The 72,089-nt window shown below is 45.0% G+C and overlaps 2 protein-coding genes across 2 annotated transcripts in view; both read right to left on the bottom strand.

Annotated features, from left to right (window-relative positions):
- Positions 1-3,265, bottom strand: part of PSMC6 (proteasome 26S subunit, ATPase 6) — a 21,456-nt gene extending 18,191 nt beyond the window's left edge. Inside the window, exon 1 of the mRNA XM_082275485.1 lies at positions 3,108-3,265. Within this exon, the coding sequence (XP_082131611.1) occupies positions 3,108-3,234 (127 nt within the window). The 5' untranslated portion in view covers positions 3,235-3,265. The remainder of the gene's footprint in view (positions 1-3,107) is intronic.
- A 14,481-nt stretch (positions 3,266-17,746) lies between these two features.
- LOC309543229 (cholesterol 24-hydroxylase-like) lies at positions 17,747-57,311 on the bottom strand. Its single transcript, XM_082242676.1, has 15 exons — positions 57,118-57,311; positions 54,629-54,706; positions 52,686-52,767; positions 50,610-50,680; positions 41,811-41,897; positions 39,374-39,512; positions 38,669-38,779; positions 36,752-36,908; positions 34,774-34,836; positions 34,624-34,696; positions 26,577-26,661; positions 23,387-23,497; positions 20,522-20,610; positions 20,335-20,401; positions 17,747-17,995 (listed from the first exon to the last, which is right to left on the bottom strand). The coding sequence occupies exons 1-15, from the start codon at positions 57,252-57,254 to the stop codon at positions 17,849-17,851; spliced, it is 1,497 nt and encodes a 498-aa protein (XP_082098802.1). The 5' UTR covers positions 57,255-57,311; the 3' UTR covers positions 17,747-17,848.
- Positions 57,312-72,089: the final 14,778 nt, after the last annotated feature.

Below are 72,089 nucleotides of genomic sequence, written 5' to 3' on the forward strand. Positions count from 1 at the left end.
TCTACATCAGAAGTGATGTCATGTGTTGGATTGCTTTGTATGTGTTCTTTCGTCTCTGAGCATGCCCAGTCTTGCTCTTAAGATTTTTTTTATGTCGAAATCTGTACTAATGAGATGAAAATCAGACGTTGTATTACAGACATCTAAAAATTTTATAGCCTGCACACCAGGATTTTGTCAGCCGAAAAGTCGGAGTCGGCTGTCGAAAGCACCATACTAACAATCCGAAAATCGGTAGATCGGTTGAAATTTCCCTTCAGATTTTCTTATCGTGTGTACGGGCCTTTAGTCCACTCACTAGTTGTTGTTGCCGCCTTGGAGGCGGCCATGTTTTTGGTTACTAGCAGTGATCAACCGATATCAGTTTTTCGTTGGCGATACGGATATTTTCGTACATTTAAAATCTTTTTTTTTTTATCACTTGACAGGTACTCTTGTGGAGGGATCTGAGGGTCTAAAGACCCCAAACCCCTCCTCTGCACTTAAAAGCATTCAAAACGCCAGGTTTTGCTGTTTTGAATGCGGTCATTTTTTTTAATCTGGCGCCGAGTACCCAGAAGTGATGTCATGACATCACTTCTGGGTTTTTACATGGAGACCCGATCAGAGCCGATTGCGACTTTAATTGGGTCTTTGGCGGCCATGCAGGCTGGTTGCCTGGGTCTCCTGGTGGAATGGGAGACCAAGCAAGCCGTGGAAGGCAGTGGGAGGAGGGGAGACGTCCCCTCCCGCTCCTTGTAATGACAACCGAGCAGCTTCTCAGCCGCATCAGTTGTCATTACAAGACAGCCGTCAGTAGCTATGGACGCCGGTACCGGGTGATGCCTCTAGCTGCAGACATCACTCCGGTACATCGGCAATATCGGTAACCTCAGGGAGCGATTCCAATATATCGGGAAAAGTGAATATTGGCCCTCGATATTTCAGCTTTGCCGATACCGGTAAGTTGTTTTCGACCAAACGTCACTTCCGGTTGTAGAATCTGATAGCAGACCGGTGTTCTGCCGAAAACTCTAACGACGTTATACCCGGTGACTGTGCACCTGGAATAATTGGAGATTTCCACCACTTGGTGTTTTCACAGAACACCGGCAGCCTTTACACTCCGGTAGATACTAGAATTAGTGCAGATTGTTAGTCTGCCCGCTAGTTGTTGTTGTTGCCGCCTTGGAGGCGGCCATGTTTTTGGTTACTAGTAGCGATCGACCGATATCAGTTTTTCGTTGCCGATACGGATATTTTGGCCATTGTACGCTGGCTGATATTTTCGTACCTTTAAAATTTTTTTTTTTTTTATCACTTGACAGGTACTCTTGTGGAGGGATCTGGGGGTCTAAAGACCCCAAACCCCTCCTCTGCACTTAAAAGCATTCAAAACGCCAAGTTTGGCTGTTTTGAATGCTGTCATTTTGAATTTGGCGCCGCCAGTACCCGGAAGGGATGTCATGACATCACTTCCGGGTTTTTTACATGGAGACCCGATCAGAGCTGAATGCGGCTTTGATCGGGTTTTCGGAGGCCATGCAGGCTGGCTGCCCGGGTCTCCCAGTGAAATGGGAGACCCGGGCGAGCCGTGGAAGGCGGTGGGAGTGGAGGGGGCGTCCCCTCCCGCTCCTTATAATGACAGCTGAGCAGCTTCTCAGCCGCATCGGTTGTCATTACAAGACAGCTATCAGTAGCTATGGATGCCGGTACCGGGCTGCAGCCATCACTCCGGTACAGCACTTTCCCGAAATATGTGGCCGATTCTGATATATCTGGGAAAGTGCCTATTGGCCCCTGATATATCAGCTTTGCTGATAATTGGTCGATCCTTAGTAAGTTGTTCTCGTCCGAAAGTCACTTCTGATAGAACGCCGGTGTTCTGCCGAAAACTCCAACTTGCCGAATTCCCCAACGACGTTATACCCGGTGACTGTACACCCAGAATAATTGGAGATTTCCACCACTTGGTGTTTCCATAGAACACAGGAAGCCTTTACACTCCGGTACACGCTATAATTAGTGCAGATTGTAATGCCCCGTACACACGTTCCGATAATCCTACGACTAAAGTTTCGTAAATTGTTGCATGTTACTAAAATCGAAAAGCAACTCTGCGTACAAACCATCAGATTTTCTTCGTACGATTCACTGACCAAGTGTATTTTTCGTAGCTACGTATCGGAAGTGATGTATATACGTCTGACCCCTGCATCGTGCAACGTCATCATCCGATCATGCGTGGCATTTGTCGATCGACTTTTAGTATACGCATACTGTACTGACGAAACGATTATCGTTTGAGACGATGTCGTACGACAGAAGTTTACCTTTTTGTCCCTTCGGATTTTGTTGGATGAACTGTCGTGATCGGCTGTGGAAAGCTGAGTACTAACGATCGGATTATCGTGAGATCAGGTGAGTTTTGTCGTACGATTATCAGAACGTGTGTACGGGGCATTCGTCCGCCTGCTACTTGTTGTCGTTGCCCTGGAGGCGGCCATGTTTTTGGTTACTAGCGGGCGGACTAACAAGCTGCACTGATTATAGCGTGTACCGGAGTATAAAGGCTGCCGGTGTTCTATGGAAAACACCAAATGGTGGAAATCTCCAATTATTCCGGATGTAGGATCTCCGGAAGGAACATCGTTGGCGAGTTTGTGGCAGAACACCGGCTCTGCGACATCGGATTGGTCAGAGGAGTGCAGAAGGAATTCCACTCCTGAGATCCACAGAAGTCCAACCAAAACCAGATTTAAATTCTATATTTTTATTGGTGAAGGAATATAATAGAGGAATGATCGGACTGTCTATGTGCACTGCAATCCCTGCATAAACCGGCCATAGAGGGAGCGAATCTTAGCCGGTTCGGCAGAAAACGTCTGAAAATCGATCCATCTATGGGCAGTCTGGTTAAACTAAAGTCGAATATGAGCAACAACTCCCCCATCCCAAGTATGAGTCAGGAGTGAGGGGGAGATCGGGCGCAGGGACCCCGGGCTGTGCGGCCTAGTCGCCCCCTCAGGAGCCGGCATGACACAGCTGATTGTGTGCGGCTATGAGAAGCTCTCCCCTCACAGAGGCTCTCCTCCGGCCTCCTCTCCCATCTCCTCCCCGCCACTCACACTCCTTCAGCCGGCCGTCTATCTCTTTGTGTTCCAGCAGCTTCTTCCTGTAATCCTGCAGCGCCTTCTCCCGCGGCTCCGCCATGATGAGTAGCCGCTGCTCATAGGGAATGCCGGGAAGTGCCATGGCCGCCGGGGGAGGAGGACTGCGCGGACAGCGAGAAGACCCGCCCACCGCGCTGCTGGAAAGACTGTCTTTGGGGTGGCTACAGCCACACCAAAGAGGATACAGCGACCCTGTTGTCTGGAGGTGGAAATGCAGTTTTGAGCCTTTATATCAGTGCCTCCCAACGCGGCCAATAAAGGAACAGCGGCCTCTTTGTCTGGTACTGGTACTGCAACGTTGATATTCCCAGCGCAGCCAATAGAGAGACACAGCGACTCTTCTGTCTGTCAATGGGTACTGCAGCTCTGAGCCTTTCTATGGAACCTCCCAGCGTGGGCAAGAGAGAAACAGCGACATCTCTGTCTTGCAGTGGTACTGCAGCTCTGAGCCTTTCTATGTAACCTCCTGGATCAGCCAATAGAAGAGACACAGCGTCTCCTCTGTCTGGCAGTGGTACTGCAACTCCGGGTCTTTCTTTTGAACCTCCGAGCGCGGCCAATAGAGAGACACAGCGACTCCTCTGTCTGGTAATGGTACTGCAGCTCTGAGCCGTTCTATGGAACCTCCCAGTGAAGTCAATAGAGGCACACGGCGACTCCTCTGTCTGGCAATGGTACTGCAGCTCTGAGCCTTACTATGTAACCTCCTGGCGCAGCCAATAGAGAGACACAGCGACTCCTCTGTCTGGTAATGGTACTGCAGTTATGAGCCTTTCTATGGAACCAATAATAGAGAGACACAGCGACTCCTCTGTCTGGTAATGGTACTGCAGTTATGAGCCTTTCTATGGAACCAATAATAGAGAGACACAGCGACTCCTCTGTCTGGTAATGGTACTGCAGCTCTGAGCCGTTCTATGGAACCTCCCAGTGCAGTCAATAGAGAGACACAGCGACTCCTCTGTCTGGTAATGGTACTGCAGTTATGAGCCTTTCTATGGAACCAATAATAGAGAGACACAGCGACTCTTCTGTCTGGTAATGGTACTGCAGCTCTGAGCCTTTATATGTACTGTAACCTCCTGACGCTGCCAATAGAGACACAGCGACTCCTCTGTCTGGTAATGGTACTGCAGCTCTGAGCCTTACTATGTAACCTCCTGGCGCAGCCAATAGAGAGACACAGCGACTCCTCTGTCTGGTAATGGTACTGCAGCTCTGAGCCTTTCTGTGGAACCTCCCAGCGCAGCCAAAAGAGAGAAACAGCGACTCCTCTGTCGTGCAGTGGTACTGCAGCTCTGAGCCTTTCTATGTAACCTCCTGGATCAGCCAATAGAGAGACACAGCGACTCCTCTGTCTGGCAGTGGTACTGCAACTCCAGATCTTTCTTTTGAACCTCCGAACGCGGCCAATAGAGAGACACAGCGACTCCTCTGTCTGGTAATCGTACTGCAGCTGTGAGCCTTTCTATAGAAACTCCCAGGGCAGCCAATAGAGAGACACAGTGACTCCTCTGTCTGGCAATGGTACTGCAGCTCTGAGCCTTTCTATGTAACCTCCTGGCGCAGCCAATAGAGAGACACAGCGACTCCTCTGTCTGGTAGTGGTACTGCAGCTCTGAGCTTTTCCACAGGCAGACAGATGCCTGACTCTGAGGCAGCACCAATAGTTGGGGGGGTACCTCTAGGAATTCGCCATAGGGCTCCACCGAGATGGATGGATCTCCACTGCTCTAATGCCGTTCCGAGTATTGGATCCACACCTTTATGTCCTGTATACATTGAACACACAATCTTTTTATGCTACACATCTAGGCTATTTCTCAAGGGGAGAGACATATCCAATGTGCAAAGTGTAAAGATCAATCAGCGCAATAAATGTACAAAAAATAAATCTGTGATAAAGCTGCAAACACTAAATTGTGATCCCACTACACAAAAAAGCAAACAAATCCAAGGTAAATGTGTTGCGCTAAACAGTGGCGTACCTAGAGCATTTGGCACCCAGGCGGATCCTATATCTGGCACCCCCCCCCCCCCCAACTTTAAAATTTAAAAACACCCACAAAAATTTGTAATGTTTTCAAGAATATTTATTGCACAAATTTCACAGCCCCCCATCACAGTGCCCCTTGCAGTCTGCCCCCCCCCCCATCTCTCTCTAATCACAGTTCCCCCTTTTGCACTCTCTGCCTCCCCTGCACAGTCCTACCTTCAGCATAAATAGATAGCTAATATTATTAGCAATGTGTTTAAATTTGAGTAAGAGATTGGAGACTTGCTAAAGGAGATGGTCAGAGACCGAGGACATGATACAGGAGATAGTCAGAGACTGAGGTCATGATACAAGAGATGGTCAGAGACTGCAGACATAGTACAGGAGATGGTCAGAGACTGCAGACGTGATACAGGAGATGGTCAGAGACTGAGGTCATGATACAAGAGATGGTCAGAGACTGCAGACATAGTACAGGAGATGGTCAGAGACTACGGACTTGATACAGGAGATGGTCAGAGACTACAGACATGATACAGGAGATGGTCAGAGACTACGGACTTGATACAGGAGATGGTCAGAGACTACAGACATGGTACAGGAAATGGTCAGAGACGGCAGACATGATACAAGAGATAGTCAAAGACTACAGACTTGATACAGGAGATGGTCAGAGACTACAGACATGATACAAGAGATGGTCAGAGACTGAAGACATGATACAAGAGATGGTCAGAGACTAAGGACATGATACAAGAGATGGTCAGAGACTGCGGACATGATACAGTAGACGGTCAGACACTGCAGACGTGATACAAGAGATGGTCAGAGACTATGGACTTTGATACAGGAGATGGTCAGAGACTACAGTCATGGTACAGGAGATGGTCAGAGACTGCAGACATGATACAAGAGATAGTCAGAGACTACGGACTTGATACAGGAGATGGTCAGAGACTACAGACATGATACAGGAGATGACCAGAGACTAAGGACATGATACAAGAGATGGTCAGAGACTGAGGACATGATACAAGAGATGCTCAGAGACTGAGGACATGATACAAGAGATGCTCAGAGACTGAGGACATGATACAAGAAATGCTCAGACACTGCAGACATGATACAAGAGATGATCAGAGACTACGGACTTGATACAGGAGATGGTCAGAGACTGCAGACATGGTACAGGAGATGGTCAGAGACTGCAGACATGATACAAGAGATAGTCAGAGACTACGGACTTGATATAGGAGATGGTCAGAGACTACGGACTTGATATAGGAGATGGTCAGAGACTGCAGACATGATACAGTAGATGGTCAGAGACTGAGGACATGATACAGGAGATGGTCAGAGACTGCAGACATGATACAGAAGATGGTCAGAGACTGAGGACGTGATACAGGAGATGGTCAGAGACTGAGGACATGATAGAAGAGATGGTCAGAGACTGCAGACATGATACAAGAGATGTTCAGAGACTGCAGACATGATACAAGAGATGGTCAGAGACTGCGGACATGATACAGGAGATGGTCAGAGACTACAGACATGATACAGGAGATGGTCAGAGACTGCAGACATGATACAGGAGATGGTCAGGGACTGCAGACATGGTACAGGAGATGGTCGGAGACTGCAGACATGATACAAGAGATGGTCAGAGACTACGGACTTGATACAGGAGATGGTCAGAGACTACAGACATGATACAGTAGATGGTCAGAGACTGAGGACATGATACAGGAGATGGTCAGAGACTGCAGACATGATACAGAAGATGGTCAGAGACTGAGGACGTGATACAGGAGATGGTCAGAGACTGAGAACATGAAACAGGAGATGGTCAGAGACTGAGGACACAATACAAGAGATGGTCAGAGACTGAGGACATGATACAAGAGATGCTCAGAGACTGAGGACATGATACAAATAATGCTCAGACACTGCAGACATGATACAAGAGATGATCAGAGACTACGGACTTGATACAGGAGATGGTCAGAGACTGCAGACATGGTACAGGAGATGGTCAGAGACTGCAGACATGATACAAGAGATAGTCAGAGATTACGGACTTGATATAGGAGATGGTCAGAGACTACGGACTTGATATAGGAGATGGTCAGAGACTACAGACATGATACAAGAGATGGTCAGAGACTGAGGACATGATAGAAGAGATGGTCAGAGACTGCAGACATGATACAAGAGATGGTCAGAGACTGCGGACATGATACAGGAGATGGTCAGAGACTACAGACATGATACAGTAGATTGTCAGAGACTGAGGACATGATACAGGAGATGGTCAGAGACTGCAGACATGATACAGAAGATGGTCAGAGACTGAGGACGTGATACAGGAGATGGTCAGAGACTGAGAACATGAAACAGGAGATGGTCAGAGACTGAGGACACAATACAAGAGATGGTCAGAGACTGAGGACATGATACAAGAGATAGTCAGAGACTGCAGACATGATACAGGAGATGGTGAAACACTGCAGACACGATACAAGAGATGGTCAGAGACTGCACACATGATACAAGAAATGGTCAGAGACTGAGGACATGATACAAGAGATGGTCAGAGACTGAGGCCATGATACAAGAGACGCTAAGAGACTGCAGACATGATAGAAGATAGAAGAGCACTAGGGGGGCCGGAGAACACAGGGGAAGCAGAGAGAACTGGAGGAGCTGAAGGGCATGGGGGGGGGGACTGGAGAGAAACCATTGCAGGGGGGTTGGAAAGCACAGGGGGTGGAGAGCACTGGGGGGGGGGACAGGGAGCACTTGGGGGCAGGGAAAACCAGGGGGGTGGAGAGTACTGGGGGAGCCAGAGAGCATAGGTGGGAGGGAGATGAAAAGCACTGTGGGGAGCTGAAGAGCACCGGGGGGGGTCTAGTGCACTGGGGGGGCTAAGAGCACTGGGGGGGTTAAGAGCACTGAGGGGGGTTAAGAGCACGGGGGGGTTAAGAGCACTGGGGGGTTAAGAGCACTGAGGGGGGGGGGGTTAGGGGGGTTAAGAGCACTGAGTGGGGGTTAAGAGCACTGAGGGGGGTTAAGAGCACTGGGGGGTTAAGAGCACTGAGGGGGGTTAAGAGCATTGGGGGGGTTAAGAGCACTGAGGGGGGTTAGGGGGGGTTAAGAGCACTGAGGGGGGGTTAAGAGCACTGAGGGGGGTAAGAGTACGGGGGGTTAAGAGCACTGAGGGGGGTTAAGAGCACTGAGGGAAGTTAAGAGCACTGGGGGGGGGGGGGTTAAGAGCACTGGGGGCCAGCAAAAGAAGTTGTATAGGAGGGGGATGGGGCAGCTGCATATAGATGAATTGATCTTTCCCTATTCTTCCTGCAGGAGGGAGAGGAGGAGAATCAGTTATTCGGTGGCTGCAGGAAGAATAGGGAAAGATCAATTCCTCTATATGCAGCTGCCCCATCCCCCTCCTATCCAGCACACACACTTGGGCACTCACCTTTCTCCCGCCGAGGCTCCGCCTCCTTATTTCTGGCACAGCTCCCCCCTCTTATTTCCGCCGCGGCTCCGCCCCAGCTAGCAGCGCGGACTGAAGGAGCTGCCACTGCAGCTGCTTTCGCACTGAGATACAGGATCTGTCAGAGCACGCCGGGCAGGACACCGGCTGACACCCCCAGTGCGTGGCACCTGTGGTGGGCTGCCCCCCCCGCACCCCCCGTTGGTACACCACTGGCGCTAAATCATAAATAAATACATGTGATAATATGGTTCAACAATATAAAAAAATGTGAAAAAAGTCCACAAATTCCAAATAAGCGATGATAGTGCTAGATAAGCCCCTTAGGGTAAATATTATAAAGTCCAGGTGTAAATACAAATAATAGTGCTGTGATCAATTCATTCCTAAAGACACCTCCGTGAGTATAAGGATCCGCCACCAGATATACAAGCCTCTCACCTCAGTATCTGACCCAGGAGCCACCCAGGGTCAAAAACAGCAGTCCCCTGCAGGGGTAATATAAAGTCTACAAAACGATATCTCAGGCGAGTCCAGGATCATGAAGCCCATAAAACCAGATGAATATGAGGACAGAAAACAAACACAATCTAGTGCTCTCTGTCTATAAATCAATCAGCAAACGTTTATTTGAAGAAAGGGGTACTCACAATACACTCAATAGAGTCAGGCAAGGCAAACAAACAAGTCTCCAAGCGAGAGAGGAAAGGGAGTGATGTCCGCAGCATGGCTCCGCCCCCTTGTATGCGTTACGTCGGCGATAAGGGCTGTGACTTCTTCAGCAAGGGGTGAAGAAGTCACAGGGGCTTATCTAGCACTATCATCACTTATTTGGAATTTATGGACTTTTTTCACATTTTTTTATATTGTTGAACCATATTATTACATGTATTTATTTATGATTTAGCCCAACACATTTACCTTGGATTAGAATTCTAAGTTGCCTTTAGGCAATCTGCTTCTGTAGGTGGGATAGATTGCCGTCCCTGTGTCTGCCCAAAAGACGTGCTATTTGTCACCAGTTACGGTTCCAGCTGTTCTTGCTAAAATTATTTCCTCCAGCATTGGTCTTGAGGAAGCTATGCAATAAAGCGAAACGCGTTGACCAGCAGAGGCGACCCAATATACAGACACCTTCTTTTGGTAGTGTACTAAGTGAGGTAGGTCCTGTATAAGGGCCACATTTTGCATTCACGTGTTATATGTATGATTTCAATCTTTTTTTCTGTATTTCTGGATGTTCTGCAAACATCCTGTTTTAAAATATATGTATCAATAAAATATTTGATATTTATAGAGTTGGTCTCATGCTATTGCCAGTCCATCCATTGCAGGACTAAATTCTGCATTGTTTTGTGTATATTCTATGTTTCGGGATGTGTCATGGGTAGAGGTCACCCTTTGTGCGGTTGTCTCATTTGCTGCTAGGTTTTCAGAGGTTAAAGCAATGACGTATTTTCCCAGTTAGGTGGTCAACAAGTGTAAACAAGTGTAAAGGAAATTTGTACATCCTGTATATTATTGTATTTGATTTTGTATGTATTGCACATTGCAGTTATTGTGAACATGGCAATAATGTTTTCATTGCGTTCGCATTCTTTCGAGTCCTGATTAGAATTAGCCTGCCTATGTTACGCCCTTTGTTACCATAAAAGCCTTCAATTGCATCAAATAAAACAGAACAGTTATTTTGGAAAGATGCGGAGTGTATCTTTTTGTGTCTGTTCCCTACTGCAATAGTTATTAATTTGGAACCACTAATCAATATGAGGATAGGCGTTGCCTATCTATAAAATGTCAGGTAAGGCATTTGCGGGACAAATGGTACCTATTTTACTCCCCTTAATTGAACTGTATTGATTGATGGTTATATGTTATGTCATCACTGTCTACTGTCCATCAGAGTGTTATAGATAGGAAAGGGAAGAATAGTGCTTTTAACAGGTTATATGAAGCACACATCTGCTGTAATAGTAGTTTAGAGGCATGAGGGTAAAGGCAAATGTAGAGAAGAGAAAAAGACTGGCCAGTCATTTTGGGCACTAAAGCAGTAGTATACTCCATGTATAACAGGGGGGAGTACCGCGCTTAAAAGGTGCTTAGTGCATGTTATTCATACATTTAATAATTTACTTTCAGTGCTTTCAAATGTTTATAATAAAATATAAATATTCTCCAGTGCATAAAATTATATAAATATTCTCCAGTGCATAAAATTTAAAAAAATTCTCATTAATAAATAAAATATTTCTTACAAGTGATGTAAATATGTGCTATAAACAATCCTTAAATATATCAAAATTTGTAAAAATGAAAATAAAAATAAAATGCCAGTGATAAATTATGTGCTTATAAGTTTCCAATAATTAAATAATTCAAAAGTGAAAAAGTGCCACAGTGTCCTTGTATATATAAATAAAATGGTGTATATTCAAACGCCTTTTCTTTCCCAAAATTCATGCAGGTGCTCTTCCATGCAGTGGCCACTAGGTGTCCTAAGCGCTCACCTCAATTGGCTTTATAACCAGCTTTGTATGGTATCATATGTAATCCTTGGAAGAAGCTGGAAGAAGCTGTGTGGGCACGCAGCGTAACGCGTAGGACGCCAAACCGGAAGTGACGTAGCGACATTACAATTGTTATGCATTGGCAAAGACGAAGGAAAATGTGAGTCTGTTACTTTTATCTCTTTTAATAAAATCACCAAACGGTACCTCACTATTGTGGCCCCATTTATTTTGGAGATTCAAAGGCTCCACACACACCCCCTGGAATATCGTGTTAAAAGGGATAAGTGTGAGAATTAGTGACCGGACCCATCAACCATAGAAAAGGAGGATTACATATGATACCATACAAAGCTGGTTATAAAGCCAATTGAGGTGAGCGCTTAGGACACCTAGTGGCCACTGCATGGAAGAGCACCTGCATGAATTTTGGGAAAGAAAAGGCGTTTGAATATACACCATTTTATTTATATATACAAGGACACTTTGGCACTTTTTCACTTTTGAATTATTTAATTATTGGAAACTTATAAGCACATAATTTATCACTGGCATTTTATTTTTATTTTCATTTTTACAAATTTTGATATATTTAAGGATTGTTTATAGCACATATTTACATCACTTGTAAGAAATATTTTATTTATTAATGAGAATTTTTTTAAATTTTATGCACTGGAGAATATTTATATAATTTTATGCACTGGAGAATATTTATATTTTATTATAAACATTTGAAAGCACTGAAAGTAAATTATTAAATGTATGAATAACATGCACTAAGCACCTTTTAAGCGCGGTACTCCCCCCTGTTATACATTTCTGAATTGCGTAGGTTACCAATAACAGTACCTGCAGCTTTAAAGGAATTTAGGATTCATATAGAGTGACAGCGCGAGAATTTCACCAACCCAATATCTTTTAAGTAGTATACTCCACTTTTTAATTTTTACCTACATTTAAGCCTGAAATAAGGCTGTGACCGTATTCACCGTCACTGGGAGTGAAAGACAGATACTTAATAGTTTGAATTGCTTCAAGTGGGACAGTAATATTTGTCAGCTGTTTGATTCTGAACATGTTCATTGAAAGAGCTAGTCACATTGGCTTCTGTTCCATGTCCTTCAATGTCAGACGGGCTCTTCCTATTGTTTTTTGTGTATTGAGATAATGTGTATTGTGTTAAGTCTGCCTGTCCCATTGTTAAATGTTAATGACCTCACATTGTTCTGTCCAGATGGCTAGATAATTAGTTCAGGTTAATTATGTTTCTGTATACAACTTCAGCTGCATATGATAATGTAATCAGGCAGAGGGGAGGAATTGTGTACACTGTATGGGAGTGACTGAGTGTAAAACTCTGTTTTTATTGGATTGTGAACTTCATGTCCTGTTCCCCACAAGGTCCACCTGGGCGGTAACCTTGTGGGAGAAAACTGTATAAAAGAGCAGCTGTACCATTAAACCTAGAGTTCTACTTCACCCTCAATCTAGAGTCCTGTCTCTTATTGGGGGAATCTGCTACAAGGGATTGCTATGCTCTTCATACTCCATTGGATAATCACTAAGCTCTTGTAAGAGCTTGTTCCTGTTCCACTCTCTGGGGAAAGAGAGGTTCACTCACTGGAACCTGGAGCCTTGTCGTAGGTCCAGGGTGGGTAGGAGACGGCGAGACCCCAACCAAGCTGCGGCAGTTCCTGGGGTCTGCGGTGGTTATGGTGTCTGATGGAGTGCTGAAAGCCCTCGGGAAGCACTAGGAGCATCTGTCAACGGAGGTACCCAGTCAGGGTGCCAGTTGATCCGTTACAAAGGCTTACCTGTAGGTAAAATTAATACCTTCTAAACCTGCACGGTTTTGGAGATGTTGGCCCTGCATGCAGCCGTTGACACCAGCGGGGCATGCGCTCTGAAGGTCCGGCAGACCTTCAGAGCCCCTTGCAGGCTCCTTGCCGGAAAGTGAACTCCCACCTAGCACAAGAGGTGCGCTAGAAAATATATGAACCGAAAGGTGCAGTTCTGCCTATACTGAGCCCTAGATAAAAGGTTAAAGTGGACAGGGATCCAAAATGGGTAACAGGGTTACCAAAAAGTCCACGGGGAATAAGAATCATGCAGATTAAACAGCTAGAGGAACAGCTATCTATGTGAGCAGGGTGGATGAAGGGTGACAGACAAATTAACACTAGACATAAAGGGAAATTTTGATGTTAAGTTGTGTGATGAATTTAGGGTCAGGCGCTACAACTAGTAAATTCTATAACATGGGAAAAAGCCAAAACAGACAAATGAGAGTCAAACTGTATAGAAATAACAATTTTTGGCCCTGGCTCAAACAGAATACTTTATATGTGGTCAGTGAGGGGAACATGGGATGAGCATTTTGGCTGCCCGTCTGATCATAGGAGCTATAGTAAGTTAAAGAGGAAGTAAACCCTCCTCTGCAAGTTGTACCTATAGGTAAGCCTATGATAAGGCTTACCTATAGGTACTGTAAATATCTCCTAAACATGCACCGTTTAGGAGATATTTACCTTACATGCAGCCAGTGACGTCACTGGCGCATGCGCACTGAAGGAACGGCCGCTGGTGCCGTTCCTTCAGAGCCCCGTGCCGTGACCGTCGGCTCCCGTGCGCGTGCGCGGGAGTGACGTCACCGTGGCTCCGGCCAATCAGATGGCCGGATGCCGCGATCCCGGAAGACGGGCGACTGAACATGGCGGGGGCTCGTTCTAAGGTAAGTATTTCATAATGAGCTAGTATGCATTGCATGTTTTATGGATGGCCAGAGGTTTCACCAGTGGCAAATTCTATTGCACAGGCCACAGTAAAAGGTGTTATTAGAAGTGGTTGGTAAGTACAGAGTCCTAGAAACTAGAGAGAGTAACAGAAGGAACTATTTTTATGGGAGAGTCCTTACAAAAAGTTTAAGTTTTTTATTTTTTTTACACCCCTTACCATCTATAATGAAGTGGAAAAAGTAAAGTAAGAAAACTAGAAAACTATTACCTAAATGTCTTCATATATTTTTTTATTAAAGCGGCAGTGTACTCCGCTTTTTAACTTTTACCTACAGGTAAGCCTATAATAAGGCTTACCTGTAGTTAAAATAATATCTCCTAAACCTGCACGGTTTAGGAGATATTCACCCTGCATGCAGCCGCTGACACCTGCGGACCTTCAGAGCTCCTTGCCGGCTCCTTGCCAGAAAGTGAACTCATCGCGGCTCCAGCCACTAACAGTGCCAGAGCTGCCAAACCGAAAGAGACGCAGAGAGAACATCACAGCTCCCTTGGCGGTGTCCGGGCGAACATGTGGGGGCTTCGTTCTAAGGTAAGTATTTCATAATGTGCTAGTATGTGAGGCATACTAGCACATTATACCATTGTCTTGCAGGGGTTTCTTTATTTTTGTACGGGGATACTACCGCTTTAAGCCTGTAAGGGGATATTGGACCTTTTCCCTATGAGATTTGGTTAAGGAGTGTGTTGCTCATTTGCATATATTTGTCTCAGCAGCTGAAGGCCTCCACTCAGATCTCACAGAATGTTGCTGATCTGTTAAGATTTTGACAAACTCATTTATGTGTTTTCCCCCCAGTTCCAGATCCTAAAAGTTTGGAAGGATCTCATAAACTAAAGCCAGGTGACTTGTGGATTGTTAAGAGACATTTATATATAAGGAAATGTGTGGAAACACAATACAGAGTCTGTTTTATGTACAGTTTACAAAACTTGAAGGAAAAGTCACCTGGATCCACACCAGGCTCAGCAAAAATGACTAAATGAACGTATCTCTGTGTTTGATTTGCTTTCCTCTTGGAATCACAGTTTGGGGTACAATTTATTCAAATGCCTCAATTATAAGGGATATAAATATTTATATATATTTAATGTGATTTGAAAAGTAGGTCAGTCATGTTGAAGTCATACTGTCTTCTATACATCTTCCAATGTTATGCAGAATTGTCTGTGATTGCCTATGCTGATAAGTCAGCATGTCCACAGTTAGGTTAGAAGGCCATTCTGGCCACAGCAGTGTACAGCCAATTACTCTGCAAATATTTTTTATCAATCTTTTTTTACAATGAAAAGTAATTTTGTAATGAAAAAGCTGCTCTCAGCTATTATTCTCCACAATGGAGTTTGCCTCTTTGGCCTTCACCTAAGCGTGCAGAGGTTCCAGGTTAAAAGGAGATAGAAAGTATGGTTAGTGACAGTGGCGGCCGATCTATTGAGGGCGCAGGGGCGCCGCCCCCCCTATCCATGCGTCCGGCCCCCTAATCTGCATACAGGGGCGCTGGACGCATGGAGCTTAATGTTTTTTTTTTTTTAAATCACCTGATTAGAGCCAGAGGCTCTAATAGGGTGATGCAAAGGGTGGAGCCAGGGCGCAGAGCAGTGCACCCCGAGCCCACCCATTGTGTGACAATAGCGGAGGAGACGCGGAGGAGATGCGCCGTCGGGACTGATGAGAAGCCGACGACGCCGCTGTTGCTCCAGGTAAGTAAGGGGGCACGCACGCTGATCTCTGCATTGGGGGAATGTACGCTGGTCACTGCATTGGGGGCACGCACGCTGATCTCTGCATTGGGGGCATGTATGCTGGTCACTGCATTTAAGGGGGCACGCACGCTGATCTCTGCATTGGGGGCATGTACGCTGGTCACTGCATTGAAGGGGGCATGCACGCTGATCTCTGCATTGGGGGCATGTATGCTGGTCACTGCATTGGGGGCATGTACGCTGGTCACTGCATTGAAGAGGGCACGCACGCTGATCTCTGCATTGTACGCTGGTCACTGCATTGAAGGGGGCATCTACGCTGGTCACTGCATTGGGGGCATGTACGCTGGTCACTGCATTGAAAGGGGGCATGTATGCTGGTCACTGCATTGAAGGAGGCACGCACGCTGATCTCTGCATTGGGGGCATGTATGCTGGTCACTGCATTGAAAGGGGGCATGTATGCTGGTCACTGCATTGAAAGGGGGCATGTATTCTGGCCACTGCATTGAAGGGGGCACGCACGCTGATCTCTGCATTGGGGGCATGTATGCTGGTCACTGCATTGGGGGCATGTACGCTGGTCACTGCATTGAAAGGGGGCATGTATGCTGGTCACTGCATTGAAAGGGGCATGTACGCTGGTCACTGCTTTGAAAGGGGGCATGTATGCTGGTCACTGCTTTGAAAGGGGGCATGTATGCTGGTCACTGCATTGAAGGGGGCATGTATGCTGGTCACTGCATTAAAAGGGGGCATGTATGCTGGTCACTGCATTGAAAGGGGGCATGTATGCTGGTCACTGCATTGAAAGGGGGCATGTACGTTTTTTGCAATGCCTATTACATTTTTCTGTTTGCGCCCCCCCCAAAAATTTTGAGCACCAGCCGCCACTGGTTAGTGATCAAAATATTGATCAAAAGTGGGGAGATTGTAAGACCCCATTCACACTACCACGACTTGTCAGACGACTGGTCAGCCTGACAAGTCGCGGTCCATTGTGTGCTACGGGAACCGTCCTAATAGGAGCGGCTCAAGTCGCTCCGACTTAGAAAAAGGTTCCTGTGCTACTTCGGGGCAACATCGGAGCGACTTGCATAGACATTCATTATATGAAGTCCGTGCAAGTCGCGCCGAAGTCGCGGTACACGCGACTTCACAGGTCACCCCCGAAGTCGTGCCGCGTTAGTGTGAACCGGCACTTAAGGAAATGTGTACATCCTGTATATTATTGTATTTTATTTTGTATGTATTGCACACTGAACTACATTGTGCACACGGCAATAATAATGTTTTCATTAAATGTTTGCATTCTTTCGAGTCCTGATAAGAATTAGCCTGCCTATGTTACGCCCCTTGTTACCATAAAAGTACAATTGTAATATTAATGCGATACCTACGTAATCATCTGTATAAAAGCCTTCAATTCCGTCAAATAAAACAGGACAGTTATTTTGGAAATATGCAGAGTGTATTTTTTTGTGTCTGTCCCCTATTGCAGTAGTTATTAATTTGGAACCACTAATCAATATGAGGATACAGTAGGAGTTGTCAATCTATAAAATGTCCAGAACAGCACGTGTTAAAGCAGTTTGAAGCTGAAGATCCAGGCATTCATCTCTTACAAAAATTACAGGACACTCCATTCAGCGCGTGCACAAATGCTTCTGACATTCATGTAACGAATGTTCTATAAATAGACCCCTAGTCCGACTTGTCAGGCCACTTGGTCAGCCTGACAAGTCACGCACCGTCGCATCCCATAGTGTAGTACAGGAACGGTTCTAATAGGAGCGACACAAGTCCGTGCAAGTCGTGCCGAAGTCGCGGTGCACGCGATTTCACAGGTCGCCCCCGAAGTCGGATCGCCATAGTGTGAACCGGCACTAAGTGATTTGTGATCTTTGTAATATTGCCACAGAGTTGTCTGAAAATAGACAATAAACAGGACCATGGCTTCCCCTACTTCCCTGCACTGGCCCACGGATTGTCCCACACCGCCCTGGATATTGATGGCACCTCCACTACAATTCATTCGCTTTTGTTACTTGTACCAAAATTTAAAAAAACACTCCAACATCAGGAACGGGTTCTCTAAAAATTATCTTTAGTTCTGCATTTATAAAACACGTCTATCTCTAAATGAATTCTACTAATGACTAAAGGACACAATAAAGGAATAAAAGTATCTATTATTTATGTGCTCGTGGCCGTAGCCTGCAGATGACGCCATCTTTGGGGCGAAGAGTCGCGTTGTCTACGATGTCAAAGCTTTGTCCCTCCACCAACTCGAATTCAAACCTCTGGAGTAGTTTTGACATGACCACCTTGGCTTCCATCTGTGATACAACAAAGACAGGGGTTAGACCCAGGGCTCCCGCAGATGAATGGAGCAGGGGAGCACAGGAAAGGGGAGGAGCGTCGGTGGGTGGGGGTGGGCTGACCTATTAGGAGAACCTGTCATTTTGCCCAGATTCTCTTTGAAGGCAAACAACCAAAGTTTCTTTTGGAATGGAACGACATATGAAGTGATTTCTTTATATCCAGCACCCCCCCCCCCAAGAAAAAAAATCCTCTCCCACAAGTCCCCACTCCTAGTTTAAATCCCCCCAAATCCCCCCTCCTATTACAATTCCTCTACCCCAAATCCTCCTCGTAGTACAAAATGCCCCTCCTAATACAAATCCTCTCCCACAAACCCTCCTCCTAGTGCAAATCCCCTCCCCCAAATCCCCCTCCTAGTACAAATCCCCCTCCTAGTACAAATGCTCTCCCACAAATCCCCCTCCTAGTCCAAATCATCTCCCACAAATCCCTCTCTTAGTACAAATCCCCCTTTTTATGAATCCTTTCCCCCAAATCCCCCCTCTTAGTACAAATCCTCTCCTCCAAATCCCACTCCTAGCATAAACCCTCTCCCACAAAATCCCACTCCTAGTGTAAATCCTCCCCCAAAATCCCCTCTCCTAGTACAAATCCTCTCCCACAAATCCCTACACCTAGTGTAAATCCTCCCCCAAATCCACCCTCCTAGTACAAATCCTCTCCCCGAAATCCCCCCTCCTAGTACAAATCCACCCCCCCAAATCCCCTTTCTAGTAAAAATCCCCCACCTAGTACAAATCCTCTCCCGCAAATCCCCCCTCCTAGTACAAATCCTCTCCCGAAAATTCCCCCCGGTACGAATCCTCTCCCCCAAATCCCCCTCCTAGTACAAATTCTCCTGCTAGTACAAATCCTGTCCCACAAATCCCTCTTCTAGTACAAATCCTCTCCCAAAAATGCCCACTCCTAGTGTAATCCTCCCCCGCACTCAATTCCCCCTCATAGTACAAATTCTCTCCCTCAAATCCCCCCTCCTAATACAAATTCTCTCACACAAATCCCCCCTCCTAGTACAAATCCTCTCCCTACAAATCCCATCCTAGCACAAATCCTCACCCACAAATACCCACTCCTAGTGTAAGTTTTCCCCCCAAATCCCCCCTCCTAGTACAAAACCTATCCCACAAATTCTCACTACAAGAACAAATTCTCTCCCCCGAATACCTCCTCCTAGTTTAAATCCTCCCCCCAAATCTCCACTCCTAGCATAAACCTCCCCCCAAATATTCCTTCCTAGTAAAAAATCTTCTCAAATCCTCCAATTCCCCTTCCTCCCAGTACAAATCCGCCACCTGCGAAATCCCCCCTCCTAAACAAATTTTTGACCCCCATCCTCCCAGAATAAATCCCCCACCCCCAAAAAAAAATAAAATCACTCCTCCTAGCATAAATTCCCTACCACAAAAATGTCACCTCCAAGTACACCTGCTCTCCCCCCACTCCAAATCCCCACTTCCAGCACAAGTTCCACCCAATCCCCAAATCCCCACCCCCTTAGCAGAAATCTCCCCCAATCATCCCTATTAGCACAAATGCCCTAAAAACTGTCTCCTAGCACAATAACCCCCCCCCTACCCTACCACCACCATATCACCTCTTCTAGCAAACCCCCCCCCTCCATCAATACCCTCTCCTAGCAAAAATCCTCTTCCCCCCATTCCCCCTAAATCACCACTCATAGCATCCTCCCCCCCCCCCATTTCCCCATTCTAGAACAATTCCTACCACCTGGCACCCCACAAATTCCACCTTCCAACACAAATCCCCTCCCCTCCAATCTCCTCATGGCACCCTCCCACCTCACATGATACCACAGTGCCTAGGGCAGCTTCCCCTTCTTCCCACTCATTGTCCCAGCTGTGCCTATCAGACAGGGCTGACTGCACGCAGGAGAAGCGGTGAAGAGGACCTTGCAGCATCACATGGCTGGACCAAAGACTTTGGGACAGGTAATAAAAAATAAAAGGGTACCATATAAGCATTGGGGGGGAGGGGACACATTTTAAATGGGGGGGCTTTAAGCTGGCCATTTCACACTATGCTAGCATTGCTGACACCTTAGGATGGGTGCTGTGATGTTTTCAGGAAGCATCCTGCAGCCCCCACCAGCCTTAATCTGCATTGTAGAGAGAGGTGCAGAGACCCAGTGATAACATTATTGGGTCTAAAATAATGTATGTAATAAAAAATGGAAAAAGTTTATGGGACGGGGGAGGGAGCAGAGAGTATAGGAAACAGGTAATTCAAAATGTGAGCGGATTATTCATCAACTTTAAGCTTGGGCTGCTCTTACCTGAGAAAATACCTGTCCGATGCAGGATCGAGGCCCCAGAGAAAAGGGAAAGTATGTGAAGTATGGCCTAGATAGAATGAAGAACATTAGGATTTGTTATCTCCAATACCAACAAAGTATACGTATAACAAAAAAACGTTTGTTACCATTTAAAGCGCATATACCGATTGGCCAGTAACACTCTTACCTCTTGGAATCCGGACCAAATCTTTCCGGGTCAAATTCCAATGAATTGTTAAAGAACTGCTCCATCCTCCCATAGACATAGAAGTTAAACTACAAATAATACAAGAAAAAAAACTGTGATAATGGCTTTCAAGAACCCTTCCAGACAGAGGTGTAACTAGAACCTTCAGGGCCCCGGTGCAAGAAACCATGAAGGGCCTCCCCGACCCCTGGCCTGAGCCCTTCTCTTCAAGCCTGGGGCTCTTCCCACTGATCCTGCGGCCCTTTACTCTCGTTGCGGGGACCCTTTATTACAGTCCTGCAGTGGGACCCTTTCACAAGTTCTACAGTGGGCCCCCTTCCTGCCATCTTGGGGCCTCCCCACGGTGGTGGAATGCCAGGGCCCAGTTGTAAGTGTGACCTTTGCGATCCTGGAAGTTCACCCATTGGTGTCAGTAGTTTTTATTTTTTGGTATTTTAATTGTATTTTTTTTTATCATTTTATTTAATTTTTTACAATGTCACTGACTATGACTCTGTCCATTCAGAAAAGGAAGGAGCTGGTAAATTACATATTTACCGACCCTTTCCTGGTTCTCTATTGTGACACATCCCCTGCAGCAGCCGGCAGGAGAGGGGAGGGAGCACAGTGGGGGGGGGGGGGCAGCACAATAGGGGGGGGACCAGGGGAGCACACAGGGGCCCAGAGACAGCAAAACACAAGTGAACTGGATAGGAGGAGTGGCGGGGGCAGCATACAGAGGAATCAATCTCCTCCATTTTCCTCCTGCAGCTACAGGAGGAAAAAGGAGGACAGTGATTTCTCTGCATGCTACCCCCGCCGCCCCTCCCATCCAGGTGTACAGGGGAGCCGCATGGGGCCCGGTTGCAATTGCAACACCTGCAACCCCTTTAGTTACGCCCCTGCTTCCAGATAATGGAAAAGCATGGCAGCAAAGCCAAGAAAAGTAAGAAAAATGGGCATATTCAGCAAAAGTTCCACATGTAAGCTGATATTTTAAATCCCTCTCAAGAAGTAAAATGTCATTCATATGAACATTGTAACAACCCAAAATCATTCTAATAAATGTCATAATTTCCTACATTTCCTATAATGCCTACCGGACAGGGCCCCGCTCCCCCTGCCTCATCTCCCTCTCCCCTACCACTCTGATAATATTAAATTATATTTTTTAACATATTTACCTTTCTCTTCCCCTGCTCTCCATCCTGAAACATACCCTTGTGTGCCTGCAGCAGCTGCCGGTGCAGGAGGAGAGAAGGGAATCCGCAAACACTGCAGGGGGATGAGTAATCCCCCTGCAGCACAGCTGGAGGGAGGGAGGCAAGGAAAAGAAGGGGAAACTGGCAGGGGGAGACAGAAGAGGATTGGTGTCTGCAGTAAGGCAGTGCAGCTAACCCCCCCCCCCCCCCCCCCGTGCTCAGCAAGTGCCTGGACCCCCCTTGTGAGCTGATGGGGCCCAGTACAGGAGGACTGGCTGTATTGCCTTATCAGTGGTCCTGCAGATGGGACATGGCCAGAGTTGTATAAAGTACTCGAAACCCATACTTGAGTAAAAGTACAAGTGCTCGATCAAAAAGTGACTTGAGTAGAAGTACTAAAGTATTCAACATTTTTTGTACTTAAGTATTGCAAGTAGTTTTTTTAAAAATTTTGCTACTCAAGTACTGAAAGTAAAAGTACAAGTACTGTGTTATGTAGTTATTAAATCAAGAAGTCAAAAGTTTGAACATCATATTGTTTTTTATAATGCAGCTTTTATTTATACATACAGTAGCATTTATTTTCGTATGCGCTGATAATACGCATGTTTTGAGCTTCATGAAACCTGCCATCTACTGTTCTGGCAGTGGTAATTTTTATAATAGTAATTAGTAACTATGCAGCACAAAAAAAAAAATATCGGAGTAGAAGTATTGAAATCATCGAAAAAATGTAGTGAAGTAAAAGTAGAAGTAGGAGAAAAAAATTCTACTCCAGGAAAGTACAGATACTGCCTTTTGGTACTTAAGTACAGTAGTGAAGTAGTTCTACTTAGTTACTATACATCTCTGGACATGGCACATGTAGTCCTGGGGAGAAGGACATAATAAAAATCCAATTAAGCCTTCTTCTTTAAATGGCAGAGAGGAGCAGAACAGATTATTGCCACAAACCTTATCAACAACCTTTTCAAGCTGCAGCTCCAACAGTGTCATGTTTCATGTATTGGAACTGAGTATGAGAGAGGTTTAGAAAGGGGTTTTTGACTCAATAAAGAAACTGTTTCTAAAGGAAGAAACAATTAAAAAACTGTAAAATACACGGCTATGCCCCATCTATAGGGGACAGGGTATAGATCAGCCTTTCTCAACCTTTTCAACACAGAGGAACCCTTGAAATAAATTTCTGGTCTCGGGGAACCCCTGCTAAAAATTTAAAATCTACAACTCATGACAGTCAGTGGGAAGAATGCTCCTTACTCTTGTCATCACTGGGAAGAATTACCCCCCTTACAGATAGCTAAAAGTAGCAATGGTGCCATTGGAAACTTATCTGAGAGGCAGAAATTGCCCATTGCTCAAGGAACCCCTAGCAACCTCAGGAGGAACCCTGGCTGAGAAACCCTGCTATAAAGTAACCCATGAAATGCATCTAGCATGGACATTGTACATCGCCCGCCCCAATAAATTTATTAAAAAGAAAGAAAATAACAAGAGTGTCTGTGCAGCCTCCATCATCCACACAGGAGCAGGTTCCTTTTTTCCAACCTGTACTAGGATAATGAAATCTGTAATCTGATTGGTTGCTCTGTGCAGTATTTTTCTCATGCATTTCTGCATGCGGTGCATTGGCCGATGGCTACAGTGGAGCATAGTGACTTACCACTAAGGTGGCGTTTTCAGGAACACGAATCCCTTCAATGACCATTTCCTTTTCCAGGATGCGGGAGGTGCCGGGTGCCGAGGGGTATAAACGTAAAGTCTCTTTCAGGATCTGAGAAATGGAGTGTAAACACCACAAAGTGCTTGTCATTGTAGGAAGTAGGCGGTCAAAAGGAGGAACCAAAGCATGCGTTTAGTATTTGACACATTCGACACATGGACATCTGTCCGTGGCCATCCGACAACACAGCTAGCAAGGAGATGGCTGCTTTGATAGATGGCACTTTTATCCTTATCCAAGTACTTGCTTTAGATAAGTTCTTAAAGCGGAGTTCCGGCCACAAAAAAAGAAAGCTGCCTCCTTGCTAACTGCGTAGTTGGATGGTCATGGAGTAAGAAGGGACGCCCTATCTGACCCTTCTCCATCCATGGCCATCTGACAACACAGCTAGCAAGGAGACAGCTGCTTTGATAGATGGCACTTTTCTCCATCTCCAAGCCTTAGATAAGCTCCTCATGAGTTCTTGGAGGCAAAGAAAAGTGCCATCTTTTAAAGTGGATTTCTCCTTGCTAGCTGCATAGTCAGACAGCCATGGAGAGAGAAGGGGCATCCTGTCTGACCTCACAGCTAGCCTTAGATAGCAAAATAGGAAGATAAGACAAAGTTATGAGGTTGGACAGGGTGCCCTACGTCCCTCCACAGCCATTCGACAACACAGCTAGCAAGGAGATTCGACAGGCAGCACTTTTCTCCATCTCCAAGCACTGGTCTGAGACAAGCACCTGATGAGTTCTTGGAGACAGACCAGAGTGCCATCTTTTAAAGTGGCTACCTCCTTGCTATCTGTGTGGTTGAACAGCTGTGGAGGGAGGGTGCCCTGTATGAATATGCAACTAGCAATGAGACAGCTAAGGCAGCGTCTCTTTGCTAAGTATGTTGTCAGATGGCCATGGAGGGAGAAGGGTGCCCCAGGGATGGGTGAATAAAAATAATACAAGTCCTATCTGCCACCATGGAAGATACCTCTCTCTGTATGAACCTTGGGCTGCTCTATACAAAAACCTGTGAATTACACCTGTAAGACACTGATACAATGCACTGCAGGCCTGAATGCAAAAATTTAATAAATGTACATTTTATAATATTATCCCTGTTGGTGTATTTATAACATTTTTTGAAAAAGTTACTTGCGCCTTTAAATAATAATGTATTCCAGCTGTATATAACATTGTAACCAATAATGTACATATACAGTGCATCCAGGAAGTATTCACAGCGCTTCACTTTTTCCACATTTTGTTATGTTACAGCCTTATTCTATAATAGATTAAGTGCCCATTCACACTACCGCGACTTGTCAGCCTGGCAAGTCGCGGTCCATGCAGTGCTAAGGGGAACCGTTCTAATAGGAGCGACTCAAGTGGCTCAGACTTAGAAAATAGTTCCTGTACTACTTCGGGGCGACATTGGAGCGACTTGCATTGACATTCATTATATGAAGTCCATGCAAGTCGCGCCGAAGTCGCGGTGCACGCAACTTCACAGGTCGCCCCCGAAGCCGTGCCGCGGTAGTATGGACCAGCACTAAATTCATTATTTTCCTCAAAATTCTACTAACGATACTCCATAATGACAACATGAAAGAAGTTTGTTTGAAATCTTTGCAAATTTATTAAAAATAAAAAAGTTAAAAAATCCCATGTACATAAGTATTCACAGCCTTTGCCATGACACTCAAAATTTAGATTAGGTGCATCCTGTTTCAACTGATCATCTTTGAGATTTTTCTACAACTTGATGGGTGTCCACCTGTGGTAAATCCATTTGACTGGACATGATTTGTAAAGGCACACACCTGTCTATATAAGGTCCCCCAGTTAACAGTGCATGTCAGAGCACAAACCAAACCATGAACTCCAAGGAATTGTCTGTAGACCCCTGAGACAGGATTGTATGGAGGCACAGATCTGGGGAAGGGTACAGAAAAGTTTCTGCAGCATTGAAGGTCCCAATGAGCACAGTGGCCTCCATTATCCATATATGGAAGAAGTTTGGAATCACCAGGACTCTTCCTACAGTATGCTTCCCGGCCAAGCTGAGCAATCAGGAGAGAAGTACCTTAGTCAGGGAGGTGACCAAGAACCCGATGGTCACTCTGACAGAGCTCCAGCATTTCTCTGTGGAGAGAGGAGAACCTTCCAGAAGAAAAACCATCTCTGTAGCACTCCACCAGGCCTGAATGGTAGAGTTGCCAGACGGAAGCCACTCCTCAGTAAAAGGCACATAACAGCCTGCTTGGAGTTTGCCAAAAGGCACCTGAAGGACTCTCAGACCATGAGAAAAAAAATTCTCTGGTCTGATGAAACAAAGATTAAACTCTTTGGCCTGAATGGAAAGCGTCATGTCTGGAGGAAACCAGGCACCGCTCATCAACTGGCCAATACCATCCCTACAATGAAGCATGGTGGTGGCAGCATCAGGCTGTGGGGATGTTTTTCAGCAGCAGGGACTGGGAGACTAGTCAGGATTGAGGGAAAGATGAATGTAGCAATGTACAGAGACATCCTTGATGAAAATCTGCTCCAGAGTGCTCTGGACCACAGACTGAGGCGAAGATTCATCTTCCAACAGGACAATGACCCCAAGCCCACAGCCAAGATAACAAAGAAGTGGCTACGGGACAACTCTGTGAATGTCCTTGAGTGGCTCAGCCAGAGCCCAGACTTGAACCCGATTGAACATCTCTGGAGAGATCTGAAAATGGCTGTATACCGACACTCCCCATCAAACTTGATGGAGCTTGAGAGGTCCTGCAAAGGAGAAAAATGGGGGAAACTGCCCAAAAATGGGTGTGCCAAGCTTGTAGCCTCATACTGAAAAAGACTTGAGGCTGCAATTGGTGCCAAAGGTGCTTCAACAAAGTATTGAACAAAGGCTGTGAATACTTATATGTGCATGGGATTTTTGTTTTTTGTTTTTGCATTTTTAATACATTTGCAAAGATTTCAAAGAAACGTATTTTATGTTGTCATTACGGGGCATTATTTGTAGAAATTTGAGGGAAATATTGAATTGAATCCATTTTGGAATAAGGCTGTAACATAACAAAATGTGGAAAAAGTGAAGCGCTGTGAATACTTTCTGGATGCTCTGTATAATTTATTTGCATATAGAAGAGGTTCTTCCATACCTGGGACAGATATTTCATTTTGCTCAGGTCTTCATAGTCAATGTCCCTTTTGGAACCGATCACCTCGTCCACTTCTGCCTGAACTCTGCGAAGTAAAATAATTGTATCAAGTTATCGAATAATTCTCCTTACAAAAAAAAGAGATAACATTGCAGAAATAACAAGTAAACCTAAACAAGATGTGCGAGTTGGAAAAGCTTGTCTTGGATTCATTAATTTTATTTATTTTCCAATAGTTTTTATTAAAAGTTTTCAGTAAAAAAGTAAAACTCAAAGTACATTGACTGCAAACAATGGACATTAGTTGTGTATCAAAATACAAAAATTCTTCAACATATTGTCAATATGAACTATTCTATGCACAGAAATCATAAGAGCCCAGACTGGTACACAGTGAGGATATGTCCCCTGCGGCCCCAGTCATGATTCATCTCTCTCCCCAATACCATGCCGCAGGGGGGAGGAATGGGGATGATGCTGTGGTGTACTGAAGAATAATCAACCCTTCTACTAGGGCCCCATCAATGGGGACAAACAGACAATCCATTTTTTTTCCTTTTGAGTAGCTTTTTTTTTGCTTTAGTTTTCTTTTTAAGCTTTAGTATGTATATAGATCTCAAGTACACTGACGCGTTTCTCCAATGACTGTCAGTGTACTGACACATACAGTATACTTCTCCACAGACCACACTGACCACCACTGTGCCAATGCTCTTCTCCACTGACCACCATTGTGCCAATGCTCTTCTCCACTGACCACCATTGTGCCAATGCTACTCTTCACCGACCACCGTTGTGCCGATGCTACTCTTCACCGACCACCGTTGTGCCGATGCTACTCTTCACTGACCACCGTTGTGCCGATGCTACTCTTCACTGACCACCGTTGTGCCAATGCTACTCTTCACCGACCACTGTTGTGCCAATGTTATTCTCCACTAACCACCATTGTGCCAATGCTATTCTCCTATGACCACCATTGTGCATTGCTATTCCCTATTGACCACCACTGTGCCAATGCTATTCTTCATTGACCACCACTGGTCGATGCTATTCTCCATTGACCACCACTGTGCTGAAGCTATTCTCCATTGACCACCACTGTGCCAATGGGATTCTCAGCTGATCACCACTGTGCCAATGCTACTCTCCACTCACCACCACTGTGCTGATGTTATTCTCTGCTGATCTCCACTGTGCCAATGCTATACTCCACTGATCACCACTTTGCTGATAATTAAGAAAATAGATCTGCAGCACCACAGCTAAAACCTCCATCCCTAAAATTGTGAAAGGAAAAAGGGGGGCCAGTGGGACTTTGAATGAGGTGAGACATTAGCTGTTATTAAATCAAAAGAACAAAAGAACAATTGGTGCCAAATATTGATTTATTTGTCAATGGCTACATGACGGAAAGGTCAAGCAACAATTGTCATAATCAAAACATGTCGGTCAAATGAATTAATTGGGACTAAAAACAACACGAATGGATACCATGGAGAAAAATAATGAACATGCACGTGTGTAATGCAAATAACATCAATGACGAATATGTAATGTATTATACTATATTAAGAACCCATGTACATACAAAATACACGTTACATGAATGCTCTAAATCCGAGGAAAAAAGCAAACAATCCACATAAACAAACATTTGAAATTTTTTTTTTTTTTTCATATACATTCCATGAATCCATATCGTGATCTGTCATTTTATAGCTCTACGCGTTTCGTGGAATTTGCATCCACTCTTCAGGAGCTTTGTAAAATACCTATAAGTAAAAATTAATTGGCACAGATAAATAATGATGAAAAACAAATATACCTGAAAACTCAACTTGAGAACAGCCAAAATCTGAGAAGTTTGAATACTTACAAAAACACGATTGTATCAATTAATCAACCAGAGAATCTCCAAGGATATTCTGGGATTTTGAAGGATATAAGGGAAAAACATTTCTCATTGCTGGATGCATCAGAATGGATATACGTCTGATCCGGGGCTGAGGCGGGTGTGCGCCACAAAAGGTCCAAGATGGAACAAGGGGGAGGAACCAGATGGACCCCATAAAGAAAATAGGGTTGACAATAATCTCACACATGAAGTGACCCAATGATCTGTTCAAAAACAACATTGTTTAGTGTAAATAACGTATAAAAAATATACTGTTAAAGGACGAGGTCCAAATTAGGGTAATTGGTGTGAGAGGGTTCAAAATGAAAAAGATGAATACCATAGGATCCCAATAAGAAACACCATAGTGCCAAGTAAGCCATATAGGCAAATAAGTGGAATGGGAAAAAGGTGCAAAAAGGAACCTGCATTCAGGATAGGAAAAGAAAGTGTACAAGGGAATAAAGAAGAAGAACCAATGTGAGTTGAAAATGAAAATAAGTGCTCAGATGGTAGTAACTTACAAAGAGGATGTCAAAAGAATGATGAGTGAAACCAAAGTGCAGGCAGCGCATATAGAAATAGGATCCCGCTGCCTGCACTTTTGGTTTCACTCATCATTCTTTTGACATCCTCTTTGTAAGTTACTACCATCTGAGCACTTATTTTCATTTTCAACTCACATTGGTTCTTCTTCTTTATTCCCTTGTACACTTTCTTTTCCTATCCTGAATGCAGGTTCCTTTTTGCACCTTTTTCCCATTCCACTTATTTGCCTATATGGCTTACTTGGCACTATGGTGTTTCTTATTGGGATCCTATGGTATTCATCTTTTTCATTTTGAACCCTCTCACACCAATTACCCTAATTTGGACCTCGTCCTTTAACAGTATATTTTTTATACGTTATTTACACTAAACAATGTTGTTTTTGAACAGATCATTGGGTCACTTCATGTGTGAGATTATTGTCAACCCTATTTTCTTTATGGGGTCCATCTGGTTCCTCCCCCTTGTTCCATCTTGGACCTTTTGTGGCGCACACCCGCCTCAGCCCCGGATCAGACGTATATCCATTCTGATGCATCCAGCAATGAGAAATGTTTTTCCCTTATATCCTTCAAAATCCCAGAATATCCTTGGAGATTCTCTGGTTGATTAATTGATACAATCGTGTTTTTGTAAGTATTCAAACTTCTCAGATTTTGGCTGTTCTCAAGTTGAGTTTTCAGGTATATTTGTTTTTCATCATTATTTATCTGTGCCAATTAATTTTTACTTATAGGTATTTTACAAAGCTCCTGAAGAGTGGATGCAAATTCCACGAAACGCGTAGAGATATAAAATGACAGATCACGATATGGATTCATGGAATGTATATGAAAAAAAAAAAAAAAAAAATTTCAAATGTTTGTTTATGTGGATTGTTTGCTTTTTTCCTCGGATTTAGAGCATTCATGTAACGTGTATTTTGTATGTACATGGGTTCTTAATATAGTATAATACATTACATATTCGTCATTGATGTTATTTGCATTACACACGTGCATGTTCATTATTTTTCTCCATGGTATCCATTCGTGTTGTTTTTAGTCCCAATCAATTAATTTGACCGACATGTTTTGATTATGACAATTGTTGCTTGACCTTTCCGTCATGTAGCCATTGACAAATAAATCAATATTTGGCACCAATTGTTCTTTTGATTTAATAACAGCTAATGTCTCACCTCATTCAAAGTCCCACTGGCCCCCCTTTTTCCTTTCACCACTTTGCTGATGCTATTCTCCACTGATCACCACTGAGCTGATGCTATTCTACACTTGTTACCACTGTGCTGATACTCTTCTCCACTGATCACTACTGTGCCGATGCTATTCTCCACTGACCACCACTGTGCTGATGCTCTTCTTCACTGAACACCACTGTGCCAATGCGATTCTCCACTGACCCACACTGTGCCGATTCTCCTCTCCACTGACTACCATTGTGCCAATGCTATTCTCCACTGACCACCATTGTGCAAATGCGATTCTCCACTGACCCACACTGTGCCGATTCTCCTCTCCACTCACCCCCATTGTGCTAATGCTATTCTCCACTGACCCACACTGTGCCGATTCTCCTCTCCACTGACTACCATTGTGCCAATGCTATTCTCCACTGACCACCACTGTGCCGATGCTATTCTCCACTCACCACCATTGTGTCAATGCTATTCTCCACTGACCACCGCTGTGCCAATGCTATTCTCCACTCACCACCATTGTGTCAATGCTATTCTCCACTGATCACCCCTGTGCCAATGCTATTCTCCACTTACAACCACTGTACAATGCTATTCCCTATTGACCACCACTGTGCCAATGCTATTCTTCACTGACTAATGCTATTCTCTATTGACCACCACTGTGCCAATGCAACTCTCCACTGTTCACCCCTGTGCCGATGCTATTCTCCACTGATCACAGTGCCAATGCTATTCTCCACTGATCACCACTGTGCCAGTGCTATTCTCCACTGATCACTACTGTGCCCATGCTATTCTCTTCTGTACTATGACCACCTCCAACGTAAAAGCATGATGCCTATACCCATGGAACAGTGCACCCCATACCACAAACTACTATGCTACATACGCTGAGCTATATTGTATTTTATTAAAGGACGGTTCACACCACAATTTCTGCATTCTGGATGTGTTTCTGCATGCATGTTTTTGATGAATTTTACTGCGTTTTTTTCCACTCTGTTTTTTTATCTTAATTAAGGACATGTGTATTTATTTCAGTGCCTTTTTTATGTATTTTGCTGCGTTCCATAGAGAGTAAATGCAGCATGTTCTCCTTTTTTTGACAGCCCTGGAACAGGATGCACATGTGTGAACTAGGACCATTGGAATACATGTTAAACTAATGATTTATATATACTGTATTTTTTTACTTCATACCAGCAAAATTGAATGGCATGACATACTAAATTCCTAAAAATTCCCTAATGGTATAAAGATACAATAAATTGTACAGAGATTTAAAATCAGGGGTAAGGGCTGATTCACACCAGATGCAGTCCAGTGCATTTTTATTCTGCATCAAAAATGCATGGACAGTGTTTAAAGCTAAACTCTATGAATTAGACAAATTAGGAGAGAAGGACCTCTGCACTGCAGGCGTTCAATGCTTCTTTAGTCTAGGGATGGAGGGGTAAGGTGTATTACTAAAGGGCCATACACACTATAAGATTTTCTGAAGACTTTTTCCTTCAGATTTACATTTTCTATGTAGTTCAAGGGCCTGCCTGACTGCATACAAATTGAAAGTGTTTAGGTTTGACCTCATATTATCTGGTTTTGGTAAGTCTAAAGGAAAAAGTCTTCAGAAAATCTTATAGTGTGTATGGCGCATTATCCCATCCCTTGGTTTGGCAGGCTCCAGTGCTGTTCTCTTCTATCCAAAACTCTGGGCTGTGGGCAGACTGTGGGCTGACCTTCTGCATTATCCCTACTGTGCTGGGCTATTATCCTTTCACTGTATGTGGAGGAGGCATGCATGCAACTACGGCTGAGAGCACCCTAGAGAGGCAGCAGTGCTGGATTGGTGGCATAGATAAAGGAAGCCAACCAGAACCAGGAAAAGGTAAGTATTACACCCTAGCCCTGCACCCTGAGGCTAATTAAGTTTTAACCTTTGCAATGCGGCCCGGCAGGGCTGGACTAACATAGGGGTTATTAAAGCTGCAGCTCCAGGCTCCAACCTTCATAAAGGCCCAGCCTGCCCAAAAAAGAACAGGCCACAGCAGGGGCTCATAGGAGGGAATGTTGTTTACTTGTACGCTGTATGACAACCCCAGCTCTATGGGGTTTTGAATAGTCACGTGACACGCTTCCTCTCTTCCCCTAACCTGCACTATATTCACGCTCCACCAGCACTTAACTTGTATCTGCCAAGCCTCATTGGCGAGCCAGGAAGCGGCAAGGCAGAATGCCCACCCATATTCTGTTCTAGGGGCAATGCACTGCTCCCTACTGGTGAGTGGGGTTACAGAGGCAAATACATGACTGCACTAAGCTAAAACAGCTCATAGCTTGCCCCACATTAACACCTAATTTGCTCCTTCCGTGTGCCCCATTTGCACCTGCCTTGCACTCTATCAGCGCCTAACTTGAAACTCTAGCCCCCTTTCTTGCTTCTCTCTCTATCGCTATAGCTAACAAACCCCGCCCACCACCTCTAGAACCGGAGCACAGCCCCTAGAATTGAATATAGGCGGAGGTTTCCCGCTGCTTCCTGATTGGTTAAAAGTCCTTTGGGGTGATGCGCTAGTTCTAGAGGTGGTGGGCGGGGTTTGTCGGCTATAGTGAGAGAAACAGGATGGGACGCTGTAGGGAGAAATTAGATGCTAATGGGGCGGAAGTAAGGCGCTAATCAGACACTAGACATGCGCTCTATATGCTCAGTCAAGCCCTGCTTGTCCTCCCAGGGCAGCGCTATGCCTCCCATTGTAGTTGGCAAACCATGCCCACCACCCTTAGTAGCTGAGAGCTGCACCTGGGAGAGGATATGGGTGGGGATTCTAGTTTGCAGCCTCCTGATAGGCTAGCTCTGGCTAGCGAGGCTGAAGAGACCAGACCGAACTGTCGGGCTCCACCCTCTCCACCACTTAGGTTGCTTTGTGGTTGGAGATGTGCTGAGTAGTGAGGTGATAGTTGATGGTGCTGCAGGGCGGACTGACCATTTACCAACAAAAGCTCACAATAGAATGCATATTGACCACCCTCCCTTGCTCTCCAACCCCCCCCCCCCCTCTCTCTCTCATCCCCTCTCTCTTTCTCTCTCTTTCACCCTCCCCCTCTCGTTCACCCCCCTTTTCTCACACCCCCTTTCTCTCTCTCTCACCCCCCTCTCTCTCTCATCCCCCTCTTTCTCACTCCTCTCTCTCTCTCTATCCCCCCTCTCTTTCTCTCTCTCTAACCCTCCTCTCTTTCTCTCTCACCCCCCTTCTCTTTCTCACCCCCTTCTCTCTCTCACCCACTCATCTCTCTCTCATCCCCCTCTCTCTCTCACCCCCCTCTTTCTCACTCCTCTCTCTCTCTCTCTCTCTCTCTCTCTAACCCCCCTCTCTTTCTCTCTCTCTAACCCTCCTCTCTTTATCTCTCACCCCCCTTCTCTCTCTCACCCACTCATCTCTCTCTCACCCTCCTCTCTTTATCTCTCACCCCCTTCTCTCTCTCACCCACTCATCTCTCACCCCCTTCTCTCTCTCACCCACTCATCTCTCTCTCACCCTCCTCTCTTTATCTCTCACCCCCTTCTCTCTCTCACCCACTCATCTCTCACCCCCTTCTCTCTCTCACCCACTCATCTCTCTCTCACCCTCCTCTCTTTATCTCTCACCCCCTTCTCTCTCTCACCCACTCATCTCTCACCCCCTTCTCTCTCTCACCCACTCATCTCTCTCTCACCCTCCTCTCTTTATCTCTCACCCCCTTCTCTCTCTCACCCACTCATCTCTCACCCCCCTTCTCTCTCTCACCCACTCAACTCTCTCTCACCCTCCTCTCTTTATCTCTCACTCCCCTTTTCTCTCTCACCCACTCATCTCTCACCCCCCTTCTCTCTCTCACCCACTCATCTCTCTCTCACCCTCCTCTCTTTCTCTCTCACCCTCCCCCTCTCTCTCTCTCTCTCAACCCCCCCCCCCCCGTTTCTCTCTCTCACACCCACCTCTCCCCCCCCCCCTCTTTCTCTCTCTCCCACCTTTTTCTCTCTCTCTCTGTCCCACCCCACCTCTTTCTCTCTTACCCCCTCTTACTCTTTCTCTCCTCCCCCCCTCTCCTCCCTTTCTCTATTCAATGCATTTTGTTTTAACCGATAATTGTTTGCGTTTTTTTTTTTTTTTTTTAGGACCCACCAAAATCCTCAGCACCAGGCCTATGGTGCTCCTAATCCTACATACAGTATATTGTGCACTGTGCAGTGTTGCGAGGGAAGGTATTTTAAGGGTAGGTTTTGTTCCTCAGTAGATTTACCAGGACTATCTTTTATTTGTGAGTTTTTAGGTCTTAAAATTATTTTCCTCTACATGTAGTATAACACATAAGTAAAATAAGTCAAAAGTACTGCAGCTTCTTAAGGCTCCTCAGTGACTTACCTCTCTAATATCTCTGGGTGTCGTGCCAGTTCCATCACTGCAAATGATAGCTGGTTGGCTGTTGTCTCTTGTCCTAGAAACGAATATACATCCAATTACCATATCACTGGTTAATGGAGTGGTAACTTTAAGATAAAAAATTTTACTTACCAGCGATGAAGAAGGTGATAAAATTATCCAATAAAATTTCCATATCACATGTTTTCTCCATAGCTGTCAGAAAAAAACAAGTGATGTTATTCAGGAATCTCTTCCATGCTGCCATAATGTTATGCTGTTCAGTGACTTATACAGGGTTTGGCACATGGCTAAAGCTGGCCATACACGTATAGAAGAATATCCTCTGTCTTGTATTGCGCGTGTCCTTGCAATAAAGCTAAACCGGAATTATATACTGTATGTTGTTATTGATTTTACCCGATCACTTTTGATCATGGAAATGATTTGATTCTATCAGTTAGTGGACAAGTTTCTATGGAGGAGCAACGAATAGTTGTTCGCACTGCAATTCTAATATGTGTATGGCCAGCTTTAGGCTCCATTTGAAGGGGTGCCGCATAGGGTTGAGACCCATCCCGTATTACAGTATATTTGGATTTCACGATGACAAGCTACGTCCCATATTGCTTCCATACGGGATACAGTTTATCCCAAAAAATGGTGTCGCCAAACCTCATGCGTTTGCAGAGTGCAGGCAGGCCAGCTCACCCACACCATGGAAATGCATGATATTGGGCTAGGGTGGGCTGCATCCAGAGCTATCCCCAGCATTAGGAGGATGACATAAGGAGTATGCCTCCTTCCAGCATTGCTCTGCCACCTTTCAATGCCACTCTGCCTTCTTACAGCACTGCCATGCCTCCTTCCAGCACTGCTCTGCTACCATCCAGCACTGCTCTGCTACCATCCAGCACTGACATGCCTCCTTCCAGCACTATTCTGCCACCTTCTAGCACAGCTCTGCCACTATTCAGCACTGCTCTGCCTTCTGCCAGCACTGCCATGCCTCCTTCCAGTACTGCTCTGCCTCCTTCCAGCACAGCTCTGCCTCCTTCCAGCACAGCTCTGTCTCTTTCCTGCACTGCCATGCCTCCTTCCAGCACTGCGCTGCCACCTTCCAGCACTGCTCTGCCACCTTCCAGCACAGCTCTGTCTCTTTCCTGCACTGCCATGCCTCCTTCCAGCACTACCATGCCTCCTTCCAGCACTGCTCTGCCACCTTCCAGCACTGCTCTGCCTCCTCCCAGCACTGCTCTGCCTCCTTCCAGTACTGCTCTGCCTCCTTCCAGTACTGCTCTGACTCCTTCCAGCAAAGCTCTGTCTCCTTCCTGCACAACTCTGTCTCTTTCCTGCACTGCCATGCCTCCTTCCAGCACTACCATGCCTCCTTCCAGCACTGCTCTGCTACCTTCCAGCAAAGCTCTGTCTCTTTCCTGCACTCCCATGCCTCCTTCCAGCACTGCTCTGCTACCTTCCAGCAAAGCTCTGTCTCTTTCCTGCACTCCCATGCCTCCTTCCAGCACTGCTCTGCCTCCTTCCAGCACTGCTCTGCCACTATCCAGCACTGCTCTGCATCCTTCCAGCACTGCTCTGCATCCTTCCAGCACTGCTCTCCCACTATCCAGCACTGCTCTACCTCCTTCCAGCACTGCTCTCCCACTTTCCAGCACTGCTCTCCCTCCTTCCAGCAATGCTCTCCCACTATCCAGCACTGCTCTGCCTCCTTCCAGCACTGCTCTCCCACTATCCAGCACTGCTCTGCCTCCTTCCAGCACTGCTCTCCCACTATCCAGCACTGCTCTGCCTCCTTCCAGCACTGCTCTCCCACTATCCAGCACTGCTCTGCCACCTTCCAGCACTGCTCTCCCACTATCCAGCACTGCTCTGCCTCCTTCCAGCAATGCCCTGCATCCTTCCAGCACTGCTCTGCCACCAAAACTGAGCTCATCACAGTATTGTTTATACTTTCATTGTCCAGTCACAGGCTAGGGGTGGACCCAGGACAGTCTGGGCTCAGAGGAAGTAGGTTAAATGATGCTTGCAAACAAAAGTACAACATTCTAAATCTCAGATTTGTTTCTTACTTTGTTGGCAAAGTGAATGGTTCTTTTGCAAACACTTCACTTACATGCGCCTTTGAGAATCTGCGATAATATGTCCATGGGTATTTCCTCCCCATCCTCTATGGCCTTCTGTCTCTTCTCTATGCACTCCTTGCCTGTCTGGCGGAGGAGTCGAACACTGTCCTGGACGGCTCTAATAAAACCTCGTTGTCCTGGGCTGTACTGTTTGGAAATGAATAAAACATTTACAGGGGGTCAGTCCACCAAAAACTGATATTTGTTAGATACTGGAGAGTTAAACCACCTGACCATCTTTACTATCTCTCATTGGGCAGACCTCTTTGCTGAGTTCCCAGGCCTGCAAACTGCTGTGCCCATTGTGAGGGCTTTCCACCATCCCTGCACTGTTCTCCCAGGTCTGCAACCTGCTGTGCCCATTATAAAGGGTTCCCACCATCCCTGAACTGAGCTTCTAGATTTGCACACCTGCTGTGCCCATTATGAGGGGTTCCAACCATCCCTGCACTGAACTCCCAAGGCTTGTACACCTGCTGTGCCCATCATTAGGAGTTCTCGCCATCTCTGCACTGCGCTCCCAGGTTTGCACACCTGCTGTGCCCATTATGAGGGGTTCCCACCATCCCTGCGCTGAGCTCCCAAGGTTTGTACACCTGTGTGCCCATCATGAGGAGTTCTCGCCATCTCTGCACTGCGCTCCCAGGTTTGTACACCCGCTGTGCCCATTATGAGGGGTTCCCACCATCCCTGAACTGCCCTACCAGGTTTTCACCCCTGCTGTGCCTATTATGATGAGCTCTTACCATCCCTACACTGAACTTCCAGGACTGCACACCTTCTGTGCCCATTAGGAGGGGTTCCCAGCATCCCTGGGCTGAGCTTCATGGTTTTCACACCTGCCGTGCCCAATATGGGGAGTTCCCTCTATCCCTGCACTGAATTTCCAGGTTTTTACACCTGCTGTGTCCAATATGATGAGCTCTCACCACCCCTGCACTGAGATTCCAGAACTGCACACCTGCTGTGCCCATTAGGAGGGGTTCCCACCATCCCTGGGCTGAGCGTCATGGTTTGCACACCTGCTGGGCCCATTATGAGGAGTTCCCACCAACCCTGCACTGGTCTCTCTGGTCTGCACATCTGTTGTGCCCATTAAGAGGGGTTCCCACCACCCCTGCACTGAGATTCTAGGACTGTACACCTGCTGTGACCATTAGGAGGGGTTCCCACCATCCCTGGGCTGAGCTTCAAGGTTTGCACACCTGCTGGGCCCATTATGAGGAGTTCCCACCATCCCTGCACTGCGCTCCCAGGTTTGCACACCTGCTGGGCCCTTTATGAGGAGTTCCAATCATCCCTTCACTGTGCCCCCAGGGTTGCACACCTGCTGGGCCCATTATGAGGAGTTCCAACCATCCCTGCACTGTGCCCCCAGGGTTGCACACCTGCTGGGCCCATTATGAGGAGTTCCCACCATCCCTGCACTGCGCTCCCAGGTTTGCACACTTGCTGGGCCCATTATGAGGAGTTCCCACCATCCCTGCACTGGTCTCTCTGGTCTGCACACTAGCTGTGCCCATTATAAGACAAGAAGAGTAGAGGGTAAGTGCACGCTGCTTAAAGTGGAAGTAAACCCTCCTATCGTTTTCAGTCAAGGGAGCTGCCATCTTGGCCTCTGTTTAATCTTCAACTTCCATGATGCTGCACATGTGATCATTTATGACACCAGCTATTGGATGCTTTTGACAGTTTGGTTGAGAGCACAACCAATGTGACAGTTAGCATTTCCGGCATCTTGGGAATATAACGTTTTTTTAAAACTATTACATCGATGGGTTTACTTCCGTTTTAAGTTTCAGAAAGTGAAGTGAATCTGTTAATTCTTCCAGCTTTGGCCAAAATGCCGGTTTATTTTGTTTAATGGCACAGGTCACAATCCCAACCAGCACATGGAACATACCAACCTTTATCAAAGGATTCCGGGTCTCGGCCACACCTTTCATGACCATAGAAATAGCTTGAGGGAAGGGGGTCTGGTCATCATGCAGTGAGTCCAGTTCCATTCCAAAGGCAACCTGCAAATACCACACTATGTCAATAAATCTAGTGATATCTGGTCCCTTCTGCTTCTAATGAAAATGCACTTAAATATATTTTATCATTATGATGTTGTTTAGTTATCGGGAAATTTCTCTATAGCACAGATTTCACCATAATATAAATCAGCCATATAACATAATTAACCTGCTAGACAAGTGTAGCACCCTCCTAGCATAGGAGAAGAGTGGCCAGAAGGTGGTTGGGGAGGGGATAAATAGTCTCGAGCCTTGGAGAGAATGTTCTTTTATCAGGAGGGTCCCAAGCTGGGGAAGGGGGGGGGGGGGGGTTAAGGCCCCTTTGATGTAGCACATGGCTTGTATAGCTGTCCTTGAAGCCTCAGCGGTGTCAGGGCTAAGAGCCTGGAGTGACTTCCCTGAGGACCTGGTTACGGGATTTCCCCAAAGAGACAAGCATGAAAAATGGCAGTTTACATTTTTTGTTAGTTACTAGCTGCTTACTCATTCAAAATCAGCAGATTTCTATTTAAGGAGCCTGGATCAGCATGACAGTCCAGAGTTTGCAACTTTAATCCCTTTACATACCGATCAACTTTTTAATATTTTTCATACCTTTGCAATGACATCCAGTGTTACTTTACTCATCATCTGATGCATAGAAAACTCTGCTTTCCCATCTGCTTTCTCTGTCAATCGCTCCATCAGATCCTCTGCTTTTTCATTGAAAGTCCCCATCAATCCCATCAGATACCTGCAAAAAAGAAGACACAAGTTTAATTCCAGCGATGCTAAACTCTTACCTGTAGACTTTAGTGAAATATATACTATGAAACTGAGAGGTGCATGATTTTGCATAGCTGTTTGTTCATCGAAACTGTGTGAATAGGGCATGATTAAATGTTTCCAGGCTATATTCTCTGCAATTCAAATGCGTGAATGCAGAAAATACTACATTATAGCCACTAGATGGCAGCGAGGAGCATACTTACTTCCTATAAGGCAGCATGGTCACTAGCCATTTGCCAACCGCAATACATTATATACTGTATTTACGTTGCGGTTTGCCAGCGGTTTACTGGGCTGAAGCTATCAGCCATAACTCCGGTATTTTTTATTTTTCAGCTTTCTCATGAAAAAGGACTGAGAGGCTGGATCGCTTTCAGAAACGGCAGGAGGTGCGGCTGGCTGGTCACAGAGGGGGTAAAAGACTAGATTGTCTTTGATCGCCTCTATGGCCTTGGAGGACCAGAGAGACTGTCACTTTGTGAAATTAAACCTTTTTTTTTTATCCTTTGCTTTTAAAGGTAAAGGAGTGTACAGTGCGACGCTGTACCCAAATAAAATTTATGTCCTTTTTTTTTATCTACAAATAGATCTTTCTTTTGGTGGTATTTTATCACCTCTGCGGTTTTAGCGTCTACAAACTATGGGATATATTTATGGAATTTTTATTTATTTTTTTACTAGTAATGACGGCGATAAGCGCCCTCTAGCGCATCTTCGACATCGCGGAGGACAAATCAGACACTTTTGACACTTTTTTGGGAACCAGTGACAATAATACAGTGATCAGTGCTAAAAATATGCAATGTCACTGTACTAATGACACTGTCTGGGAAGGGGTTAACATCAGGGGAGATCAAAGGGTTAACTGTGCTCCTAGGGAGTGCTTGCTAACTGTGGGGGAGGTGCTTGTACTAGGGGAAGGCATTGATCCATGTCCCTGTTTTACAGAAATACAGGATCAATACCTTACCTACAGAACAACAATCCTTGTTTACATAGGCAGACAGCCGTTCAGCTTGGGTCCTGAATGATTGGTGGGTCCTACCGGGCCTGTTGATTGGCTTTTGCTGTGGTGTCCAATCACAGCAGGAGTGGGTCCACGGGGCCGGCGGCCGCGATTGCCTCCGGGCCCCCGCGATCGCTCACCATTAAGAGAGAACGACAGTCTGCTGTTGTATACACAGCAGACCGTTGCTCTCTGGAATGAACACAGGTCTCTGTGTTGAATCCATAAGCCCATCCCCCCCCACAGTTAGAAAACACCCCCTATGCACCCCAGTTAACCCCTTTCCTGCCAGTGTCATTAGTACAGTAACAGTGCATGTTTTTAGCACTGATAACTGTAGTAATGTCACTGGTCTAAACTGTCAAAAAATCTCAGTTCGGGGTCCAATCTGTCCGCCGCAATGTCACAGTCCCGCTAAAAATCCCAGATTGCCGCCATTACTAGTAAAAAAAAAAAAAAAATTACATAAATTGTTCCCCTAGTTTGTAGATGCGATTACTTTTGCGCAAACCTATCAAAATACGCTTATTGTGATTTTTCGTTACCAAAAATATGTAGCAAAATACAAATTGGCCTAAAATGATGAAAAAATTAGATTTTTACATTTTTGGGGGGGGGGGGGGTGTTATATAGCAGAAAGTGAAAAATATTGTTTTTTTTTAAATTTTTTTTAGAATTGACGATATTTTTTTGTTTATAGCGCAATAAATAAAAATCGCAGAGGTGATCAAATACCACCAAAAGAAAGCTCTATTTGTGGGGAGAAAGTACATCAATTTTGTTGGGGTACAGCGTTGCGCGACTGCGCAATGGTCCGTTATAGTAACGCAGTGCCGAATCGCAAAAAATGGCCTGTTCATTAAGGGGGTAAATCCTTCTGGGGCTGAAGTGGTTAAGTATATTCCTGATTAGCCACAAATTATATAAATCCACTTTCTGTGCACAGGATGCATTTGCAGACATAGATATTACCTTGGAAAAGCAGCAGTGACATCATCCTGGTGCTATACATTGCTTGTGCAGGCGGCAGAGCTGTGGGAGGGACCTAGCAGGCTCCACCTACTACAGATTGCCTGCTGAAAACTACAGGAGGGGGCGGGGACAAGACCAGCCCCTCTGCACAAGCAAAGAAAACAGAAGTGACTGGTCTTTATTACAGGGAGTTCCTGCACAGAAGAAAAGTGCAGCTGTTTTCTCATGCAGGAGAAAATGATAAAGGATACGAAAATGTCAGCCTGGATTTCAGCTTTAACTTACGTCCTGCTAAAGGCGGGGTCCATCACCCTTCTCTGCTTGTGCCAATTCTCATAATCACGATTGGTCACCAGGCCGCTCCCCAAAAACCTGCAAAACATGTATCAGTAAACAGTTGAGGGCTCTATTACTTAGGCACTGGTTGCTTTAAGGGCCAGTTCACACCATAGAAATGCTGTCCAGATGCTTTTCTGCATGCGCGTATTTGGTGCGTTTTTGATGCATTTTTTTTTTTTATTGACCTACTATCCATGCGTTTTGATGCAGAAAAAACAAGTGTGGTGTGAACTGGCCCAAAAAACACTTTTTGTTTTTTATTCTGTAATGTTCTGTAAAATGCAATATGGCACCCTGGAAGCACTCTATACACAGATAGTATACAGATCGCCCCCCAGAAACATCATTTCCTACTTGTGTGATTGGCTCACTGATTTTCCCAGAAGTCTGCACTAAGATACAAGTCAAATTTAAGGCATCCCCTGCATCATATTTCGGTGAGATACTCCCAAAGGGAAATCACGTCTAAACAGATGCAGACCCCGTCCCTTTCCTCATTAGAACTCTGAAAGTACAGATTGATAATTATAAAATGATTGCATGTGTGTGCATTTCATATGTATTGTTCACATTGTTAATCTTATTTTTGTATTTAATTCTCAATAAAAGCCTTTTATTGGAAAAAAATATATATAAAATGTGGTTTTCAAACTATTTTACAAATAAATATGTGAAATGCATGGTGTTCATTTGTATTCAGCCCCCTTTACTCTGATACCCCTAACTATAATCTTGTGGAATCAATTGCCTTCAGAAGTCACCTAATTAGTAAATAGAGTCCACCTGTGTGTAATTTAATCTCAGTAAAAATACAGCTGTTCTGTGAAGCCCTCAGAGGTTTGTTAAAGAACCTTAGTGAACAAACAGCATCATGAAGGCAAAGGAACACACCAGACAGGTCAGGGATAAAGTTGTGGAGAAGTTTAAAGCAGAGCTCTGAGGAAGAGGGTTCTCTCTCGAAACACGTTAGCCCTATCTATATGGACAACTTCAAGTTCGCTTGTCTTAATTAGGGAATATGGTCCTGCAGTCTCTCGATAGTCGAAGGAATCCTTTGGTTTTATGCTTTTATTTACTCACTCTTGTGAGTATAATGTATAACGTGGTTTTTACAGTTTTCCAATAAATGTTTTTATGGTATTGCACTAGGTCGGTGCGCCCTTCTCTTGTCTTTTATAGTAATCGTGATGCATCGCGGAATCGAATTGAATGGTTGACAGGATAATCGTAATCAAATCGAATCATGAGACCAGCTAAGATGTGCACCTATAATGGCCGTCCACCTAAACTGACAGGCCGGGCAAGGAGAGCATTCATCAGAGAAGCAGCCAAGAGGCTCATGGGAACTCAGGAGGAGCTGCAGAGATCTACAGCTCAGGTGGGAGAATCTGTCCACAGGACAACTATTAGTCGTCACTCCACAAATCTGCCCTTTATGGAAGAGTGGAAGAAGAAAGCCATTGGTGAAAGAAAGCCATAAGAAGTCCCAGTTTGCGAGAAGCCATGTGGGGGACACAGGAAACATATGGAAGAAGGTGCTCTGGTCAGATGACACCAAAATTGAACTTTTTAGCCTAAAAGCAAAATGCTATGTGTGGCGGAAAACTAACACTGCACATCACCCTGAACACACCATCCCCACTGTGAAACATGGTGGTGGCAGCATCATGTTGTGGGAAAGCCTTTCTTCAGCAGGGACAGGGAAGCTGGTCAGAGTTGATGGGAAGATGGATGGAGCCAAATACGGGGCAATCTTAGAAGAAAACCTGTTAGTCTACAAAAGACTTGAGACTGGGGCGGAGGTTCACCTTCCAGCAGGACAACGACCCTAAACATACAGCCAGAGCTACAGTAGAATGGTTTACATCAAAGTACAGTATATTCATGTGTTAGAATGGCCCAGTCAAAGTCCAGACCTAAATCCAATTGAGAATCTGTGGCAAGACGTGAAAATTGCTGTTCACAGACGCTCTCCATCCAATCTGACAGAGCTTGAGCTATTTTGCATAGAAGAATGGGCAGAAATGTCACTCTGTAGATGTGCAAAGCTGGTAGAGACATCCCCAAAAAGACTTGCAGCTGTAATTGCAGTGAAAGGCGGTTCTACAAAGTATTTGACTCAGGGGGGTGAATACAAATGCACGCCACGCTTTCCACATATTTATTTGTAAACAAAATTGAAAACCATTTATCATTTTCCTTCCACTTCACAATATTGTGCCACTTTGTGTCGGTCTATCACATAAAATCCCAATAAAGTACATTTACGTTTTTGGTTGTAAAATTACAAAATGTGGAGAATTTCAAGGGGTATGAATACTTTTTCAAGGCACTGTATTGCAGCTTACCAAATCTTAGAAGTGATGGTTGCATTAGATTTCCATTTTAGGCTTTCTTCTATTTTCATCTGGGGATCCAGCAAGTCTGTTTTTCACAAGCTCAAGCTCTCCAGCAGAATGTATCAGTTTACATGGATGAGACAAACTACACTGTCAGGGGTGCTTACAATGATCTGTTTTTATTAATTCATGTAAAATCTTTATCCCAAAACGGAAAAAACTGCTGTAACTGATTATTAGGCGTGGGCTGGAGTGTGGCTTCAATTTAATTGGGTGTATTTAAATCTGCTAATACATTTAACACTCCCCTCCATCCCCCCAGACTGAAAATGCTGTGCCTCCTGTTCTCCTTCATTCGGAGTTGTGTCTCACTAATACTAGAGGTGTGTTACTGGCCAGATCACCAGGTGAAAACAGAGGGGGGGAAAAAGCAAAAGAAAAGAAAAACGAATGCAGCCACCACATCTAATGATTGGTGAGCTGCAATATATGACATCTTTGCTTTGGGGTTTAATACAGCTTTAAAGACTATTATCCCTATTATTGTTTTTCACAAGCACAAGCTCTCCAGAAGAATAAATCAGTTTACATGGATGCAGGGCTGTTTTATGCGGGAACGTGGGGGAAAGCAGTTCTGGCACCTCCAACATTGAATGTATGTAATGGCAGGGAGTGATGGGGGGGGGGGGTCTATTGATGCTGGCTGCTGGGGGATCTATTGTCGCTGGTGGGGATCTATTCTTGCTGGGCAGGTCTATTGTTGCTGGGAGGGGTCTAATGTTGAGGTAGAGGTATATTTATGCTGGCTGCTGGGGGATCTATTGTTGCTGGCAGATGGGAGATCTGTTGTTGCTGCTGGGGGGTCTATTGTTGCAGAGGTGGGGTCTATTTTTGCTCACTGCAGGGGATCTATTTTACTGTCGTTCTACTTATTAATAAATTCCATTCACATTACTTAGTAGCCGAAAATGATACATGGTTCTGTATTCTCTAAAAAGGGGCAGTACTAGGAGATGGGTAGGGGGTGGAATCGAGGGACAGTGCTCAGAGGTGGGTAAGGGGTGGAACCAAGGGGCAGTGCTCAGAGGTGGGTAGGGGGTGGAACCAAGGGATGGTGCTCAGAGGTGGGTAGGGGGTGGAACCAAGGGACGGTGCTCAGAGGTGGGTAGGGGGTGGAACCAAGGGACGGTGCTCAGAGGTGGGTAGGGGGTGGAACCAAGGGATGGTGCTCAGAGGTGGGTAGGGGGTTGAACCAAGGGACGTTGCTCAGAGGTTGGTAAGGGTGGAACCAAGGGATGGTGCTCAGAGGTGGGTAGGGGGTGGAACCAAGGGACGGTGCTGAGAGGTGGGTAGGGGTGGAACCAAGGGATGGTGCTCAGAGGTGGGTAGGGGTGGAACCAAGGGACGGTGCTCAGAGGTGGGTAGGGGGTGGAACCAAGGGACGGTGCTCAGAGGTAGGTAGGGGGTGGAACCAAGGGACGGTGCTCAGAGGTGGGTATGGAGTGGAACCAAGGGACGGTGCTCAGAGGTGAGTAGGGGGTGGAACCAAGGGACGGTGCTCAGAGATGGGTGGGGGTGGAACCAAGGGAAGGTGCTCAGAGATGCGTAGGGGGTGGAACCAAGGGAAGGTGCTCAGAGGTGGGTAGGGGGTGGAACCAAGGGACGGTGCTCAGATATGGGTAGGGGGTGGATCCAAGGGACGGAGCTCAGAGGTGGGTAGGGGGTGGATCCAAGGGACGGAGCTCAGAGGTGGGTAGGGGTGGATCCAAAGGACGGTGCTCAGAGGTGGGTAGGGGAGATCCAAGGGACGGTGCTCAGAGGTGGGTAGGGGTTGATCCAAGGGACGGTGCTCCGAGGTGGGTAGGGGGTGGATCCAAGGGACGGTGCTCAGAGGTGGGTAGGGGTGGAACCAAGGGACGGTGCTCAGAGGTGGGTAGGGGTGGAACCAAGGGACGGTGCTCAGAGGTGGGTAGGGGGTGGAACCAAGGGACGGTGCTCAGAGGTAGGTAGTGGGTGGAACCAAGGGATGGTGCTCAGAGGTGGGTATGGAGTGGAACCAAGGGACGGTGCTCATAGGTGAGTAGGGGGTGGAACCAAGGGACGGTGCTCAGAAATGGGTAGGGGGTGGAACCAAGGGAAGGTGCTCAGAGATGCGTAGGGGGTGGAACCAAGGGAAGGTGCTCAGAGATGGGTAGGGGGTGGATCCAAGGGACGGAGCTCAGAGGTGGGTAGGGGGTGGAACCAAGGGACGGTGCTCAGAGATGGGTAGGGGGTGGATCCAAGGGACAGAGCTCAGAGGTGGGTAGGGGGTGGATCCAAGGGACGGCGCTCAGAGGTGGGTAGGGGGTGGATCCAAGGGACGGTGCTCAGAGGTGGGTAGGGGGTGGATCCAAGGGACGGTGCTCAGAGGTGGGTAGGGGGTGAAGATGAAGAGTGACTGCGCCTATTTTCTGAGAAAAAAAAAGGTATGCATGGATGAGACAAACCACCCAACACTGGCAGGAGTGCTTACAATGATCAGTTTTTATTTATTTATGCTGAATCTTTATCCCAAAAGGAAAATAAATGTTTTCTGTAACTGAATATAAAGTGTGAGGTGTCCGTATATGAAACAGAGAAAAGCCTCAGGATCACGGCTGATGTGATGTACCGATTTGTGTAGTTAAGATGAGGAGCAGAGAAAATGTTCTCCACCTCTCATCACAGCACACAACCGTTCTGTCACAAACCGCCAGTTTATGGAAGTGAGATCTGAAGATCTCGCTGCCCATTACCCTGAAATATCTCCATCCCAGATTCCCCAACTCAGAGATGAAGAATCTGGGAGAGAAACTAATGCGAATAGAGGAAGAAGACTTCTTTCTTCCTATATATCAGCACCAGTGGGTTAAAATGTATATAAACAATATATATATATATATATATATATATAAAAACCCACTGCTCAAGAAAATTACAGGAACACTTTGAAAATACATCAGATCTCAATGGGGAAAAATCTCCTGCTGGATATCTATACTGGTATGGACTGGGTAATGTTTTAGGATCTATACTGGTATGGACTGGGTAATGTGTTAGAATCTATACTGGTATGGACTGGGTAATGTTTTAGGATCTATACTGGTATGGACTGGGTAATGTGTTAGGATCTATACTGGTATGGACTGGGTAATGTGTTAGGATCTATACTGGTATGGACTGGGTAATGTGTTAGGATCTATACTGGTATGGACTGGGTAATGTGTTAGGATCTATACTGGTATGGACTGGGTAATGGGTTAGGATCTATACTGGTATGGACTGGGTAATGGGTTAGGATCTATACTGGTATGGACTGGGCAATGTGTTAGGATCTATATTGGTATGGACTGGGTAATGTGTTAGTATCTATATTGGTACGGACTGGGTAATGTGTTAGGATCTATATTGGTATGGACTGGCTAATGTGTTAGGATCTATACTGGTATGTACTGGGTAATGTGTTAGAATCTATACTGGTATGGACTGGGTAATGTGTTAGGATCTATATTGGTATGGACTGGGTAATGTGTTAGGATCTATACTTGTATGTACTGGGTAATGTGTTAGGATCTATACTGGTATGTACTGGGTAATGTGTTAGGAACTATACTGGTATGGACTAGGTAATGTGTTAGGATCTATACTGGTATGGACTGGATAATGTGTTAGGATCTATACTGGTATGGACTGGGTAATGTGTTAGGATCTATACTGGTATGGACTGGGTAATGTGTTAGGATCTATACTGGTATGGACTGGGTAATGGGTTAGGACCTATACTGGTATGGACTGGGTAATGGGTTAGGATCTATACTGGTATGGACTGGGTAATGTGTTAGGATCTATATTGGTATGGACTGGGTAATGTGTTAGAATCTATACTGGTATGTACTGGGTAATGTCTTAGAATCTATACTGGTATGGACTGGGTAATGTGTTAGGATCTATACTGGTATGGACTGGGTAATGTGTTAGGATCTATATTGGTATGGACTGGGTAATGTGTTAGGATCTATACTGGTATGTACTGGGTAATGTGTTAGGATCTATACTGGTATGGACTGGGTAATGTGTTAGGATCTATACTGGTATGGACTGGGTAATGTGTTAGGATCTATACTGGTATGGACTGGGTAATGTGTTAGGATCTATACTGGTATGGACTGGGTAATGTGTTAGGAATGAAAGGATGCTGCATCGTTTGATGGAAATAAAAATTATCCCCCTACAGAGGGCTGAATTCAAAGACATCCCGAAAATCAAAGTGAAAAAATTATGCCGCAGGCTAGTGCGTTTTGCTGAAATTTAATTGCAATAACTCAAAATGGTACTCCGTAGTTTGTATGCCCCCCACGTGCTTCTATGCATGCCTGACAACATCGGGGCATACTCCTAATGAGATGATGGATGATGTCCTGGGGTATTTCCTCCCAGATCTGGACCAGGGCATCACTGAGCTCCTGAACAGACTGAGGTGTAACCTGGTGCCATCGGATGGACAAACGAATGTCCCAGAGGTGTTCTATTGGATTTAGGTCAGGCGAGCATGGGGGGCCATTCAATGGTATCAATTCCTTCATCCTCCAGGAACTGGCTACATACTATCCCCACATGAGGCCGAGCATTGCCATGCACCAGGGGGAACCCAGGACCCAATGCACCAGCGTAGGGTCTGACAATGGGTCCAAAGAATTCATCCCTAATGGCAGTCAGGCTGCCATTGTCTAGCCTGTAGAGGTCTGTGTGTCCCTCAATGGATATGCCTCCCCAGACCATCACTGACCCACCACCAAACTGGTCCTGCTGAACAATGTTACAGGCAGCATAATGTTCACCACAGCTTCTCCAGATCCTTCACATCTGTCACATGTGCTCAGGGTGACCCTGCTCTCATCCGTGAAAAGCACAGGGCGCCAGTGGCGGACCTTCCAGTTCTGGTGTTCAATGGTAAATGCCAATCGAGCTTCATGATGGCAGGCAGTAAGCACAGGGCCCACTAGAGGACGTCGGGTCCTCAGTTCACCCTCATGAAGTCGGTTTCTAAATTGTTTGGTCAGAGACATTCACACCAGTGGCCTGCTGGAAGTCATTTTGTTGGGCTCTGGCATTGCTCATCCTGTTCCTCCTTGGACAAAGGAACCGATACCGGTCCTACTGATGAGTTAAGGACCTTCTACGATCCTGTCCAGCTCTCCTAGAGTAACTGCCTATCTCCTGGAATCCCCTCCATGCTCCTGAGACTGTGCTGGCAGACACAGCAAACCTTCTGGCAATGACACGTATTGATGGGCCATCCTGGAGGAGTTGGACTGCCTGTGCAACCTCTATAGGATCCAGGTATCGCCTCATGTTACCAGTAGTGACACTGACCCTAGCCAAATGCAAAACTAGTGAGAAACATTCAGAAGAGATGATTAGGGGGAAAAATGCCACTGGCCTCCACCTGTAAAAACATTCCTGTTTTGGAGGTTGTCGCATTGTTGCCCATCTAGTGCACCTGTTAATATAATTTAACACCAAAGCAGCTGAAACTGATTAACAACCCCCTCTGCTACTTAACTGACCAGATTAATATTCCAGGAGTTTAATTGACTTGATGCTGTACTCTGATTAAACAGTGTTCCTTTAATTTTTTTGAGCAGTGTATATATATATATATCTATCTATAGATATAGATAGATATTTAATTAGGTATTATGTGTCTATACATGTCATTACATGTTCTTTTTATCTTCTCTTTCACATTTTAAACTAGGCGGCACTGTAATCTCATATCTCATGAGATTACAGGCAGCCCCCCCCCCCCCTCCCCGCCCCCACTTTTACACCGATCTCGGACGTTTTCAGAGGAAAAACTTCTTCTCCTCTGTTCTCCCTCTGAGAACCGAAGCTCTCCGCTTCATAAACAGGGTGCCAGAGGAAATCATTTTCCTTCAACAACTGCCGAGAAGTGAACTGAGAGAAAACTTCTCAGTTTCATAAACGTACACCTTAATCTGTTAGTGCATCTAAATCTGCTAGTTCATCTGAAACTCCCCCCCCCCCCAGACTGACAATGCGGCTGTCTGCTACGCCTCCTGTGCTCATTCCTCCAGGGTTATGTCTCACTAATACAGGAGGTGTGCTACTGGCCAGATCACCAGGTAAAAACAGAGGGAAAAGGCCAAAGAAAGGAAAACTGATGCAGCCATAACATCTAATGATTGGTAAACTACAATATATAACATTTTTCGTTTTGGGTTTATTACCGCTTTAGGAGTTGCTGTGCAGCCATTGTAAGAGAAAATAATGACTAGGGAAGTACAGACCATTTCAACAAAGAAAAGAAAACGGTCTATTAAGAGAGGATTAGAGGAACTTTATAGATTGCAAATCCAGTACTTACCTTACACCGAAGAGATTGAAAGCGTTCTTGTAGACCGCGTCCTTTGTGAATGAGGGTGACAACAGAACTTCCTGAATGATATATAAAAACATATTTTTTACTGAACATTATTAATTTATTATTAATTTTACAGATGTCATAGATGTGTTATTATTCTTCCTTTTATCTTTATGTTCCTAGCTCCCCTTCTACACTTCCCAATATCTGTGAGTTATAGTATTCCGGTCATTTGGAAAGCCCTTCCAAAGTTTTTTATAAGCCGTGTCACAGCTATGAGCAGACAATGACTGATCTAAGAGAAGGAATAAATTGTGAAGCATGAGTTTCCCCGGCTGATTGTTCTTTTTCTCTTTTAACCACTGAAGGTCTGCCCTATAGCAGTTTTACTGCTACAGGGTGGCACCTCTGCTACAGGGCGGCACCTCTGCTACAGGGCGGCATCTCTGCTACACGGCGGCATCTCTGCTACACGGCGGCATCTCTGCTACAGGGCAGCACCCCTCTGCTACAGGGCGGCACCCCTCTGCTACAGGGCGGCGGCCCCTCTGCTACAGGGTGGCACCTCTACTACAGTGCGGCCCCTCTGCTACAGGGTGGCACCTCTGCTAAAGGCCGGCCCCTCTGCTACAGGGCGGCATCTCTGCTACAGGATGGCATCTCTGCTACAGGGTGGCACCCCTCTGCTTAAGGGCGGGCGGCCCCTCTGCTACAGGACGGCAACTCTACTACAGTGCGGCCCCTCTGCTACAGGGTGGCCCCTCTGCTACAGGGCGGCCCCTCTGCTACAGGGCGGCGGCCCCTCTGTTACAGGGTGGCACCTCTGCTACAGGGTGGCATCTCTGCTTTCTTTTTTTTCAAGCACATGATTGCAACCTGAGGATCTAATTGGCTTGAAAAAGGTTGGGCTCGGGGCGCAGTGACACTAGTAAATCAATATTTGCTATTGTTTTTTGGCTTCTCCTCCCAGCCAATAAGGGCAGGAGGCGGATCTAAAGAAGACTGGGTTAGCCAGGAGGAGAAGCCGGTGCGCCAAGACCAGGGCCGCTGATGGGGGGGGGGGAACCACCAGTCCTTCTGTAGGGTGCCTGGGCACACAGGGGGGGCCCCAACAGCATTGGGAATCGGTGCGGTCGGGTGGAGGGGGTGTTACAGAAGGAAGCCCTGTGCGGCTGTCTGCAGCAGCTGAAAGCCAGTCTCCCTCATGCCAGCTTTCAGCTGCTGCAGGGAGAGACACAGACACAGGGCATCATTCCTGTAATTACTTTTCCGTCACTGATCCCCCTCCCTATTCTGCCTGCTCCTGACCCTCCCTCCCCCCCCCCCCCCCCCGTGTACCCCCCTTTCACTACGCTGTCCCTCCCTCCCGCAGCTCTGCATGCTTCCCTGTCCTGTAAAAAAAAAAAAATGTAAAAAAAACAAAAACAAAAAAAAAAACAACAATTAAACATTGTAATAAAAAAAATGTAATATAAAATAATTGTAAACATTTAACATTTTTAACTTTTAAAAAACGTAAAAAAAAATTAAAAAGGGCTAATTCACACAGGTTCTCTGGTATGTTTGACAACAACAAGAGAAGGGTGCACTGACCTTGTGCATTACCACTAAAAAGTTTATTAAATCAAAAGGGTAGCGTACATTATACTCACAAACATCCTACGTGTACATGCATGTAGGAAATGGGAACCACTCGCCTCCAGAACAATTCTCTACTGCTGGATAACGTGATAGCGTCCACAAAGACCTGGTTTGTCTTACGCGTTTCGAGGGAGAACCCTCTTCCTCAGAGCCAAAATTGCCACTCTGTTATGTTTGTGTCGGCTAATAATGATTTTAGTGTATTTTTAGTGAAAATATTGTCTTGACATATTTGGAGGGGTCCCTGTGATTTCTAACAGCAGCCCTGGCCATGACCCTGGAGGGGTGACTGCGGACCTGGGGGACAGTTGTTTACCGCCCCTTAAAAGAAGTCTAGCACCAGCCGCCACTGCTCTCTACAGATAGTCTGCATATCAGTGGCCACCCAAATCATTACATTATATAATGCAGCTACCCTTATAGGACAAGTGAAGTTACCTTAGCGGCATCGGGGCTGGTGACTATTATCATGACTCTATGTAAACCATAAACACGTACGACCGGACCGTAGAGCTGTGACCTGAAAAACAGTAAAAAGTAAGATGCAAAAACTTTGCCTATAATTATCATGTAATCATTATTTATGAAGGATGGAAAACATTTAACATACTGCAATCATAAAGTATAACCTAAGGCAACTTTTTTTTTTAGTCTTGGACAGAGTGGAGAGGGATCAGAACCCCTGTCAGTTTTTATTGCTGTCTATGCCCCCCCGTTAGGGAGATTCCCCCTCTATATTTGTCCTGTTTACCATTATCATTGAAAGTGAAAGTAAAAGAAAATCACAAATTTTGAGTTGTCCCCAGAAAAGTAATGGGAGGGGAAATCTTCCAATGGGGGTGTTCTAAAATTTTCCTCGACTCATGAAAATCCTCGACCGCGTCACTTCCGGTGCGGTCGCATCACAATCACGTGGCGTGACATCAACACTGCGCATGCGCAGATTGTAGTCGAGGAAAATGATAGAATACAGACTTCTTCATCCACCACCTGCAAACTACCGACCTCCGACTACCATCCACCGCCCACTGACCTCTGTCCTCCGCCCGCTCCTCCCAGCCACTGAGCTCCACACATGCTAATTGTTACCATTCACTGTTATATCATAGGGGCGGGGAGGAGGCGGAGCACATTCTTCCAACTACTGCAGTGGGAACTCCTTGGTACACAGACCAATATAGGAAACACTTGCGCCGGACAGCTAAAGCGGTGGCGGCGCGGGAGATGACATCACTCCACCGCGCCGGCAAGAGACAGGGAGGAAGAGTCTACGACTCCTACAGTGGAAGAGCCAACGGTCCCATCACCATGACTCTTGCCGACGTGGTGGAGTGACGTCATCTCTCGTGCCGCCACCTCTTCAGCTGTCCGGCGCAAATGTTTCCTGTATCGGTCTGTGTACTGTTGGTTCACCTGGAGCCCTGTCACATCAAGCATCCATCCATCCTTGTGACGGCACGGACGCCTGCTGGTGACGTTGACACTGGCCAGAAGCCCACCTAGCAGTACATCGGCAGTGGGGGCAAGTACACGGCCTCAGCCCGACATCCAACCAGTGTGTGTTTTTAACTTCTATTGATTTTATGCAATAAATTGTGTGTTATTGGACCTTTCCCTGGAGTGGAGCCTTTTTTAAGCTTTTTCCACCACTATGCCGTTTACCATCAGGAGTTTGTGACTGATTTCATTAATACAATTATTACCAGAAGCGCTCCCTAACTTCCAGCTTTCTCACTCAATATTTGGAATATCGGCAATATTGGCCAGTTCCGGGGCCGATACAGATATATCGGCAAAAGTCAATATCGGCCCTCGATCCCTAATTGAAACACACTCCAATGCAGGTGTAAAGACCTCCTTACAAAACATCTGGCTCCTTCCATTCAGTGAATAGTACAACTACACCAACAGGTTTCCGCCATTCACCTTTGACACCCTTGACATTCTTTTCAGTTAAGCCCCGTACACACGTAGCGATGGTTGGCCGAACGATCGGCCGTCTTTTGTCCGGTGCTGTCCTGTCGGCTGAAAAGTGCAAAAGACTGCACACGAATTTTGTCGGCCAACAACAGCCGACTGCAGAAGTGATGTCATGTGATGGTTAACTTTCCGTGTGTTTTTTCTTTTCTGAGCATGCCCAGTCTTGCAAATCTGCTGATTGTCGGCCGAATTCTGTACTGACTGGCGAACAATCGGCCGTTCTGGTGACGGCCAACAAAATTTTTTAAGTCTGCATAACAGATTCTGTTCGGCCAAAAATGCGCTGTCGGCTGTCGGAAGCATCATACTAACAAGCCTACAATCGGCCGATCGGTCGGCGGCCGAATATTTACGGCCGACAATCGGTACGTGTGTACGAGGCTTAAGCATAACAAACTTACCACTGAAGAAAAAGCTCATGTACCATGCTGTCTCCCTTCATCGCTTTCATTAGTGTGGGTGTGTGACCCAGGAGAAAGCTGAAAAAGAATAAAATAAGTATAATATTTATCTGGCATAAAGTTTTTTATGAAATAAATATAATAAACAAAAATAAATGCTTGTATAGATCAATGTTTAACCACCAAAGATTTTACCCCCTTCATGACCAGGCCATGTTTTGATATTCAGGACTGCAGCTACTTTAGGCCCCTTTCACACTTGTGCGACTTCAAAGCCTCGTAATTTTACCGCCATTTTGACGCGACTTTTTGCCGCCATTTTGATGCGAGTTTGACTGGGCTTATAGTGTCTTTTACTCAAAACGCATCAAAATCATGCCAAAAGTAGTGCAGGGACAAGTCGCACAGATATGAATGGAGCTCATTGGAAATCATGGAGAATGACTTGTCATGCGATTTTGCAGTTCCAAATCGCATGACAAGTCGCACAAGTGTGAAAGGGCCCTTAATTGACAATTGGGGTGTTTTTTCCAGCAAGAAAACTGCTGATAACAGCCTGTGTGCATGGAGACATAGGATAACATGCTGGGAAGGTTACTGGCTGCAGAAAAAAAAAAACGTCTGACGCCAAAAACAGCCGATGTAAAAACATTATAAGGCCCTTTTCACTCGATCGGACCGATCAGGTCTACCTGTCCGTTTTTCAGGGGGCCCTGATTGGGCCACCCATTCTCCTCTATGGGGGGACGGATGTCAGTGGAGATGCGTCCGCAGACACCCGTCTGGCATCCGATCCGACAAGATCTGCTTAAAACAGACGGATAGCGATACGTTTGCCATCCGTCCAGCGGGACGGATCGGATAAAAATGGACATGCTGGCCGTTTTCATCCAATCGCCACATAGAGGAGATCGGGACTCTGACCAGTCCATCTCTGCACAGTGAGCGCCCTGTAATCCGCCTGCTCAGTGGGGATCAACAGAACGTTCCGAGTCCGCTGAGCGAATCCGCCCCGTGAGAAAGGGACCTTATGCCTCGTTTCCACTGAGCGGTTCGGTTCGGTACGCAATTTTTGCCGTTTCTATTTTCAAAAGTTGTGAATGGTACTCTAATTCTGAATCGTACCGTACCACTTTTTTGGGACCCTTTCGTTGGGGTACCAAGCACATTAGTACCGTACCAACAGGGTGGAGCTACACTGTTGAGGTACTGTTTTTGCTGAGGTACTGTTGGCAGTGGAAACGCAAGCCTGATCAAGGTGTACCGTTCCGAATCGTACTGAACTGTACTGAACCGTACCGAACCGTACTGAACTGTACCGAACCGTACTGAACTGTACCAAACCGTACCGAACTGAACCGTACTGAACTGTACCGAACCGTACTGAACTGTACCAAACCGTACTGAACTGTACAGAACCGAACCGTACCGAACCGTACTGAACTGTACTGAACCGTACAGAACCGTACTGAACTGTACCGAACCGTACTGAACTGTACCGAACTGTACCAAACCATACTGAACTGTACCGAACCGTACCGAACCGTACTGAACCGTACCGAACTGTACCGAACCATACTGAACTGTACTGAACCGTACTGAACTGTACCGAACTGTACTGAACCGTACTGAACTGTACTGAACCGTACCGAACCGTACTGAACTGTACCGAACTGTACCGAACTGTACCGAACCGTACTGAACTGTACCGAACCGTAATGAACCGTACCGAACTGTACCGAACCGTACTGAACTGTACTGAACCGTACCGAACCGTACCGAACCGTACTGAACTGTACTGAACCGTACCAAACCGTACCGAACCGTACTGAACTGTACCGAACCGTACCGAACCGTACCGAACCGTACCGAACCGTAATGAACTGTACTGAACCGTACCAAACCGTACCGAACCGTACTGAACTGTACTGAACCGTACCGAACCGTATCAAACCGTACTGAACTGTACCGAACCGTACTGAACTGTACCGTACCGAACCGTACCGCTCAGTGGGAACGAGGCATTATTATTTAGCGCCTCTGCTTTGAAAATATATATATATAATATTTTGGGGTTCTAACTAATTTTTTAGCAAAACAATACTGATTGTTGCATGTAAACAAAAAGTGCCAGAAAAGGTCTGGTCTGAGTCCCGGTTCACACTACTGCGACTTGTCAGGCGACTTGGCCGCCTGACAAGTCGCGGTCCATTCTGTGCTACGGGAACCGTTCTAATAGGAGCGACTCAAGTCGCTCTGACTTAGAAAATAGTTCCTGTACTACTTCGGGGCGACATCGGAGCGACTTGCATTAACTTCCATTATGTGAAGTCCGTGCAAGTCGCGCCGAAGTCGCAGTGCACGCGACTTCACAGGTCGCCCCCAAAGTGTGAACCGACACTGAAAGTGGACAACAGTATGGATGGATACAAAGTTGCATGTTTGATACATTTGTATATCTTCAGCAATACAATAGAAAGAGTGCTCACCTGTCCCTGGGGGGTCCCGGGATGTGGTCATACTTCAGGTGGATGTAGTGGATGTAGGCACAGTAGAGGAGGAAGAAGACTATGAATAGCCCCAGTATAAGCAGGATAGCCCAGGAGATAAGATCCCATAATGTCATGATATTGGTCACCTAATTGTCACTTGCACTGTGCGTTCTCTATATCTGGGAAGTTAAGATGGGGCTGGGTCTTGTCTCTGAGCAGGAAGTGTCATCCAGAGGGAGGGATTGTTATGTACATTGAGTAGGTTGGACCCTATAGGATTACATTTCCTCTAACAGCCCCCACCAAGCAACTGGAGTCTGCAAAGACTTTACACGTCACAAGACCAGCAGTGTTACAACAATGGTTGTCTACAGCGTATTTCACCTTTAACCACTTCTGAACCTTGCCCTTTTCTGACACTGCGTGCAAGCTAACGGGGATGGGGCACTTTCATTTTATTTTTTTCTATTTATTTTATTTTTTATTTTTGCATTTTTTTAACCACTTCTGGACCTGGCCTTTTTCTGACACTTGTTGTTTACAAGTTAAAATCATTTTTTTTTTTTTTTTTGCGAGAAAATTACTTAGAATCCCCAAACACATATATATATATATATATATATATATATATATATATATATATATATATATATTTTTTTTAGCAGAGACCCTAAAGAATAAAAAATGGAGATTGTTGCAATATTTTTGATCACACCATATTTGAGCAGCGTTTTTACAAACACAATTTTTTTGGAAAAAATACACTTTTTTGAATTGAAAAATAAGAAAACAGTAAAGTTAGGCCAATTTTTTTTCTATAATGTGAAAGATAATGTTACACCGAGTAAATAGATACCCATCATGTCATGCTTCAAAATTGCGCACGCTCGTGGAATGGCGACAAACATTGGTATTTAAAAATCGCCATAGGCGACATTTTAAAAAATTCTACAGGTTACCAGTTTAGAGTTACAGAGGAGGTCTATGGCTCAAATTATTGCTCTCACTCTAACGATCGTGGCGATACCTCACATGTGTGGTTTGAACACCGTTTACATTTGTGGGCGCGACTTGCGTATGCGTTCACTTCTGCGTGCAACACATAGGGCGCATTAATTTTTTTTTCCATTTATTTTATCTATTATTTTTTATTTTTACATTGTTTTTTAACCACTTGTGGACCTGGCCTTTTTCTGACACTTGCTCACAAGTTAAAATCATTTTTTTTTTTTTTTGCTAGAAAATTACTCAGAGCCCCCAAACATTATATATATATATATATATATATATATATATATATATATATATATATATATATAAATATAAATATATATATATATATATATATATATTTTTTTTTAGCAGAGACCCTAAAGAGTAAAATGGAGATCGTTGAAATATTTTTTATCACACCGTATTTGCGCAGCGGTTTTACAAACGCAATTTTTTGAAAAAAAAAATACACTTTTTTGAAATAAAAAATAAGAAAACAGTAAATTTAGCCCAATTTTTTTCTATAATGTGAAAGATAATATTACGCCGAGTAAAAAGATACAACATGTCATGCTTCAAAATTGCGCACGCTCGTGAAATGGGGACAAACATTGATACTTAAAAATCCCCATAGGTGACACTATACAAATTTCTACAGGTTACCAGTTTAGAGTTAGAGGTCTGGGGGCTCAAATTATTGCTTTCATTCTAACGATCGTGGCGATACCTCACATGTGTGGTTTGAACACCGTTTACATATGTGGGCGCGACTTACGTATGCGTACACCTCTGCGTGCAAACTAACGGGGACGGGGCACTTTCATTTTTTTTTTCTATTTATTTTATCTTTTATTTTTTATATTTACATTGTTTTTTTAACCACTTCTGGACCAGGCCTTTTTCTGACACTTGTTGTTTACAAGTTAAAATAATTTTTTTTTTCCTAGAAAATTACTTAGAACCCCCAAACATTATATATATATATATATATATATATATATATAGCAGGATTCCCAGCCATTTTGCTGGATGTGGGTCCGCCAGGGTTACCGCTAGCAACAACAGCACATTTAAAACTGTTCTCCAAATTTGAGCACTGAGACAAGGAACAGTCCGGCATCTTTGGTTTTTGTATTTATTTTAGGAACTTGGATGGGAGAAGGGAATGAGTGGGATACTCCTCTGGCTCAACTATACACAATATGATAGGACACTGAGAAAAATGCCTCTTGACGCTGGCTGAGTGACGGTCTACGCCCGTTGGCGCTACTTAACACTATTAAAACAGCGCTACCAGGTGTATAGAAGTGAACACCCTAAAGTGCATCTGTGCAAAATATCTTATAAATTATTCTAAATGCTGAAATAAAAAAGTGCTCACATATGCAAATGTTAAAATGCTGTGCTAATAAATGGATAAACACATATATACTTAACCACTTAAGCCCCGGAAGATTTTACCCCTTTCCTGACCAGGGGATTTTTTGCGATTTTTTACTGCGTGACTTTAACGGACAATTGCGCGGTCGTGCAACGCTGTACCTAAACGAGTTTCACGTCCTTTTTTTCCCACAAACAGAGCTTTCTTTTGGTGGTATTTGATCACCTGTGCGATTTTTTGATCATGCGCTATAAACAAAAAAAGAGCATAAATTTTGCAAAAATAACAATATTTTTCAATGTAAAAATCAAAATTTTTTTAACATTTGCGGCCAATTTGTTTTATGCTACATATGTTTGGTAAAAAAAATCGCAAAAAGCGTATTTTGATTGATATGCGCAAAAGTTATCGTGTTTACTAACAAAGGGAAAGATTTTTGTCATTTTTGGTGTTTTTTTTTTTAACGAGTAATGGCGGTGATCTGCGATTTTTTTTGCGGTACTGCGACATTGCGGCGGACAGATCGGACCCTTGACTGACATTTTTGACATTTGGGGGTACCAGTGACATTACTTCAGTAATCAGTGCTATATATGCACTGTTACTGTAAAAATGACACTGGCAGGGAAGGGGTTAACTGTATTGGAGAGGGAGGGGTTAAGTGTGTCCTAGGGGCGTGTTTCTAACTGTAGTGGGACATGTCTCCTATTGTAAAAACAGAGATCAACGGTCCTACATAGTAGAACCGTCTGATCTCCATTTTTACACAGGGGAGAATGACAGGCGGCTTGTTTACATAAGCCGCCTGCCTTTCTCCCGCTCTACCGACGATCGTAGTGTGACCGGCGGACATCGGGTCCGCCGGTCACACGCCCGGACTCCTCTGTGAACGAGCCGAGGCGGGCACGCGCCTCAGAGGGCGCGCGCTCGCCCGCTATTGGCTCAAAACCCGGTGACAGGCTAGCGACGTAGATCTACGTCACTCTGCCTGGCCGGGGCTGACTGCCACAGTAAATATACTGTGCGCAGTCGGCAAGCGGTTAAAAGCCACAAATATATATAAAGTGCAAAAATGTGCAAAAAATTTAAATCATGTGCAGTCCAAAATATTCCACTTAAAGTGCTGATAATCGTGCTCCACACAAAAAAGTGCAAGGTGCTTGAAGGCCCTCTTGGGGATCCACTCACCAGATTCTGGTAATTCACAAGCCTTTAGGAATATCAAGTAGACGCCTCCAAAATTAGCCTCCAACCTCTGATAAAATAATGCTAAGAGCCACTGTGTCCCCAAATGGTCAATGGGGATAAACCTCCAAGGATTCCTCCGAGAGATAACTCTGCATGTATACCCTCAGGCAGAAAGAGAGGAAGGAGCCAGAAATAGTGAAGCCCGTAGGTGAATTTTAATTCAAAAAAGCAAAAAATACTACTTACAAACAAACGATTAGTTTAGGCATACAGAAAGTCAGTTTCCACGAGTTTCCAATGCACTTCCGGGTTTGCGGAAGTGACGCGGTATGACGATCAGCTAACAGGAAATTGCGTCAACGCGTTTCGCCCGCCTATCATAGGCGTCATCAAAGGACATCCTGGCCAAACTGCCAAACATTCCAATGGCTGGTGTCATAACTGATCACATCATCATGGCAGTTGAAGACTAAACAGAGACCAAGATGGCAGCTTCCTTGGCTGAAAATGATAAGAGGGTTTACTTCTACTTTAATGGTCCTGTAATCTATTTTTTATACAATTGTTTATTACTTTTGCTTTTCTGCCTCCTTGTAATGCCCTCCATGAACTCCTGAAACTCTCCTTCTTCCCTTCACTTCCTGTTGTGTGAAACAAGCAATGCAAATTAGTTGATGTCATGTATGTATGTTTTTTTTTTTTTTGTGTAGCCGGGTGCAGCTGGCTCTATATTTTTCTGTCCCTGCTGCCCCCCCCTTGTCACTAAGCAGCAGGCCGGGACTTCGGTGTATTCACGCCCCCGCAAAGCAGTGACAAGAGCGGGCTCAGTGGTAGGAGCGGCTAGGCTGTGGGTTTCTTTCTTTCTGTGCCTGTCCCCCTACATCAGGAAGACAGGACGGACATGCTTTCCTTGTCTGCCACACCTGCTCCAGAGACTGAGCTGGAGAGGGCGAGTCGTTCCATCGTCAGACCCAGAAATAAGAGACTACATCGCTCCCGCTGTGTTTAGACACAGCGGGAGTTGGGCCGGAGGAGGAGAGGCAGCGATTGCTCTCTTCCCCGAACGTTGGGGAAAGTGTGAGAAAATCCGCCTGCTTGTGTAAACAAAGCAGGCGGATCTTCTCTGTGACAGACAGGGTGAGATTACAGGATTCAGCATAGCTGAACCTGCGATCTCTGTGTCTGTCACAGAACCCCCTCCCCCCACACACGTCAGTAAGCATGAGGCACACATTTAACCCCTTGATCACCAACAGTGTTAACCCCTTCCTTGCCAGTGTCATTATTACAGTAACAGTGCATATTATTTAGCACTGATTACTGTAGTAATGTCACTGGTCCCCCCAAAAGCGTCAAAAATGTCAGCTAGGGGTCCGATCTGTCCGCCGCAATGTCGCAGTCCCGCAAAAAAACGCAGATTGCCGCCATTACTAGTAAAAAAAAAAACAATAAAAATGACAAATCTTTCACGTAGTTAGTAAACACGATAACTTTTGCGCAACCCAATAAAAATACGCTTATTGCGATTTTTTTTAACAAAAATATGTAGCAGAAAACAAATTGGCCTAAAATGTTAAAAAATTTTGATTTTTAAATTTTTTTTTGAGAATGTTTTATATCAGAATATGAAAATTATTGCTTTTTTTTTTCAAAATGGTCGCTCTTTCAAAAATTAAAAATCGCACAGGTGATCAAATACCAGCAAAAGAAAGCTCTATTTGTGGGGAAAAAAGGACGTAAATGTAATTTGGGTACAGCGTCGCACGACTGCGCAATTGTCCGTTAAAGTAACGCAGTGCCGAATCACAAAATTTGGCCTGGTCAGGAAGCGGGTAAAATCTTCCGGTCTTAAAGTGTATAAAAATACGCTCATTGAGGATTTTTTTTGTCAAAGACATGTAGCTAAATCCATTTTGGCCTAAATATATGACAAAAATTGAATATATTGGATATTTTTAAACAGTCAAAGTAGAAAATGTCAACTTTTCGCAAAATTTTCACATTTTTTTATTAATATCGCAAAAAATAAAAAGCGCAAAGGTTATCAAATACCACCAAAAGAAAGCTCTGTTTATGGGAAAAAAAGGACGTAAATTCTGTTTGGGTACAGCATTGTCAGTTAAAGTCACACAGTGCCAAGTTGAAAAAAGTGGCCTGGTCTTTGAGCAGCAAAATCCTCCGGTCTTAAAGTGGTTAATAAACACAATTTAAAAAAAAACAAAAAGAATCACTCACATGCACCACCTAAAAAAGGGCCCCACTAAAAGCGGGCCAGCGTTGACTATTAGGCTCCAGGTACTTTCATCCACTTTCAGGGGTACCCCTTTTATGTACATGCCCACCCACTTTTACACACAGGTACATACAAGGACTAGGGTTGCCACCTCATCCCTATAATCCAGGACACATATTAATTACACAGGTTCTGAGGCTGATATATTGCACATAAGGCACTAAGTGAGTTTAATTACCACCTTAAATAAAGGACCCCTTTATTCTTCCGAGTTAGTTGATGCAAATCTAGAAACTCCAGTTGCACCATAGTTCAATTTAGCTTCGCCATAGCCTTTTGAGTGCCAGTTAGTGCGCCATTGATTGTTTATATCATATAGTGCTCTTAAGTCTGTATAATTATCGTTTTACTGTTGCATTTGCCATAACATAGTTACTTAATTTACCACCAAGTTGTTTGTGGCCTAATTCCTGTGCATTTCTAAAGTAGGTAGCCTACCAACTCTTAAGTCTGCAGGTATAAATGGCTTTTAGTCTATAACCGTGTGTGTCATTGGGGACCGACCAGTTAAGATAGTTGTGGCAGAACAGAGAACCCCGGCTGCTGCGTGGGTTAGCACTATCTTTTTTTAAGAATATCATAACTCTGCAGACCTAAATAAAAAACATCACTTAAATCTTTCACCACTTAAGGACCGCCCACCGCAGATATACTGCAGCAGGCAGCCCTCCTGCGCGAACCGACGTAGCCCTACGTCGGTCGTGCGCCTGCTGCTAGGAGGCGAGCGCGCGCCGCCGGCGGTGCGATCCCACCCCCACTTAGCAGCGGGGACTCCGATTGCAGCCAGCCACCCGCGATTGCTCCCCGCTGAGAGAGAAGGACGGTCAGTTATTGTAAACACAGCTGACCGTTCTTCTCTCAGGAATGATCACAGAGTGCCTGTGATCCTTCTATATAGGATCACAGGTCTCTGTGATCATTTCAAAAGCCCCGCCCCCATACAGTTAGAATCACTCCCCTAGGCTTACGTTTAACCACTTGATCACCCACTGTATTAACCCCTTCCCTGCCAGTGTCATTAGTACAGTAACAGTGTATATTTCTAGCATTACTGTAGTAATGTCACTGGTACCCCCAAAAGTGTAAAAAATGTCAGTTAGGGGTCTGATCTCTCCGCCACAATGTCGAAGTCCCTCTAAAAAATTGCAGATCGCCGCTAATACTAGTAAAAAAAAAAAATAATAAAAATAACATAAATATTTCCCCTAGTTTGTAGACGTGATAACCTTTGTGCAAACCAATCAAAATACGCTTATTGCGATTTTTTTTTGTATCAAAAATATGTAGCCGAAACAAATTGGCCTAGAATGTTTACAAAAATGTGATTTTTTAATTTTTTTGGGGGGGAATGTTATATATAGCAGAATGTGAAAAAATATTGTTTTTTTTTTTTTTGCAGAATTGTCGCTCTCTTTTGTTTATAGCGCAAAAAATAGAAATTGCAGAGGTGATCAAATACCACCAAAAGAAAGTTTTATTTGTGGCAAAAAAAAAGACATTTAGGTACAGTGTCGCACGACCGCACAATTTTATGTTAAAGTAAGGCAGTGCCGAATCGCAAAAAATGGCCTGGTCATTAAAGGGGCAAATCAAATCCTTCCGGTCCAGAAGTGGTCAAAATGGGAAACGTAAAATAGGAATCTTTGAAATAGGAAATTTTAAAATAGGCACTAATGGGCATTATCGTACATTTTCATGTTGTTAACTGTTTTTTTTTTTTTTTCTTTCTTATGTAATTTTTTATGATGAGAATTTAAATTAAAAAAAAAATAATATATATATATATATATATATATATATATATATATATATATATAAAATAAGAAATGTCTTGTGTGGCTGGGATTATGTATGTCGTCTATAGAATGAACCCAGACTTCTCCGTATTAGGTCACATTGGCATTCATACCATATACAGGTATACAGGTCAGGGTTTGCCATGTATGGTGACAAAGGAAACATATGCTGTTAGTGTCAATATTTTATTGAACTGTCAGCTCTTTGGACTTTGATCTCATGCGAAGAAGAATTAGAATTCAAGGTGTGTTCTTATCATGCAACCAAAACATTAAACACAGTCAGTGTTGGGGGTAACGAGTTACAAAGTAACTGATTACAGTAAGTACATTACTTTTTTTGGTAATGAAGTAATGTAAATAGTTACAATACTAATATTGGTAACTACACTACTTTATTAGGCTAGAGGAGGTAACTACACTACTTTACTAGGCTATAGGAGGTAACTACACTACTTTACTAGGCTATAGGAGGTAACTACACTACTTTACTAGGCTATAGGAACGCGCTTTCCTGCGTTACCCAAGCCGTGCGATACAATCGTTATTTCGAAGAATAGAGAGGGATGAAGTTTATGACTTTTTGTTGCACTTTATGTTTTATTCTGTTTTTTCTGGTTTTGTTCTCATGTTTCCCAAAGCCTGTGTTTATACAATAAACTCTATGCAGAAAGAGTGTCATGTATCTTCTTCTACACGGTCAATTAAGAAAGAGGAAAGTAAAGTAAAGTAATAAGTAGTGAAGTTACTTTTCAAATGCAGAAAAGAGTAAAGTAATCTCATTACAATTTACAGAAGTAACTACTTAAATTTTTTGAGTAACTACCCCAACACTGATCACAGTGCAAAACAAGATTGTTACCGCTCCAGGTGTCAGCACTCCAAAATACACCTCCACCTCTAGCTCTGCAATACAAGCAGGGAAATGAAGACGTTCTGGATGGCCGCACTCCAATGCAAACACCTTTATTGACGTAGTAAATCCATAGAGCATAAAAGCATAGGAGACACTGTTACAGCAAACAACTAACGCGTTTCACACCCCTCACTGGTGCTTAATCATAGCAGCTATGATTAAGCACCAGTGAGGGGGTGTGAAACGCGTTAGTGGTTTGCTGTAACAGTGTCTCCTATGCTTTTATGCTCTATGGATTTACTATGTTAATAAAGGTGTTTGCATTGGAGTGCGGCCATCCAGAACGTCTTCATTTCCCTGCTATTGATCACAGCGCCTCTTGGCTAAGGCCCTGTTCACACTGGGGCGATCCGACTTCCCAGGGCGACCTCCGAGGTCGCGGTGCGAGCAGCGCGCCGCGACCTCGGAGCGGCCGGCACGGACTTCATAACATTGAAGTCTATGACGGTCGCTCCGGGTCGCCCCAAAGAAGCTCCGGACCCTTTTTCTAAGTCGGAGCGACTTGTGTCGCTCCTATTAGAACGGTTATTAGAACCTACGGCGACCTGCATTTAAAACTGAATTCAATACAGGGTTGAGAAATAATGTCTAAATAATAATAATAATAATAATGAACCATCTGTATTTATAAAAAAAAAAAAAAAATACTAAATAATTGAGGCAATTACACAGCTGCCACAAATAATCCCTGTAATGTGTCCAATATGTCCCTATTCCCTATGATTGTCAGTGATTGTCAGCTCCATCTAGTGTCCATATAAGGGCTCTTTTAGACAAATGAGGGAACGCAGCCACAGGTGTGTGCTAATGAGATCAGCTGATGAATTCCTTCCTGTGTCTTATGCTGGCCATACACTATACGAAAAATCACCCGAAATTCAGTCATTTGGACAGTTCCTTCGTTTTTGGGCTAGTTAAGGAGCACAAATCTGTAATCGGTTGTGATGTTTTTGAGCCAAAAAAATACCGAAGCACAGGTTTGTAAATTTTCTGCCGAATGAACGATATATTGAAAGGTTAATGTGTTTCTCATCCAAACTTTTTGTACTAGGCATATGTGAAAAAAACAAACAAAAAAAGAATTCATTTATGTCCATAGAAGGATTTATCAGTCATTACATGATGGCACAATCGTCTGCTCTCACAGCCGAGTGTTCGTTTTTCAAAAATGAGTTGGAACGATTTTTCATATAGTGCATGGCCAGTATTACTGGTTTCTATGTCTAATATCTACATACCAGCGAGAGATGAAGCGTTCTAAGGAAATATAGCAAATGCACAGGTTAGGCCTTCTCTCAATTAAAGAAATTGTGTATTGTTTTGCAACAGAGGTACCAGGGGCGGCCCGTCCATTGGGGGCGCAGGGGCGCCCCCCCCCATTCATGCGTCCGGCCCCCTAATCTACATGCAGGGCGCCGGACGCATGGATTCCAATGGGGTTTTTTTTTTATAAGCACGTGATTAGAACCAGAGGCTTTAATAGGCTTCAAAAAAGGGTGGGCTCGGGGCGCAGAGCACTGTGCCCTGAGCCCACCCAGTTGTGTGACAATAGCAAATGAATATTCGCTATTGTCACACGGATTCTTCTCCTGGCCAATCAGGAAGCGGGTCCTGAGTCCCGTTTCCTGATTGGCCGAAAGGAGAAGTCATGCCATTGGCCGAGGAGGAGGAGGGAGGAGACGCAGGAGACCGATGGGGAAGCTGCAGCCACCGCCGCTGCTGCTGACTGCCGACTGCCCTCCACATGTCCAGGGTGAGAGGGTGAGTGAGCCGGCAACTGGTGGGGGGGGGGGGTATCCTGTGCGGGCTGGTTTGGTCCTTCTGCAGCCCCCCCCCCCCCCCCAGCCCATGGAGCACCAGACACCACTGAGAGGTACATTAATAGTATATTGCTACACAGAGGAGCTGGAATTTAGCAAAATGAAAAGTGAACTTAGCCTTTAATTGAGGCATATGCAGACACAATCAGCTGTCCGGGAAAACTGGTAAAATGTGACCAGAGACGACTCATCTGTGCCATTTTCTGTGAATGGCGAACTTTTGATTGAGTGACATGTGAATATCACCAGGATGAGGCAACCAAAAACAAGACAATGAATAGATGAATATGGTAGCACCGCTCAAAAAAAGGGGAAAAAAGACAGTGTAAAAATATATATGTACCCTAGTGTCAAATAAGGTAAGTATCTAATAAAGTGCAATATTGTGCAGAGACGCCGTCTCTGATTAAGTAAAGTGCAAACAAGGGGAATAAATGAATCAAATGAATGAATGAATGAGGTATCGCTGCTAAAAGGAATCAATATGTAAAAAAGGCAGTGTAAAAAACCATACATTAAATACCCTAAAAATAAAATATAAATTGTGCCAAATAAGGTGAATCTCTAATAAAGTGCAATGTAGTGCAGAGACACCATTCTTGATGGAATAAAGTGCAAACAAGGCAAATAGATCCAAAGTGAAAAAGCAAATAAATAACCTCTCCGAAAGTCCAAATGTGTAATAAAGTTCAAAAGTCTCTATCAAAAAAGCAGCCAGTGAATCATTCCGTGTGTGTCCGCTCCTTGTATAATGTGCTGCTATCACCCATCTCATGATAAAAAAGTGATCTTACCATGGTAACTTGCTGACAACTCTGAGCAGCACTAACACTTGCAAGTGCGTCTAAACGTCCTTCCACACACGAGGATACATTTCCAGACCAGGAGCCGGCCCGGGCAACCAGTTGTGCGCCATTGTGAAAAGATATGCGCGATCGCAATAAATTCAAATTTGCTAACATCTTTTCACATGTGTTCAATATGCTTATTTCCCTAATAATTATTTAAAAATTGGTATTTAAGGGGTGGGCAACTGATACTTATTTTAACATAATAGTTTACCTAGGGCATAGCAAAAATCATTGGGACCTGAAAATCAGCATTGCTCGTTTAGTTTTTTTTTCTCTCCATTTAATGACTTGCTTGTGTGCAGAATACAATTATTTTGTAGAAAAGTAGATTTAATAGATATTTTTGTCCCTGCTGTACATTATGAAATTTAAGGTGTCCAATTTAAGTGTTTCTTTTAGATTGTAAGCTCTTCAGAGCAGGGCCCTTCTAACCATATTATAAAGTGCTGTGAAAAATATTGCAACATTAGATGCCAGTCAATTTTTTGGCCAAAGTATCTAAATAAACAAATTAGTGCCGGTTCACACTAGATCGCTCCGACTTCGAGGGCGACCTGTGAAGTCCCGTGCACCGCGACTTCAGCGCGACTTGCACGGACTTCATATAATGAATGTCTATGCAAGTCGCTCCGAGGTCGCCCCGAAGCAGTACAGGACCCTTTTTCTAAGTCGGAGCGACTTGTATCGCTCCTATTAGAATGGGTCCTGTAACACTGTATGGACCGCAACGGACCGCGACTTGTCAGGCTGACAAGTTGCCTGACAAGTCGCGGTAGTGTGAATAGGCAGTTAGTGTTCCTATTGTCCAAATAAAATGTAGAATTGATTTTTGATTTTTTTTTTTTAAGATTTAATAAAGACATTTCACTTCTAAAATATATTTTAACACATCTCAAAAAAAAAAAAAAAGAAATCAAAATCAATTCTACATTTTATTTGGACAATAGGAACACTAATTTGTTTATTTAGATACTTTGCCCAAAAAAATTGACTGGCATCTAATGTTGCAATATTTTTCACAGCACTTTATAATGTGGTTAGAAGGGCCCTGCTCTGAAGAGCTTACAATCTAAAAGAAACACTTAAATTGGACACTTTAGGTTCCATAGTGTACAGCAGGGACAAAAATAGGGTGAGCACTAACCATGTCAAACATTTTAGGGTATAACAACTCTCACCACCCCATCCCTATCAGGCTCGGTTCACACTAGGGCGACCTGTGAGGCGACCTGGTCGCCTCACAGGTCGCCGCAGGTCGCCTCCCATAGGAAAGCTGTGGACCCGTTCTAATAGGAGCGACACAAGTCGCTCCGACCTAGAAAAAGGGTCCGGAGCTTCTTTGGGGCGACCAGGAGGCGACCGCCATAGACTTCAATGTTATGAAGTCCGTGGCGGCCGCTCCGAGGTCGTGGCGCGCTGCTCGCACCGCGACTTAGGTAGGAAGTAGCGTCGCGGTAATGTGAACGGCGGCTTAAAAGTTTAAGTGCAGCTTTAAACAAACAAAACACAAGATATAAAATATAACAAAATAAAAAAGGCAGCGCAATAACTACACCCCTCCAAATTCACACACACATCCATTTCTGGTTAGGGTTAGCCGTAAGCTTAATTTTTATAAAAACTATTTAGGAAATGAAATCAACATTAGGAGCTGTCCAACACATGAGATTTGTAAGTAACAATCAAAAGAGAAAGGTCAGCTGATGCACACAAACAAGAAACGTATGGTCACACTGGACAAAGACACACAAAAATACACTTTTGACGGCCAAAATGCAAAACAATTACAGCAAACAGACAAAACATTCATCAAACCACAGTCGGTGTGGGTCATTATGGACACTATCGCAACCCGCCTGCAAATAATCTTGCCTCTTCTCCTGCAAAGCAAACTGCACTGGTGCAGGCCTTTATATAACATAGGTTGGATTGATAGCACACCTATACCCACCCAGTAAAGGACACGTCCACCAGCTAAATGATTTCTGTCTCTTCATGTATGTATGCCTCAAGTATTAAAAAAAAATTAAAACAGATGTTTTTGTGGAAGTAACAGTTATACAATGAGAATCAATGGTTGACAGTTGCATTTATATATAAATAGTACAAATTTTGCTAGCTCTCACAAATTCACGCTTGTTAGGCATTCACACATTTCGGATTTTACTATAGCACGGGGCTAAAACTAAATGAGAGTAGGTTTGTGACTAGTTTTCTAGTCTGGGCATGCTCAGTTGTGTCAGTACAGCGTTCTAAAAACAGGGTGAATGTATCTCTTCTCAGACTTTCAAGCATATTTTTGCTTTCACAACAATATTTCAAGAAATGTAAAAAAGCAGATCATCTCCAAACAATATACCACATGTTTGGGAACCATTTCATCTATGCATGTATTGTATTGTATATTGTATATATGTATCTATGCATGTATTTCATCTATGCATGTATTCATAGGCGGCTCTCTAATTAGGCAAATTAGGCGGTCGCCTAAGGCCTCACACCTACAGGGGCCTCGTGGCCAGTGGCCGAACGACAACATTTAGAAGGGCGTTGTCAGGGAAATCTCCCGAGTAAAAGATTGTTTTAAATCCTCGGATATAAAAGTTGCAGTAGTGTGCTGCAGTCCCTTCACTGCGGCTGCCAGTTGTCTGCTGACACTTACCCCGCCTTCTCTGCCTGGGGATTGGCCATCTGATCATGTAATCCTAAGATGTGGAGGAATCGGTGGGCGTGTACCTGCATCAGTAGGAAGTGACTGCCCAGTCAGCTCACTCCGCTATCATCGGTTGTTGCTCTGGGAGGAGAGCCCTGCCCTGGCCCAGGAACTTTCAGGTAACCCAGGCCGTGACTTGTCACTCTGCAGGCTGGTCATAGATTTTGGTGTCTACTACGCAAAGGGGGTTAGTAGCCCCAGGGAAGTTGGAAGAGTCTTAGAATGGTTGGTGGAGGGAGGAGGAAAAGAAGAAGGCCATGGGTGGCTGGGGGAGGAGAGGGTGGCTGGAAGAGAATGAGAGGGTCCCTGGGTTGCTAGTGGAAAAGAAGAGGGTCCCTGGGTGGCTAGGGGAAAAGGAGAGGGTCCCATGGTGGCTAGGGAAAAGGAGAGGGTCCCATGGTGGCTAGGGGAAAAGGAGAGGGCCCCTGGGTGGCTAGGGGAAAAGGAGAGGGCCCCTGGGTGGCTGAAGGAGAAGGAGAGGGCCTCTGGGTGGCTAGGGGAAAAGGAGAGGGCCCCTGGGTGGCTGAAGGAGAAGGAGAGGGCCTCTGGGTGGCTGAAGGAGAGGGCCTCTGGGTGGCTGAAGGAGAGGGCCTCTGGGTGGCTGAAGGAGAGGGCCTCTGGGTGGCTGAAGGAGAGGGCCTCTGGGTGGCTGAGGGAGAAGGAGAGGGCCTCTGGGTGGCTGCGGGAGAAGGAGAGGGCCTCTGGGTGGCTGCGGGAGAAGGCCCTTGGGTGGCTGTGGGAGAAGGAGAGGGACTCTGGGTGGCTGGGGGAAAAGGATAAGGCCCCTGGGTGGCTGGGGGAGAAGGAGAGGGCCCCTGGGTGGCTAGGGGAAAAGGAGAGGGCCCCTGGGTGGCTGAAGGAGAAGGAGAGGGCCTCTGGGTGGCTAGGGGAAAAGGAGAGGGCCCCTGGGTGGGCTAGGGGAAAAGGAGAGGGCCCCTGGGTGGCTGAAGGAGAAGGAGAGGGCCTCTGGGTGGCTAGGGGAAAAGGAGAGGGCCCCTGGGTGGCTGAAGGAGAAGGA

This window comes from Pelophylax lessonae (assembly GCF_965119305.1).
Source record: "Pelophylax lessonae genome assembly, chromosome: 13".
Taxonomy (NCBI): Eukaryota; Metazoa; Chordata; class Amphibia; order Anura; family Ranidae; genus Pelophylax; species Pelophylax lessonae.

Bases quoted from the DNA above. Each gene is read 5' to 3' on its own strand.
- LOC309543229 (XM_082242676.1), bottom strand. From the start codon at position 57,254: ATGACATTATGGGATCTTATCTCCTGGGCTATCCTGCTTATACTGGGG. The intron at 34,697-34,773 runs GTAAGTAAAATT...ATTCGTTTCTAG, and splicing joins TATCACCTTCTTCATCGCTG to GACAAGAGACAACAGCCAAC. The intron at 23,498-26,576 runs GTATGGAAGAAC...TCCATTTCTCAG, and splicing joins AAATGAAATATCTGTCCCAG to ATCCTGAAAGAGACTTTACG.